The sequence below is a fragment of the Pinus tabuliformis genome, chromosome 3_2, assembly GCF_031772625.1.
Source record: "Pinus tabuliformis cultivar Carrire ecotype Pingquan chromosome 3_2, CPIR1, whole genome shotgun sequence".
Classification (NCBI taxonomy): domain Eukaryota; kingdom Viridiplantae; phylum Streptophyta; class Pinopsida; order Pinales; family Pinaceae; genus Pinus; species Pinus tabuliformis.
The window spans coordinates 1,077,528,376-1,077,600,464 of record NC_142302.1 but is presented as its reverse complement, the minus strand read 5'-3'; the positions used below and the strand labels follow the sequence as shown (position 1 = coordinate 1,077,600,464).

At 40.0% G+C, this 72,089-nt stretch overlaps 1 protein-coding gene across 1 annotated transcript; it reads right to left on the bottom strand.

The window, feature by feature from the left end:
- Positions 1-28,594: 28,594 nt before the first annotated feature.
- On the bottom strand, positions 28,595-65,387 carry LOC149184414 (uncharacterized). The gene is made up of 3 exons (XM_089417471.1): positions 64,472-65,387; positions 29,654-33,462; positions 28,595-29,553 (listed from the first exon to the last, which is right to left on the bottom strand). Exons 1-3 carry the CDS (start codon positions 65,042-65,044, stop codon positions 28,794-28,796), a joined length of 5,142 nt encoding a protein of 1,713 aa, XP_089273597.1. The 5' UTR covers positions 65,045-65,387; the 3' UTR covers positions 28,595-28,793.
- Between the last annotated feature and the right edge of the window lie 6,702 nt (positions 65,388-72,089).

Below are 72,089 nucleotides of genomic sequence, written 5' to 3'. Positions count from 1 at the left end.
CCGGGCTAATAAGAGGAGGCGAAGGTTTCCTTGGTTTATGGATGGTTAAGGGTTCCAGGTCAAGTGATTTCTTGCTTAGGAGATAGTCTAAGTCGCTGTCGTACAAATTTGTTGGAGATGAGGCTGGGGAGTTTAGAGGGGTGGCTGAAACCATTGGATCTTTACCTTTCGCAGATGGAATAACTCTCTTTTTGGGCGAGGGCGAAGATGATGAGACAAAGATGGTTTGGGAACCCACCATAAAGTCCTTGAAAGGCTAGATGATCGGTGGAGGAGGAGGCACTTCTTTTTCATCATTCGGTTCTGGGGGAGGCGGACAAAGGATAGCTTGGGCAATCCTTGTCGAGCTTTTAGGCATGGTGTCATGACTCTGAGAAAAATCCTGAGAGAGATACTAAGGAGATTGGCTGATTTTGTTTTCCAAATTTTTAAATTCATGCACAGCATCATGTTCCGACGGAGACAAACTGACTGTAGGAGATAGCTTCTCCTTATCATAAAACTGGGGAGAGGTTGCCCAGAATTTTTCATGAGGCAATCTGCTTTTTAGAGCCCGGCGTCGAGGGCAATTTTTAATTAGGTGTCCTGTCCTATGACATGCTGAGCATCTGAAGGGGATTCCCCAAAAATCCAGTCTTTGTTTTATTTTTAAGTCTCTCTAGGCAATCTCTATGTGGTCAGGAAACCCTCCCCTGTAGGCCTTTTCTATAAGAATCCATGTTGTTCGCTTTTCTTTTTCCCCAAGACATCTTGGGTCAACGTAGACAAATCTTCCTATGGTGTTTCCTATCTCAGTTAGAGTTTCCTTAGACCACAACTCCAGGGGAAGGCCAGGGAGTTTGACCCAAATCAAGTTATTTGAAGGGGTGTTCTTCAGTGGGTTATACCTAATGTACCATCTGTAAAGAGCAAGGAAGCTCCTTCTATGAACCCAAGGGTGTTTCTGAATGGTATCTAGATCACTGGCACTCAAAAAATGAAAGCAGTACCACTCTTTCATAAGATTAGAAATAATGGGAATGTATCCAATCAGTGGCTTCCACTGAACCTCGAGCCATTTTCTCATCCTGGCATCATCCATCTCTGGAAAGTGCCATCTGCCCACCAAAGCAAGTTCCTGTAGGCTTTCTATACGCTCGGTCAAGTGGATGCTATCCAATTTTATTGCAGCAAGCAGGGAGGTGGTTTTTACAGGATTTTGATTCTTGTTGTAGCAGTTTGCGTGTTCACGCATCACCTTTTCCTTTTGTTGAAAATCACTTTTCTTATTTACCTCCCATACAGATTTCTCTCTTTGTAGCCCTTCCCTATTCCTGTCCACCTCCAGGATTGTTGGTTGGACAACCACGTCATCCAGAGTAGATTGCCATCCTCCTGATAACGTGGCGCCCTCCCATCCCTCTTCGGCCTGTATTGCGGCCCGTATCATGGCCTCCGTGGCCGATGCATCTGACCCACACTCCATGCGATGCCAAAATCCTCCCCCTAGCTTAACTTGAGTACCTTTGTGTCCTGACAAGATTTCCCGGATCGGGACTTTACTCCAATAATAAATAGAAAACTGACCGTTCTTTGAACATATCACCCGGATGAGATAAGGCCAAAAGGGGGGATTTAAGATATTCTGACATGGGATCTGGCATAAGGAAGACTCAAGAAGGAGGATCTCACTTTTCGAGGGAGGCGCGGAAACAGATATAGCCAGCTGTCCTGAGATAATAACTTTGGATGACGACACCTATTAAGGCGAATGACAGATGAAGGACTGGCCTAAATTCTTTATTCCCACAAGTACAGGACACATCACCTATGGTACTGTCATCCCAAAAACCTATGAGATTTGGATCAAAAAGCACTGCAATCTTTCAGACGCTGGCTTTGGAGATTTAAGTTTCCCGTCCCGTGAAATGGATTTCTGGCCCAGAAAAACCAGGGATTCTGTTTTGGAGGGAAAAAACCTACAAACTACGGTCCATGGGAGTCCCGACTCCTTCAGAGTGTGAGAGTGTCAGCAGCAGAAGTAGGCTAGTGAATTAGGAAAAGACAGTCCCTATCAAGTAATCTTCCTAGGCTTACTGAGAAAAATCAGCTCCCTGCATATTGTTAACTAGATGATGACTCCTGGCAAGCTATGCAACAACAATATATTTCGAAAATACACCACTAGGCTCCTATTTTAAATCGAAAGTCTGAGCAAGGTTTATAAATCACTACATATTTCTTCAATTTATGAATGATTACCCAAAACATACTGAAGAACATATACCCTGACATAAGAGCTTAAATAGAACTTCAGCCCAAGAATGGCCGGTTCATAGCTCAAACTCTCTTCCCGTTTTTTTTTTAAAGCATCAGTACAAAACTATTCCAGACAATAAAACTCACTGTAACTGATAAAATATATAATTCAGAAATACATACTGCAACCCATAAACTAAAAGGAATAGTTACAAACTGTAAAATAGTAAGCCTGACCTTTTACCGGGAGCATGCTGAGGGAAGAGCGCCTTTAATCCTCCATCAAACCGAAACCAGAATAATTTTGAGCCAGAGCATAAAACACAGATAATGAATGCGACTGTAGGTAGTGTTAGCCTCCTATTGCAATAGGTTTCATATTTCATGATTGACTATTTTACAGGCCAAATATGTCATCTTGTCATCCTGCAAGGTTCCATATTTCCATGAAGTTCCATTTTGAAGAATCATACCATTTTTGAAGAGTTCTACAGTTAAGGGAAAGCCTAACAACTTAATCTTGGTTTCCCTAGGTTTAAATTGCTTGTTTTAGAAGATAGAGAATGAATATCTGTCCAAACAGCTTAAGTTTGGCAGATCTGTAGCTAGGTAGAGAAATGAAGGAGCCCAACTGCTTAATCTGGGCCCTTGGAAGAGATAAGGGTTGATTTTAGATAGGAGGGCAGTTAAAAGAAAAGAAGACAATCAGGGTCTGCAAGTCTAAGTGCACCCATGAAAATAGAAGAAAAAAATGCTAGGTAAGTAGGCTGGGTAAGTAGTTTTTTGGTTGCAGAATCAAGCTATGTGATCCATTTCATGTTTTCAAGTGTTATATCTATTCAGATCACAGTTATGAGGCAGTTTTTCATTTGGAGGAGCTCAATTGAGGCATGTCTAACTCCCCCTTCTTCTTATTTCCCAAATCACTCACTAACATCCCCTTGAGGACCTTGGGATCTGCCCAACCAGTCCTGTTATCACTTCATTTTTGTAAAATACTAAGTCAAGCTTTGACTTTCTTCACTGAAAAGAAGCCACATTTCTTGTGTAAAAATCATTTCTCCGCAGTCCATTCACTTCCTATGTCTAAGTTTCAATGCACAAACTTAGCCTCTCCCCTACACTTCACCTCACAAATTCATATTAACTCCTGACTCTATTATATAGCTCCCTAGATCATTTCCTTATCCCCTATTATACAAAAAACTATATAAAATTCCAAAAATAATACATATCCCACCTTATAGCATTATAGCTATGTATATATGGTTTTGGGAAATGATAGTCCACCTGGGGCTACTATTGACCCATCCGCATCCTAACCCTGGGATTAACTTAACATTTGGTTAAGTTAATAACCTCTTTCCTCACCCCTTTACCCATAACATTTCATCATTTTTACCTCCGGCGCACAAACTATGTAAAACCCACATTACCCACAAACCCAAAGTTCGAAAGCCCCGTCGCGCAATATTAATTTAATATTCGGGCGGGCCCCCGCACATAAACCCGCCGCCAGCTCCGCGCTCCGTCAGCCCTCCGATCCGCCCTCCCAGATCCGACAGCTCTCGGCGATTTCGGAGCCGCCCCGTCACTCGACAGTTAGCGTCCGATGGCACGGCGGTTTTGCCGTCGTACAGAAGGACGCGTGTCCGCCTTTTATTGTATCGGAGCCCCTCTGACACATACCACCCTCGTACAGAAGGCGGTCCGATGAAACCATAAACCGCCTTCTGTCTCTTTGTCCCTGACATCAGCACCGCGTCAACCTGCCACCGCATCTGTCAGCGTCCCTACCCCGCCACTGTGCCCTATGCCACGTCGTCACCATGTCGTACTGCCACGTCACCCTACCGTACTGGGACCCACCGCTGATGTCATGTTGATGTCATCACCGAAAAAGGGCGCGAAGCGCGAAAATTGTAGCAAAGGATGCCTAGAATGAAAAACTGAGGCAGTTTTCGATGTTGCTAAGAAAAATTAGTCAAAATGGAGGGCTTCTCATGGCTCAGCTACCTGCAAACCCAAAAATTGGCGAGATGCAACAGGATTTCTTCATGTAGGTTTAGAAAGAGGGTGATTTGACAGTTTCAAGCATATCAAGGGAGAGAAAGTGGCCCGATTCAACTGTGAAAGAGTATCAGAGGAAAGATAAAGCCCAGATTAAATCAAAGAGTATCAGTGAAGCGGCAAAGAGTATCAGATCGGCAATACCAAAGCAAGTGAACATTAAAGGCCCCCAAGCAAAGTCAAAGAAAGCGGTGAAGCCATTTAAGGCTCTCAGATCGGGATTAGTGCACATTAAAGCCACCTAAAAGCAGCATAACCGCCTTAGAAGTGCAGATAAAAGACAAGACGCAGTTATTGCAGAAACACTGCACCGAGCCACCAAGGACACCATATTAACTCATTTTGATACAGCTTCCTCCAGGACAGCAAAAATAAATATCTTCTTGCATTAACTTCAGGACAAGATTAGGTTAAAGAACTCGTTTCCCTCAGAGCTATTTAGGGTCTGCTGTAATAGATATTTTTGGATATTTTTCTCTATATAAACCACCCTGATTCATTGTTTAAGGGCTGGTTGGTTGATAATCCTCATTCGAGACTTGCGCTATATTTTTTGAGAGCTCTGTAATCAAAGACTGTTGGAATGCTTTGGATAAAGAACTGTCTGTTGTGTTATTAAATGGCCAAAGAGTGACTGTAGAATTCCCGTGCTGCTACATGGCTCAATAAGTGTTTTCCTAACTCTGTTTACGGTTTACATATGTTTATGCACCATTGTGTTACCATCTAAATAGCAAGAAAGAAGAATAGCTTAGGTTTTGCTTGACTGCACCCTATGCTCAGTTCTTGTTTTTTCTATATGTTTTCTTCAAAAACGGTTATGAATATGCATACTTAAATTATCATGTTTACCCTGTTTCTTTCACATATGACTGTTATTTAGGAATTCTTGACTGCTCCTAGACAAACTTTCATTCACCTTCCCTCGTTGTTAGCTAATGAAAGATTCTTAGTTGTCTTTCATCTCTGACCTTCATTCCATCTTTATTCCAGCCTGATATTGTTCTATGTGTAGCTATCCTGCTCCGTATTCCTCTTGTGACCAAGAAAACGCAACAGCAAGCCCTAATCCATGACTTCATGCCCAATGGTTTGAACTTCTCATTCTATGCATCCCAACTCTGCTTGAAAACATCATCCTTCCCACCAAAATCAAAACAAAACCTATGTACACCATAACTAGCCTAAAATCAACCCAAAACAAAGTTAAATCATAAAGAGAGAGCCCTCTCTGACTGCAGGTAGGCTAGGACCTGCAGCCCAAAGATTGGTTTGTGATTACCTCAGTCGTATCCCTTAAGGAGCCAAGGGGCAACCTGAGTGATAACAGGTAGCTGAGAAACTGCTAGTTTGTGAGTGTAAATCAGCCCTGCGCCTGAGCGCGCAGGGTAGAGAGGGGGGTGAGCCAAACCTTTTCCCCCCCTGCCAAAGACTGGTTTTATAATAGCTTCAAAAATGAAAATCCAACGAGATGAGGAATGAGCGTGTCAACATATGGTTTTGCATGAATGGCTATAGGCTCGGCTGTCGGCAAGTGGCATGGGGAGGAAGCACGTCGAGTAGTCGGACATGCAGGACTGTTCAGACAATAAGACACAACGTTCTACCTGGGTGGACGTGGCGATAAACAAAGCGAGCGAGGCATAGCACTCACCTGTTTAGCAGTCATAGGTTGAGTATCGGCATGACGCAGGCATGTAGCGACCTAGTTGGTTGCTTTCGGCTCGCTCCTCCTCTCGACAGCTCCTCCTGCTTCAAACCAATTTACTTAAAAATATAAATATAGAGTATTATATTTTAGGTGTAATATATTAACTAAATAGTATATTGTTAGTTAAAGAATTTAGATGGCATGTACAGTATAAGTAATTTTGATAAATATATGCTATTTAAAAAAAAAATTGAAATTGAATATAATTGTGAGAAAATAGGGTATAATAAAATATTTTCATATTTTAGTGTAGCTGATAAAGTATCAATATTTTCATTCTTGTTTACTAATTAGAGATAGAGACAATTATCTTTTCTAGGTGAATTTCAATGTTTATATATTTTAGTTCAATGGGTTGACACGAGTATTGAACACATTAAATCACAAGCAAGAGGTTGTCAAGACTATAATGGGTGAGTTTATTGTAGAACCATCCTTAAATGAGGGAAAGTACATGAACCATCCCAGCACGGCGCGCCTGCTACGATGTGCTTGCTCATCTGTCGCATTTAATCGACCACTACACCCATGCGCGCCTTTAACCGACGGTGGGGTCACATATAACCGAACATTCACCTCCAAGTCGCCTTTAACCGAACATGGATGCCAGTCACACGTCTTGGGTGTGCTTGCACTCCTTTAACTGAGGTTGTCAATTTTTCGACTCTCTTGGGCGCTTGCCAACTCGAGGCCCTGACATCCTCCTCCACTCTAAAAATTTTGTCGCCCTCGACAACACCATCTCAGCGACCTCCATTGCTCAGACAAATATCTCCATATATCAGAACCTAGATAGCTCTGCCCATGACCTGCTTCATGCCCAAATCCTGTCATAACTATGTAAGAACATCATGTGTTGGATCCCCCAGTGATGGTGATTAGTTGGGTAGCTAATCCCACTGTAGCATCTCCTCCACAAGAACACATGCATCTCATATCGTCATGACTATCATCGCATCCTGTTGTCAATTGCATCTATCTTGCCCCATGTGTATGCCCATTATGTCAAAGAGGACTCACTGCGATGAGAAGAAGACAATGAGCCTCATCCCCATGCTAGTCTAGAAAGAGGGAGGAGATGGGAAGGCTGAAGGCCCTCCATCCTCTTTATCCAACATCTCAATCCATCTATCATGATCCTCCTCTTCCAATCTTTGCATGTATGCTTCTCGACATTCCTCCTGATGAGTCTCCAACTTCACATCTCCATTATCCTCCACTACATCTAGTATGCCTGTCAAGTCAAAAACACTATTAGACAATGCTTTCATAATCTCTACCTGATCTATGATTTTTGCCTCCGCACGATTCAACCTCCCATAGACCTCTCCATCTCGCTTGATGTCCTCTACATTCATTATTTTTAATTTACACCCATCTGTCATATCTGCCATAGTAGGTACGCCCAATGGTTCATCCTCCCGTCCATCATAAATATACATCTTCTTCATATGTGGCACCGCGCGGTTCAACCTCCCATAGACCTCTTCATCTCGCTTGATGTCCTCTACATTCATTATTTTTAATTTACACCCATCTGTCATATCTGCCACAGTAGGTACCCCCAATGGTTCATCCTCCCGTCCATCATAAATATACATCTTCTTCATATGTGGCACCATCATAGCTTCATACTGCTTCGTGAATTCTATTCCCAGAACTGCCTCATAGTCATCCATCCGTACCACTATGAAGTCAATGTTTCCTAGATCACTCACCAATGCATACCTCCACATTCTCTGCAATGCCAATAACTTTGTCTGGTGGAAAGTTTGTTGGGTTGTGTTATATTCTTTCCACATAGTTAACAGGGGGTTTGAAGGGCACCCATAACCCCACTTTATGGGGTCTGGGGTAGCGCCCCGGAAAATTTTGGTTTTGGACCCTATGTTAGGTTGGGCGGACCCACCTATGGTTTTGTGCATGATTTTCGCACATGTTTTTTTTGGACGTGATGGTTTTCGGTCCATGGTATTGGATGCTTCGGCATGTATAAATATGTATTATAACATTTAAAGGAACATAATGAGAAATCAAGCTGGTAGTCTCGGTTTTGGGATCCAGGGGAAAATATCTATGTATATGTGTTTTATGTGTTATGATCTCGCATTGTTTATTTTCTGTGTTTTAGAATTCGTATGTAGGTAATTTCTATACGGGGTTAAAATCTATAGAGTTCACTGCCTTAAGACAAGCTTGGGTTGGCACAAATTTCAACCCAACTTTCCTTGCAGCCTCCACTTTAATGAAGTTATGGGTTGCACCGCTATCCACCATAGTGAGAAATGTGCCCTGCCCAAACTTCATGTCCACATACTCCAACTTGTTCCACTCAGGACCGAGCCTTGGGATAGCCTCCATTGTTGTTGCAGCACCCAATATCTGCATCATCCAAACCATTGGTTCTTCCTTTTTCTTTCCATCAGATTGTGCCAAAGTTGTCATTATCGGTCTTGAAGGACAATTCTTCATCTTATGCTCTTCTCTACACAACCAACACTTCAGAGGTTTTTTTTCCTTCGGTTCGCCCCCTACTCTCGCATGGTCCTCCTTTGTAGTCTTCTCTTTTGGTTTTTGAGACTTTTTATTCTTCTCTTCAATCCATTCATCGTAATGGTCCAACAACCTATCAAGTGCAACAAATGCCTCCTCAAGTGTTTTGATCTTTTGCCTCTTCACCTCATTGTGTGCCCAAAGTTTCAATTCAATAATTAAGTTGAACACCTTTTCTTTCTTTGCCATATCAGGTACTTCCAAGACCACACTCGCAAATTCTCGTTGATATTCTTACAAACTCCCTGTTTGCTTAATGTACTTGATCTTTGTCCTTGCATCCCAAGTCTCATCTTGTGGGCTAAAGTGAGTTTGCAACGCTTCCTTCATTTCTTCCCAAGTAGAGATGTCCTCGGCATCACCATGAGAAATTTGGTATTCTTTCCTTCTCCACCACATCTTCGCATTCTTCGTAAGGAATTGAGAAACTACCTTCACCTTGGCCTCTTCATTATAAAGGCCCAATTGTTCCAAGTATTGCTCCATATCCCATAGAAAGTTTCCAAGTGTCTTCGCGATCCTCGCCCCCTCATAACAATCGGGTTCCTTAATTTTGATGTGGACATCTCCTCTAACTGGTCCCTCCCCAACTGCCTTCTTCAAGATAGAAATCTCATTCAGAGCCTCATCAAGACTCTTCTACAACTTCTTGATCTCCTCTACTCCTTGATCCTTCGCATCTTCAAAGTCTTTGACCTCATTCACAGTTTTCCCATACTGCCACTCAAGATACTCATATCGTTCCTTTAGGTTCTCATGGTCCTTTGTCTACTTCGTGAACTTATCTCTAAATTCAACATTCTCGACTTCCAATGCACTCATTTTTGAAGTTATCTCATCCATATGATCCAACATCTTGTTCATGAAAATTGTCTCGGGACTCATACTAGATTGAACTGTTACCTGTGGTTCCTCCATATTGTCTACCATCAACTTTTCTCTTGAACGTGTCACGACCATACACTTCCCTGTTCAGCTCGGCCCTAACCTGTTGTCTTGCCCTTGCCAAATTCCCTAATTTTGCACTGTGACCAACTACACAATGCTTCAACTTCAATACCAACTGCAACCATTGTATGTCGTATTCCTTCTTTTTGTCAAAACCCCTTTCTGCAAGAGGTGCTCTGATACCAACTGTCACACCCCCTACACTAGTGGTATCTTCCAACCAACACATAAGTTGGTGTGGCACTGCAGAACTTATTCGTTTCACCACTACTTGAGTTCATGGGCTACACCTACTCAACACTTAACCAATTGTTCACTAAGTGTTGTCATGCAACAGAAATCATTTCATTTATCTTTATCAGTTAATATTTCATATGCAGCGGAAATAAATATAACTCAACGGTGTACACACATATCATAAATGGGAGGGGAAACTCCTAAAATAGTCTTCCCACTCAATTTATTCAGCGATGTACAAATATTACAAAACTTTACAAATATGTCCAATTCGTGCAACCATTAAACGACTTGCACACTTGTTGTTCAAAACCGTGCACCAGTTGTGCACCCAACCACATCACCGTGCAACCCTGCATGTTCTACCCATTCACCGTCGTCAACGTGTAGTTCTTGCACGCCCTGCCCGAACGCTACCACCGTCATGTAGCTCTCGGCCCGCACTACCATGCCACCCCATCGTGCCGCAAACCAAACTTCGTTTAACCTGCCGATAATCCGCCCACTCAGTTCTTGGCCCATCGTGCTTCTCTACACAACCGCATCCCATCGTAACATAACTATACCCGAACACTTGTGCCGTGGGCCTATATTGTGCCCCACCCGCACTGCTACTGCACAATCATGTGTCGAGTCTGTCATCGGTTACTACACTGCCCTGCGGCTCGTTCACCTCAACGTGCAATGTCCCACCCGACCTACGGAAGCCCCAAAGTCACCCGTCGGCAATACACAGTCTTGTAGTTGTGCCACACCTTTCCTCGTATACCTCAGCCTCCTTCGCTCTTCGTTCAAGCTCTGAAATTCTGTTCTGATGGTTTGATGATTTGATGCCTAAGTGGTTCATCCTCATCGCATATTTATATGTTGTCCATACGCCACCATTCTCCAAGGATCACATCCTTTGGATTTTCATATGGGTTGGCCCGCCCATATTAATTATGCAGCCGACCTGTCCACCTATGGAATGTGCCCGACAAGTGTTATGTCATTTGGGTTGGTCGTGGGTCGGCTCGCCCATGTTACCGGCCAACTCGCCCACGACTCATTCACCCCACCATGACTCGCCCATCGCTCGATCGTTCACCACTACATGTTTTTCCCAACTCGTCGCTCCGCTTGCTGGGGCGCTCGCCCGACTCGTGTCGCCCGTGTTGCCGCTATACTTGGTCGCTTCTCACAATGGGCATGCGCCCACCCAATGTGGCACGCCCGCCACAACACACTCGCCCATATGTCGCATTTAATCAACCTCTACACCCATGCATGCCTTTAACCGACGATGGGGTCATACATAATTGAACGTCCACCTCCAAGTCGCCTTTAACTAGATGCCTCCACCTTAGTCACCTTTAACCGAACACGGGCACCCGTAACACATCTTGGGCACACCCGCATGCCTTTAACCGAGGTCGTTGGTTTTTCAACTCTCTTGGGCGCTCGCCAACTTGAAGCCCTGACAATATTACTTTATGCAATTTACCATTGTTCTCCCTTGTTCCATGTTACATAATGTCTTGTTCCATGAGGTCGTAATAGTTTATGCAATTTACCAATGTTCTCTCTTATTCCATGTTACAAAATGTCTACAAATAGGTTGTGTACTCGTTATCAAATGCATTTATTCTTGGTATTTATTTTTGGAGTTTTTGGGTGGAATTTGGTCAATAATTTGATTGTCCAAATCTCAATTTTTTTTTGTTTGAAATGGGTTTTTGACTAAATATATGGATTCAACACCCTGAAAAATTTGTGGAGAGTTTACAACTCAAACTTGTGATTCCAAGAAATCTATGTCAGATTCTATACAAGTTAAACCAGAAAGACTACATCATTATTCTTACTTAAAAGTCTTGTAACTCATTTAACATAGGCAACAAATCCTCAATTAACTTTACAACAATTTTTACAAATTAAATTTTAAATTTTATGTTGTTTTTGGCAACAAAACTTTAACTAATAATAATGATTTGGGTTTTTTTACAAAATGATTGCTTACTTATTAACAATGCATTCTTCTTATTTAAAATAAAGTCTTGTAAGACATTTGACATCCACAACAAAACCTTGATTAATATTATAACAAATTTAATACATTAATTTTTAAAATTTAATATTGTATTTGTCAACAAAACTTTAACTAATATTTTGTATACAAGAAGCCTAGGCTAGATTTGTGTTGAGGATAAACATACGGTTTACCCCATCTTCTTGTATGGATAGTGACTGTAATATTCCTTTCCTTGATAAGAAATCGTGTGTGCCACTGCAAGGGCTTGAAATTTATTGTATGGGCGTGTACTATTTATTCAGTGATTAATATAAATAAAGGTTGCATTTTCATATATGTTTTATGTTTGGTATGTTTACCTTAATCATTTTTAGAACATCTAGAGTGTACTAGATCTGTTTAAAAATTTTGATGTTTGGAATTTTACAGTGGTACTAGAGTTGTACATCCTGCGAACCTAACAGATTTTTGTTTGCAGGATTGTCGTAACTTCGGTGGGATTTCTTCTCACCCTAGCCGACACTTTCCATCTTCAGTGATATTTGGTATTACACTAGTTGGTCTCCTGCTTTTCAATTAATTAATTTTGAAATTTCCTACTGCCAGTTCCAGAATTGAATCTAGATCTACATTGGAGCAGAAATTTTCACTTAAAACAAATAATAATAATAATAATAATTATCATTTTTTTGGGTTTAGTGCTCTGGGTGTCCGGGCACTAGATCTCGGTTTTTCAACGAGATTCATTTGGCCTGATCGGGGCTGCATTACGAGTCATTGCAAAAGGGGATACGAGCATTACTATTATGTTGGGTGACCATGAGCAACAACCTCATTACAGGCTAGGACTAAGCACTGTTGTTTCCTGAAGCCGACCGTTGTAGAAGATTGGTGGATGGTCTTAATTGATTGAGGTGGGTCTTTATTTAAATCATAGAGGCTGCTACCTGCATATGTCGATTAGCGGAGGACCAGGAATGTGAAGCCATTTGATTCACACTATTTACCTTCATCGAGCCGCCAAGTCTATGTAGACAGGTTGAATATGACTCAATAAGGTTGACCATCATCTGGTTGGTTTAATGAGTATTGGATAAAGGGATATTACAGTGGGATTTATGAATTAAAACTCCATAACTATTACAAACCCTTCCTCATTTAATGCTTCTTGCTCAACATAGGAGGCAAGTACTATGAGGAGGTAAACGATGACATAGTTGCATTCATTGAAGAACAGGTTGGATCCATCATCGTAGGAAGGACAGTTGTGTCAAGAGACCAATCACAAGGCCGAATGAGACCATCAATGTCATCATTTTACTTTGGGAACACCTCAAGAATCGACCCAGTAATACATCAGCGGGTCCTTTGGGCTACAATACTTCTGCGGAGAAACAGCAACAACTCATAGATCATAAGCAAGAGCAAAACAACAAGTCTTTCTCTCGAAAGGTCCATGTGATCCTTCAGCAGTCAAAAGATATCTGCAAGGAAGATGTAAAAAGTATGTATCTCTTCACACTTGGATCTGAATTACAACGAACAAAGTCATACATAGAACTTCATAAGTTGGAGGAATCAGGTACATGTTTGTCCAGGGTGGGGCAGCCAAATTGGAAGCAACTCAGTTGGGCTCTCAAGCCATCCGTGCTTGCATTGATACAACCCAAATTTTGGGAACATATTTATGAAGAGGTCAGGCTCACAGTTGCTTCTTGTCTCAGTAGGGTCATAGCTCTAACACCGCCACTATTGCCCTACAATAACGATCTCATGAGAGATATACTACGACTAATAGTAGAAGCCCTTCAGGGATTGAATAACATCATGCTTCCTACCTTTCATATGCGGTGTAGAATTTTAAAACTCATGGCAGAATTCAGCTTTGGCACATTCATGCTGAATCTGGAATGTGATGAATTGATCTTTAAGTTGTTCCAAAACTTTTATACCAATATTACATCAACGCATTCAGACTATGTCAAAAAAAGCATGCAAAAGATTGTGTCTCTATTCTTAGAAGGTGATGATCACATCTGCAAGATACTAAGATCCAAATTGTTGACCATTTGGAGGAAGGAACCACAGGGATCCTATGATCTAGTCGAGAAGTTGGTCAAGAAAAACATAAAATTGCTCAAAAGGGTGTTGACTAAGAAGGAGTTGAGAAGGATTGATGGAAGAAGCAAGAACAAAATCTGCAGCAAGAATGAACTCAGGAGGAGAGGACTATGCTTTATCTACAAGGGACCTTGGCCCCTTAACCATTCATGTCCAGGTGATAAGGAGGCAACAAGGGTAGATCACGGGGATTCATCCATAGTTGGGTTCATCAGTTTTCAGAAGAGAAACTATGAAGGATCCAAGCAGTGAAATACAAATGGTGAGAAACAACACCATGTTTTCCATAGAAACTTGCAAGACAAACCGATGATAATCAGTCATTTTGACAGAGTACATGGGGAAAGGAAGGAGGGAATTCCTCTTGATGACGAGGTAGTTGAATCTATAAAAATCCAGGAGAACATTCATAAAGAGTATAGGAAATCAGGTATAGATAACAGTGCACCAATACATCCATGTTTGACAATCAAAGAGGGTGGACAACTTATCCCCACATGTGGAGAAGGCCAAGAAGAAGACATTCAAGGAGAATCAAATGAGGAGCCAATAATAATAAACCGACATGATGAGCATTATCATGCAGGGCAACAAGAAAAATATAGTATGCAGGATGAGCCATTTCTGGAAGGTCAGTCAAAGGTTCAAGTTGAAGTTGTAGTCATGGGTCATCTAGTGCAAACAGATACATAGACATTAAATAGGGCATGAAATTTTCCAATAGAGGACTTTTGGGAAAGGATCATGCATTTCAAGACACATCTTATGATGTTGAAGCAAAAAGTTTGAGACATTATCTTACAGGAGAATAGAAAAAATGAGGAGCTCATAGGGGTATGTGGCGAATCAACGACCCAGCTATCTAATGTTGAGGAACGACTCAAGTCCCTCACAAGGCTGCAAGAGGAGTACAAAGAGGAGTTTCAGAGCAGTGCTCTTTAGGAGTACATAGATAAGGCTTGCAACGCTACCAAACCACCTTTCTGTATTGGGGAGAGCAGGGCAAAATTCTCCAAATGGATCATGTTGGATGACCGTGTCGAGCAGCATGAGTTGAGCATCAGGCAACATCAACATGGTAGACTTATTCCATGTGCAGGAATTCATGCATTATATCCTCCCCAAAATATGGATTGGCGAGAGATTATGAGTTGAAACTCTATTGATGGGATACTCTTAGCCAATAGCATATTATAGCTTGGGTCCTATGGCACAGGCAATGATGGAGGGCTAAGATGGTACCATAACCCACAGGGCTCAGGACTTAGGTGGCATTATGATCCAAGAGAATCCATTGAGGGAAGGATTGGTCGAAGGATTGTTTGGGATCCAAGTATCGAAGGATCCATTTAGGATCATCTAACATGGAGGTATGGAATAACACACTAGGTTGTATGGGATCATGGTATCAATGCTTATGTTGTGGATAATAGTGAATTGCTTGAGGACAAGCAATCTTTGGGTAGGAGGATTTGTAATATTCCCTTTCTTGATCTGGTCAAAATGGACGGAATCGGTCCATGGTATTTACCCATGGTATGTTGAAAATAGCAACAAGAAATGCTAAAAATAGCACTGCTATAAATAGCATTTCGGGATACCTTCCTATTTTAATTAGTCCCTAAACTAAAATAGAGAAGTAAAATTCAAATTTGATCTTAGCAGCTGTTTGTAAAATAATTAATTAATTCATCTTGAGTTAATTAGTTGTAGGAAATCAAACATGAAGTCTATGTGAAGACATGCAACAGTTTCTCCATTGATTGAGGAAGTTATCCCTTGATTAAAGGAGATCATAATGAGTTGTACCTTGAGTTGTAATAAGTTAACTCAGTGATCTGAGTTATGTCTAGCTAGATTAGTTCAAATAGTTTGTTGAACTAATTGTGAGTTCAGTTAGTTAATGCATGCATGCATGTCACTGTTGCACTTCAAATAACTGAATATTCTCTCATAAATAACTCATGCATGCCAGTTCATTCAGATACCTAGTTGAGATCAGGTGATGGGACAGTGTACTATCAGTTGCAGGAATACTCCTTGGAGGATATCTCTTGCATGTAGAAGGAATTCATTCCTTGGAGATTGCGTAGTTACTATTGAGGTTGATGGTTGTGTGATGAGGCCAATTCACACAGGTGGCAGCGTTGGACCCCAAGAGAAACTGCGCAAGGAAATAGGAGGCTTGAAGGGCTGAAGGAAGACATATGTTGTGTCTATTCAGTCTGTGAGTTGTATTGTTCGATTGTGCTGAGAGCTGGATGGCTTGTGCGCTGATGCTTTGTGTAATCTGAACATTTTTCCACTTGTATGATATTACAGAGATCGGGATTTTAGGCTGAGGCTTTCCCCAGAGTATTCTTCTGTGTTCATGTGTGATTGTTTTCTCATTCTCAGTTATATGTGTTCTATTTGATCTTGCTCATATTCAATTAAGCTTCCGCAAAGTTTGTTGTAGAAGTAGATCTTGTATTTTGTTTTAGTATATTGCATAATCTATTGATCTACAATGAGAATTTCTACATGGTATCAGAGCAAAGGTGATCAAAGGAGAGAATTGTATACAAGAAGGGAGAAGTTCGAAGTTTGAGGTTCCTGAATATAGAAATCGAGTTCTTATCACATCTCAATTTCACCAATGGCGTTCAACGGTTTAAGACTCGATTATGCCCTTGATGGCAGCTCGAATTATATAGCCTGGAAGGATCGCATAGAAGCAGTATTAGAAAATAACGGTCTAAAGGACTTCATTGATCAAGAAGTCCCCAAGCCCACAGTGGCTAATGCTACAAAATTGGCGGAATGGAAGAAATGTGTGGCTAGAGCAAGGAGAATCCTTATGGAGGGAGTTCGAGACCACAGTGTCGAGTCTCCATGGGAAGGAGACACTATTTTCGATGTGGAAAACATTGAAAGATCTATACCAAAATAGTAGCGATCAAAGGAAGCTGGCGCTGAAAGACAAGCTTCAGAAAATCAAGTGTGAAAAGTGCAACACGATCTCTACGTATCTAAACAAGCTCACCACCTGTAGGGATGAGCTTGGAAGTGTAGGGATCACGATAGTCGATGATGACATGGTGAGTCTTGCGCTCCGCAGTCTTCCTAAGACCTGGCATAGCTACCAAGACTCGGTAAATGGAAGAGAAAAACTGTCAGATTGGAAACGACTTTGGTCGGATCTGATGCAGGAAGAGATAAGAAGAAGCACCAAAGATGGATCCTCATCAAAGAAAGATGATGAGGAAAATCTAGCCTTAGCGAGTAAGGCGAGGAAAGGGAAAGGGAAGGCATCCCAATCCAAATCAAGTTTTACAAATCGAAAGTGCAATGCTTTCATTGTCATGAAGTGGGCCATTATGCTACAAATCGTCCACAGAAGAAATCCAAGAAGGGATCCTTGAAGGGATCTGATGGTGAGGCACTGACCTCACAGTTTGAGTTGGATTTCTCTCTTATCGCATGCATGGTTTCATCCATGGTGGGATGTGTTTGGTACCTGGACAGTGGAGCTTCATTCCACGTCCGATGACAAGAATCTCTTCAGTACCTTGGAGGAGAAGGATCTCCAAATGCGGATCGAGATGGGTGATGATGGAAAGTACCGTGTTTCAGGTGAAGGTATGGTTGTGTTTCATAAGGAGCATGGAGCTCCCCTCACCCTGACTGATGTAAAGTATGTACCAAGTCTGAAGAATAATCTTGTGTCCATTGCTATGATGTAGTCTTTAGTAAAGGAAGGTATTCCTGAAGCATATCGGCACTGGAAAGACTAAGAGGATAGGGATTCAAGTTAAGAATCTCTACAAGCTAGAGGTAGACCACTATGCTGCATTGAGTTCCAAAGCTGAGATGGTGTAGAGCCAAGATGTTGGCGAGCTATGGCATAAAAGATTGGGCCACTTGCACCATGGAGCCCTGAAGATCATGCAGTAGATTTCTACATAACTTCCCAAGGGAAAAATGGAGCAGACGAATACATGCAAAGGTTGTACCTTGGGTAAGTATGCGAAATCTTCCTTTTCGGATCGAGGCAGTAGAGCTGGAGCAATCCTGGAGCGATTTTACTCAGATGTTTGTGGACCATTCTCTACAGCCTCCACCGCTAAACAAAGGTACTATGTTATTTTTATTGATGATTTTTCTCGTAGATGTTGGATCTACTTTATGCAAAAGAAGGATCAGACCTTCTTGAGGTTTTGTGAGTTTAAAGCCTTGGCAGAGAAAGAATCTAGAAAGAAAATAAAAGCCTTGCGTAGCGACAATGGTGGAGAGTATGTCTCCAAGCAGTTTAAGGATTTCTGCGCTGCAGAAGGAATTAAATGAGAGTTGACGACACCCCATAACCCACAGCAAAATGGGGTGGCCGAAAGGAAGAACAGATCGATTGTGGGAGTAGCTCGAGCAATGTTGCATGACCAAAGCCTACCACTTCATTTGTGAGCCGAAGCATGCAATACAGTGGTATACTTGCAGAACAGAAGCGCGCACCGTATACTAGTAATGAAGACACCTATGGAGGCCTTTTCTGGGAAGCGACTAGATGTGAGTCACTTCTGAATCTTTGGATCATCGGTTTACTGCCATGTGACCAAAGATGCCCGGAAGAAGCTAGATCCAATAGCTGAGTTGGGAATACTTGTGGGGTACACGGATACACCCCACAACTATCGGGTGTTCCTACCTACCAATCAGAGGACTGTGGTACGTAGAGATCTGAAGTTCGACGAGCAGAAAGCCATGCGAGTATCACTTGAGAGAGAGCTCAAGTTGCATCCAGATGAGGAACTTTCAGTTCCCAAGGAGGAGGAGTCTCAGATTGATGCGGAGCAGCCACATGTAGAGGATCCAGGAGTGGAGACATCCACTCATGCTGAGTCTTCAAGAGATGGGCGGAAATGCTCAAGGGAAGCTGACAGGTTGATGTTGGATGCGCGAGAGAATGTGGGACAGCCATCTTCTCAGCGCAGACAGAGGAGGTCGCCCAAGCGGTACATTGGTTACATGGCCCTGGTTGGGGAGTGTGTAGAGTCTGAGCCTTCTTCATTCGAGGAGGCAATGCAGCGATCAATGTGGGTTGATGCAATGGTGGAGGAGTACGACTCCATTGTGCGGAACTGTGTTTGGGATGTTGTCCCAAGACCTTAGGACAAGTCAGTGGTGAGTTACAAATGGCTTTACAAAGTAAAGCAGGCAGCTAATGGCAGTGTTGAGAAACATAAGGCAAAGTTTGTTTCCCATGGTTTCTCACAGGTCGAGGGGATCGACTACGATGAGACCTTTGCTCCTGTAACAAGGTACTCATCTATCATATCGATGTTGGCACTATCAGCTCAGATGGGTTGGAAGATCCATCAAATGGATGTGAAGATAGCATTCCTCAATGGGAAGATTGAGGAGGAGGTGTACATTGAGCAGCCAGAAGGTTTCGAGACCTTCGGTCGTGAGTCGCATGTGTGCCAACTCAAGAGGGATTTGTATGGGCTGAAGCAAACACCCCATGCTTGGTACAGCAGAATCGACAGCGATTTCACCAGGTTGGGCTTCACCAATAGTGAAGCAAATGCGAACCTTTACCACATCATGGTAGAAGGTAAGCCATTGATCATTGTTCTTTATGTCGATGATCTGATTTTGACAAGTGATGATCCGCTAATCCAGTCTTGCAAAGAGGACCTTGAAAGAGAGTTTGAAATGAAATACATGGGTCTTATGCACTACTTTCTAGGCATGGAAGTGTGGCAGAGAGATGGAGAAGTTTTTGTGTCTCAAGGCAAGTATGCCAATGAGATCCTCAGGCAGTTCCATATGGAGAAGTGCAAACCCATGTACTCCTCTAGCTGGGAACTAGAGGAAGGAGAATGCTACTTTAGGTGAGGTAGTAGCTGCTATTGTTTATCGGCAGCTGGTGGGTTCACTTATGTATCTGGTGAACACACGACCCAACTTATACTTTGCGGTGAACCAACTGAGTCAAGCTATGGTTTAGCCTACCACGCTGTTTTGGAAGGCAACGAAGCATGTGCTGCAATACCTCAGAGGCACATCTTAGTTTGGATTGTGGTACAGACGGACAGAGGGAGTGAAGCTTCAGGGCTTCATATATGCGGATTGGGTAGGGAGTCCATCAAACTGGAAGAGCACTTCTAAAGGAATCTTCAACCTTGGTTCAGCTACAGTTTCCTGGTACAACAGGAAATAGAGATTAGTTGCACTTAGCTCAGCAGACGCTGAATACATGGCTGCTAGTCAGGCTGCATGTGAGGCCATTTGGATGCGGAAGATTCTAGTGGGATTGTTTGGTCAGAGGATGGATCCTACAGCGATCTACTGCGACAATCAGAGTTGTATCAAACTTTCTGAGAATCCAGTTTTTCATGACAGTTCCAAGCACATTGATATCTGGTATCACCATCTTTGAGACTGTGTGGTCAAGAGGATCATGTTTTTGTATGTTTCGACCGAGGAACAGGATGCAGATATTTTGATGAAGGCATTGTCAAAATGCAAGTTCGAGTTCCACAGAGACAGGATTGGGGTTACTGATAATCCCTTTCTTGTTGAGAGGGAGTGTTGAAAATAGCAACAAGAAATGATAAAAATAGCACTGCTATAAATAGCATTTTGGGATACCTTCCTATTTAGTTAGTCCCTAAACTAAAATAAGAAGTAAAATTCGAATTTGATCTTAGCAGCTGTTTGTAAAATAATTAATTAATTCATCTTGAGTTAATTAGGTGTAGAAAATCAAACACGAAGTCTATGTGAAGACATGTAACAGTTTCTCCATTGATTAAGGAAGTTATCCCTTGGTTAAAGGAGATCAGGATGAGTTGCACCTTGAGTTGTAATTAGTTAGCTCAGTTATCTGAATTAAGTCCAGTTAGATTAATTCAAATAGTTTGTTGAATTAATTGTGAGTTCAGTTAGTTAATGCATATATGCATGTAACTGTTGCACTTCAGATAACTGAATATTCTTTCATAAATAACTCATGCATGTTAGTTCAGTCAGAGACCCAATTGAGATCAGGTGATGGAACAATGTACTATCAGTTGCAGGATTATTCCTTGGAGGATATCTCTTACATGCAGAAGGAATTCATTCCCTGGAGATTGCACAGTTACTATTGAGGTTGATGGTTGTGTGATGAAGCCAATTCACACAGGTGGCAGCATTGGACCCCAAGAGAAACTGCACAAGGAAATAGGAGGCTTGGAGGGCTGGAGGAAGACATATGTTGTGTCTATTCAGTCTGTGAGTTGTATTATTTGATTGCGCTGAGAGTTGGATGGCTTGTGAACTGAAGCTTTGTGTAATCTGAACATATTTCGACCTGTATGATATTACAGAGATCGGGGTTTTAGGCTAAGGCTTTCCCCAGAGTATTATTTTGTGTTCATGTGTGATTGCTTTCTCATTCTCAGTTATATGTGTTCTATTTGATCTTGCTCATATTCGATTAAGCTTCCGCAAAGTTTGTTGTAGAAGTAGATCTTGTATTTTGCTTTAGTATATTGCATAATCTGTTGATATACAGTGATAATTTCTACATGGTATCAACCTATGGTATATGCCTTCAGTGTTCAAAGGGAAATAATAAAATATGGCCTCTAGAAAGGCCATCAAGCCTAGAAAAAGGGATAGAAGTTAAGCATTGGGATCATTCAGGTTTATCTATCTTGTTATGTTTTTTATACAACTTGGCGTGGCCAGTTCCAGTTTGATCCCAAGGACTCCCATGGGTGTTATTTTGTCTAGTGGATCCATCCAGGGTCCACGATTGTGCTTAAGTGCATTTGTATTCTCTTTGATAAGCAGTCGTGCGTGCCATTGCAAGGGCTTGAAATTTATTGTATGGGCATGTACTATTTCTTCAGTTATTAATATAAATAAAGGCTACATTTTCATATCTGTTTTGTTTTCGGTATTTTCATTGCAAGAATTTTTAGAAAATCTAGAGTGTACCAGATCTATTAGAAATTTTGATGTTTGGAATTTTACAGTGACACATAGCATTCTATTTTGTTTCGTTACATCCACTAGCTAAAGAAATAATTATATGTATAGAAGCCCACAAGGGATGCATTTCCTCAGGATATGGAGTTGAGGTTTTTCAACGCATTGAAGAATGCCTTTGCACCTATGCCATTTTATGTCATTGGTGCACATGTATATTTTCTCTTTTAACACATATGTACTCTCTCTCTCTATATATATATATATGTGTGTGTGTGTGTGTGTGTGTGTGTGTGTGTGTGTGTTGTGTGCATGTGTGTGTGTTTTTTGTGCAGAAAATTGTTAACATAATTTTCCATTCTCCATATAATTCTACATAGATATTTGAATAAAAATATGATAGAAGAGCCTCCATCTATGGTAGATGTAAAAACATTCGACTTTGAAGGGCCTTCCGCTGAGGCTGAATCTCTAGGGTATGTCAAGATCAATTTTCTAAAACTTACTTCATAGGAACTAACTGATTTGTTATAATTTACTTCATGTGAACTTATTGGTAAGGAGAGATAATCGATACTGACATGAGTCTTAAAGGGGATAAGAGCACATGCAATTCTCAGTGATTTTGGTGTAACAAAAGCTTCTCGTACCAAGCACACCTAATCTTAAGGCATTCCATTGTTTGCAACACAGATCTTGCAGAAGGTTTTTGAAAACTCTAACCTTCATTGTGAAGAAGTTTAAAATGGGAAGATAATAGTGAATTTCTTCAAGCACCAAAAAACTTATGATCTTATGTTAATGGACAAAGGAAGCTGAAAATAGAAAGTGAATTTCTTCAATACTTTCTTAGAAAAAGCATTATTAGCATGATCATAATACAATCTAAATTAGAGAAAGCATTGTTGTTGGCATTATGATACAGGTATGATATAGGCATTTTCCTTGATGGCAACTCACTCAGATGACAGAACATAGTGCAGTAGGTCAATAGCAAAGAATTAATGATCAGAGAGAGGTATCTGCAGGTTCACCGTGAAAAAGTAGTGTATACACGTGGGTTAGCAGACCAAAAGGAGCGTATAACGTACACACGCACTTTCACAGAAGGAAAGGCGCATACATGTTGGAAAACTAAGTTTTTCTCCGTGGTATTTGGTCCATGATATTTTGATCCATGGTATTGGTCTGTGGTATTTGGTCTGAGGTATTGACCCCAGGTATTGGGTCCAAGGTATTGGTCCTACGTGGTTTTGGACCATGGTATTGAGAGAGGCCTAAACCTATATAAGGAGGAGAAGATCATTAGGCCAAGGTGGGCAAGTGGTGCAAGTATTGAATATCTGATGAAGTGTGAGATCCAGTATGTTGGTTATGGGTTTGTGATGCTTTGCTTGATCTAAACCAAGGATGCACCTATGTGGATAATGATGAATGATGGATCGAGATCATAAGGCTTGGAATGTATTATCGTTATGTGGTTTGATCATGAATAGACTAGATCTGAATTATTGACGAATGTTTTATTATATCAATGTTATGATATGGGTATGACTGATGTCTGGAATAGTTGCAAAGTTATGAATAGATATTTGCAGATCTGTACGCGGGTTCACTTTGGAAAAAGCGCATATACACGCTAGTTCAGCTCATCAGAGTAGCGTACATAGTATGAAGTATGATGTTTGAAGTTGCAATTGGATCTGGTTGTTTTTGCAGAGTTCTGTGTTCTGGTGACTGTGTTTTGTTGACAAGGTTTCAGTAATTCAGTGTTCGGTGATTCAGAGATTGATGATGCAGGGGGTGATTGATTTTGTGCTTCAATGTTGTTGATGGGTCTAGTATGAAAAGTGGATGAAACGTGGCCTTCAGATTATGATGTTGTGCTTCAAGAGTATCCAATATGAAAATTTATGAAACGTGGTCCCTGGAGGAAGAGAGAAGGCCATAGCCTTCTGTAAGTCGGTGCCTACGTACTGGTAAACATGTCGGCCAATACAAGAGCCAGGGGGTTGGAGCTCCCTTCCAATAGCAGCTGGAAAACGAGTGAAGGTTGGAGCCTTTAGTACGTCGGCGCCTATGTACTAGTAAACATATCAATTAGTACAAGAGCCAAGGGGTTGTAGCTCCCTTCCAGTGGTAGCTGGAGAACAAGAGAAGGTTGTAGCCTTATGCAAGTGGGTGCCCGCGTACTAGTATGAGTCTGCGCCAGTACAAGATTGTAAACAGGTTTATCTTATATTAAAGGAAGACGGCAGCGGGTGGTTTTTGTCCCGCATTGGGTTTCCACCTTATATCATGGTGTTCATGTGTGTTTCTTATGTGTGATGATCTGTTCTGTTTTTACTGCACCTGGTTACTGTTTATATGATTAATGAAGTTCTGATGCACTAATTAAATATCAACATATGATGAATTAATTGAATCATAAGTTTACTGAATATACGCTAGTTGCATTAAACACAGTTGCGTGTACATGCGAGTTCCCTTAACTGAAGTAGCGTATATGAATCTGATTATGGAAATGAAAAATTTATTGATTTGCTAATACTGATTCACCCTCCCTTCTCAGTATTATTTCCAACAATTGGTATCAAAACAAATCCTATGGAAGAAGCTTGATCGCTTGAAGGAGATCCGTAGAACAATGGGAAAGAAAGAGCATCAGAAGAAGAAGACATCTTAAAGGAACAATGACAGCGTGTCGTTAGGTGGAAGCAAGTATTTAGATTCTAAATCCCCTCAGATTGAAGATGAACAAGCAAATGAAGCATCAGATAAAATCATAGATCAACAAGATCTATTTAACAAAAGGGAGAGTGCCCTCAAAGAAGAAGTTATCAACGTAAAAGCTCAGCGGGAGTGTGCTTTCATAGTATGTCAAATGCTGCAGTAGCGGAATGAAAAACAATAAAATGAGATTCTCAAACTAAGGCAACAAGTGGAAGAAGGAAGAAAGTCTGAAGAAATCTTGAAGAAGCAATATCTGGAAAAGGAAGAACAACATCAGGTTGAGGTAAATATCTTGAAAGGTAAATTAGAAGAAAAAGATAAACTATTACGATTTCAAGATAGTACTAAGATTTTGGATGATATTCTTAGTAGTCAAAAGTCGCCTGCTATCAAAACTGGTCTTGGTTTTTGTGAATCTGTTGAAGGTGAATCTAACTCACAAAGTGAGGCAAGGAACTCTAATGCAAAATCTGAAATGATCAACAAAAAGATGAGAGGTCAACCTCATCAACAACCAAGGAAAGAAATCCTTCAAAGAAAATCCTTTACTCCTAACTGTGGAAGTGATAGACGGTTATTTCCTCCGATGAATAATATTGAATGTTTCATATGTCATAATTTTGGACATGTTGCAACCAGATGCAGAAGTAGAATGGTTCAAGACCGTCACATAGAAAGATCATCACATTTCAGGTACTTTAAAAGATATTGTTTTGCTTGCAATATGTTTGGTCACAAAGCCATTGACTGCTATAGAAGGAATATGAAACATGTAAGATGTTATGCATGTAACAAGCTTGGACATATAGCAAAGGAATGCTGGAGAAGATTTTGGGAACCATACCAAAAGGAGAAAACATCATCACAGTCGAAGATATGGAAGAAAAAGGAAGTATAGTCAGAAAGATGTGGCATAACAGAGTATACAGACATAACAGACTCAGAGGGAGCTGAAAGTGTGAAACTTCAGTGTTCTAAATTTCATACGCAAGTTTCATGAAGACAAGTCGCGTATATATGCGAGTTCAAAGCTACATAGTCACGTATATGTTGGTTTGAGGAAAAGCAGTGGGACAGACTCAGGAAAAAGGGTCTTATATGGTTTAGTCAATTATTTGTTATGTTTGATGATTGTTACAATCTGTTGATGATGTGTGGAAATGTGTTAGTACTCATAAGATGTTATTGATCCTCACAAGTTAACTTTATGTATATCTCATTGATGATGATGCCTTGATACTTCTTGCTGATATATGCATGATCAGATCTGACAGTGAACAGATGGAACAGGTTCAGGGGGAGCATATACTTCGAATAATGCATTGTTGGCATTTTGGTTAAAAGTCTTTGGTGATGATGCGTATATGGCTAAATGACACATCTTGCTATGACACTTGGGGTCGCACTGTTGGTATTCAGATCAGATTCGTGGATGATTACTTAAGTGGCATATTATTGTTGGTTGGCCAAGAAAATGGTATCGCAGGTTACAAGTCTAGATGCTTATGGTGCAAATCATATATGGTGTATGATAGTTGCTAATGACCATCATGGTCTTGTTTAGATTGCTAGTCTTTGTTATAAAAGTCATGTATATCATTTGATGTAAAGGTCATGAAAAGACCTAAGTTGTAACCCCACTAGGCATGGGAAAGATGATGTAATGATTTCTATTTTCAGTCATGTATAAACATTTGGTATATCCCCACTTGGTTGGGTGGATGAATCAAAATTGGTGTATCCCTACTTGGTTGGGAGATTAATGAATCATTGGTGATAGGAAGGTCATACTCACTTAATTGAGTTGTAGAGTCATGTTATTCTTTTGAATATATTTTTGCAGACTCTACATGTGCTCAAGGGGAGCATGGACGGTTTAGTGCATCTCAGCAGGGGGAGCTCAATCAGAGATTTCAGCATGTACTCAGGGGGAGTATGGACAGTATAATGTATATCTAGGGAGAGAATATCTTGGTCTGCCCTTTGCCCTTGATGTCAAAGGGGGAGAGTGACTTGGTGTCCAAAAGGGGAGATTGTTGGCATTATGATACAGGTATGATATAGGTGTTGTCCTTGATGGAAACTCACTCAGATGACAGATCATAGTGCAACAGGTCAATAGCAAAGAATTAATGATCAGATAGAGGTATACGCAGGTTCACCGTGACAAAGTAGCGTATACACGCGGGTTAGTAGACCAAAAGGAGCATATAACATACACACGCACTTTCACAGAAGGAAAGGCACGTACATGTTGGAAAACTAAGTTTTGGTCTGTGGTATTTGGTCCATGGTATTTTGATCCATGATATTTGGTCCGAGGTATTGACCCCAGGTATTGGGTCCAAGGTATTGGTCCTACGTGGTTTTGGACCATGGTATTGAGAGAAGCCTAAACCTATATAAAGAGGAGAAGATCATTAGGCCAAGGTGGACAAGTGGTGCAAGTATTGAATATCTGATGAAGTGTGAGATCCAGTACATTGGTTATGGGTTTGTGATGCTTTGCTTGATCTGAACCAAGGATGCACCTATGTGGATGATGATGAATGATGGATCGAGATCATAAGGCTTGGAATGTATTATCATTATGCGGTTTGATCATGGATAGACTAGATTTAAATTATTGACGCGTGTTTTATTATATAAATGTTATGATCTGGGTATGACTGATGTCGGGAATAGCTGCAAAGTTATGAGTAAATATTTGCAGATCTGTACGTGGGTTCGCTTTAGTAAAAGCACCTATACATGCTAATTCGGCTCATCAGAGTAGCGTACACATTATGAAGTATGATGTTTGAAGTTGCAGCTGGATCTGGTTGTTGTTGCAGAGTTCTGTGTTCTGCTCTGTGTTATGGTGAGTGTGTTTTGTTGACAGGGTTTCAGTGATTCAGTGTTGGGTGATTCAGAGATTGATGATGCAGATGGTGATTGATTTTGTGCTTCAATGTTGTTGATGGGTCCAGTATGAAAATTGGATGAAACATGGCCTTCAGATTATGGTGTTGTGCTTCAGGAGTATCCAATATGAAAGTTTATGAAACGTGGTCCCTGGAGGAAGAGAGAAGGTCGTAGCCTTCTGTAAGTCGGCACCTACGTACTGGTAAACGTATCGACCAGTACAAGAGCCAGGGGGTTGGAGCTCCCTTCCAGTAGCAACTAGAAAACGAGTGAAGGTTGGAGCCTTCAATAGGCCGGCGCCTACGTACTAGTAAACATATCGACTAGTACAAGAGCCAGGGGATTGTAGCTCCCTTCCAGTGGTAGTTGGAAAACGAAAGAAGGTTGTAGCTTTCTACAGGTGGGTCTCTGCATACTGACATGAGTGCGCTAGTACAAGATTGTAAACAAGTTTTTCTTATATTAAAGGAAGACGGCAGCAGACGGTTTTTGTCCCGCATTGGGTTTCCACCTTATATCATGGTGTTCATGTGTGTTTCTTATGTGTGATGATTTGTTATGTTTTTACTGCACCTGGTTACTATTTATATGGTTAATGAAGTTCTGATGCACTGATTAAATATCAACATATGATGAATTAACTGAATCATAAGTTTACTGGATATACGCTAGTTGCATTAAACACAGTTGCGTGTACACGCGGGTTCCCTTAACTAAAATAGCGTATATGAATCTGATTATAGAAATGAAAAAATTATTAATTTGCTAATACTGATTCACCCCCTCTCAATATTATTTCCAACAATTGTTAACCTGATCATAATACAATCCAAACTAGGAAAGTCTAACTATTGCACATAATACCTACATGATTTTATATTTTCCACCAAAATATGTCATGTATGGTTTTTACTATCGAGACCGCATATTCTTTTCCCTCTATTTCAAATATTATTATATATATTCAAAAGGTCAAAAAAACCATACTGCTATCCGCGTGTTATTTGCACCTTCTCGTGGAAACGTATTTGTTGGAATTAAAACCAAGGTCACTCACCAAAAAGATAGCAATACAACAACCAAACTCACTGCCCAAAAATAGCAAAACCAAAACCAAAACCCTGCAAATGAGAAGTTGAAGATCACCGTGGTTTTTGTACATCTGCACCTGGGTTTGTACGAAAAATATATGCACTTCAACCAAAATACCGAATCACAACGACTGCAGGACACTTAAGGAGTACAGTACATCAGACCACCACCGTCTTAGCAGAATAGTAAAACTGCTGGGAATTAAATAGTAACAGTTTACATTACAGAGCACCACCGATTGCCTGTAGCATCTGCATCACTGTTTTCCGAACTGTGAGACATTCTTTCCAGTATGGCCTTGCAATCTGGGCATTCAGATGTTTGCATTGCTCCTCGACATTCACCCACCACGTAAAAATGGTCATTCTGGCATTTATACCAGTGCCCTCTTTCTCCCATCTCCTTACCCTTAACATCAATTACATGTCGTTTAGCATGATACACGAATATCAGATCCCCTTTGATTTCCGCAGTCTTTTCATGACCAGGGTTTCTCCGCAGAATAAGGTCGCAAATCGCCAACCCAGTAGCCAGGTCATTCTGAACAGAACAGACCAATACCCATTGGAGAAGTGCGTCAATGGCTAACTCATTATCTGCTATTTTAGAATCAAGGTTTTTGTTGTTTGAATCAGATTTCAGACCAAGTTTTGGAAGCTTTGCCATCATGATTTTCTTATAGGTGCTCTGCTCTATGATAAATCTGAGATGTGGTATTGCTTCCGTATCGGCACGCAACCCACAGAGAGCACACGCCTGTCCAAGATGAGCTTCAAGAAGCCCTGGATTGCTGCTCAGACCTTCCATGAACTCTTGTCTCGCTGCCAAATATTTTTTCACCTTTAGCATATCGTTCCCTCGCTTCACTTTTTGGAATCCAATAACTCGCTTCTTCACTTCTTCAATCTGTTGCAACTTTGTCTTCACAATGTTTGAATATCGCAGCGTTCTTCTGATAGGCGAACTACATTCAGGACTGCGTAGCAAAGAAATTCAGAAGGTTCATATATTAATTAGAATAGATAGCCATTGCACAAAAGAAATATTTTATTTATATTACAAATAGCAGAACTTACCACTGCTTTAGCTTCACTGCAGTAGCACCTGCATTGTCCATGTCCATATGAGTATCGAGCACACCAACTTCAAATATATGTCCACATTCTACGAGCTCCACAAACCTGGCAGATGGATCACACTTGTCTAGAGCCACCAGCGTACTGTGATGTGAACTCTTGTGAGCGCAAACCCTGCAAAACCTGGGGCAGGGCTCCCCGCATAGACCTAGGCAAGGATGCCCACACTTTAGAGTTTTTGGGCAGGGTTGGTTGCAACGAGGCCTGGTGCATGTTTCATGGCAGGGGAGATCACAAGTATGATGCTCGCACTGCCATTCGCATTTTGCCATGCAAGGCGTGCATAAGCTTCCGCATATAAGACCACAGTTACTATGAAGGCAACTTTTTTGGCAAATATTTTTGCAGGGAGGACAGATCTCAGAGCAATCGGCCATGCATCTGTGGCCACATGGAAGAGACCTGAAGCACCGTTCCATGCAGGGAATGTGTGAAGTACCTTGCTTGCATGACTTGCATGTTCCTCTGCAAATATGTTCACATCCTGGCCTCAGGACCTTACCACAGGGCTGGTCACAAATGAATTTACAGGGGTCTTCATAGCATAGCAACTCTGCCTGATGTCCACATGGCAAGGCTTTGATGACATTTACTTTACAGGGTCCGCAAGGTCTTCCACACTTTTGATTACATGGATGACCGCAATGAAGTCGAATTGAACATAATTCGTTGCAGATGATTCCCTTGAGAGGAGTGGAGCAAGGAAGAGTTATGCGATTGCGGTGGCCACATGGAAGAGATCTGAAGCACCGTTCCATGCAGGGAATGTGTGAAGTACCTTTCTTGCATGACTTGCATGTTCCTCTGCAAATATGTTCACATCCTGGTCTCAGGACCTTACCACAGGGCTGGTCACAAATGAATTTACAGGGGTCTTCATAGCATAGCAACTCTGCCCGATGTCCACATGGCAAGGCTTTGATGACATTTACTTTACAGGGTCCGCAAGGTCTTCCACACTTTTGTTTACATGGATGACCGCAATGAAGTCGAATTGAACATAATTCGTTGCAGATGATTCCCCTAAGAGGAGTGGAGCAAGGAAGAGTTATGCGGTGGCAACATCTAGGTTGAAGACTCTTCGAGACAGGGATCTGGCAAGGAGGGCAATATGTGGGGAAATGGCATATCTTCGGGCACTGATGACCACATGTCTCGAATTTCTTCGGACAAGGCTTGGGGCATACGATTGAGTCATGGTCAGATGGATGACATTGCCTAGAGCAAGCATGGCCGCATTTTAACTGATATTCACATGGTCTTCTGCAACCTCCGTCCTCCATTTGTCTGAAATCTTCGGCTACAGAGACTTTTATTTCTGTTTGCGGATGCCTTTGGCAAGTCAGTGTTAATGCCGGTCCAATGGAATTGGAATTCTCTAATTTCTGAATTATTGACTCCCACAGAGTACTTTTAGATGCCAGAAGCTCTGCATTGCCAAAGATGTAAAGCCCACTCTTGGCTCTCGACAGTGCCACGCAGACCCTGTTCACTACCTTGAGAAATCCAATATTTCCTCTTGACCCTCCAATTCCCGGTATTTTATTGCTCCTCACCAGAGACAATATGATAATATTTGCTTCTTCTCCCTGATAATTATCCACAGAACAAACTCGAGGGGTAGGTGAAGTGACATCATCTATCTCCTCGTTTTGGCTATTCCTGGGGCAAAGACGGTCATTTAGATCTCTTTGAATTTCACTCACCTGGCCTTTATACATTGTCAGAACTGTAATGTCGCTGTTCTTATATCCTTGTCTGAGAAGATAAACACAAAGTTCCACTGCAAGCCGGGCTTCGCTTATGTTAATCTTACCATTGGTATTCGAGATCTCGGATTCCATGGCCTGATGATCTAAGAAAAACACATCATTTCTAATTCCTTTGATGCTTTCATAATTGATTACGCTAGAGTGGTCGCGCAATGTGGGATAGATATCTGTTATTAATCTTGAAATTGCGGGCTTCATTCTTCTTTGGCATCTTAGGGTCACATGCTCGATCCCGCCGCTTATCAATCTCTCAAAGAGGGAGACATCCAATTTGTATTTGGTGGCTAATTCATACTCTGCAACAGAAGGACGCAACTGCAAGTGATCGCCAAGGAGAATGAGATGTTGGGTGGAGGAGCTAATGCAGGGCAGAACATGGGCTTCCAAAACCTCGGCAGCCTCTTCTATCACCACTATTTCTGCTCGTAATGCCTGGAGAATGTCATAATTTTTAGCAGCCCCAGTGGTTGTCATTCCTACAACCTTTGCTTCTCTTAAAATTTTGAGGCTGGTCTTATGATCATGTTCAAGTAACCCACCACATACTTCTCTGTATCTCTCAGATAGACGATGCAGTTCCTCCTCAGCCTTTTCTTTGGCTTTCTGTAACCAATGATTATGCAGCTTGATCCTTGATTTTTGGGGCAACAACCATAAATCCTGGGAACTAAGTATGTAGTCCAGAGGTGTATCTGCTGAAGAATATTCATTCCACACTCTCTCCTTCAACCATAAATCTTCTATGGTCTGACCATTAGCTGAATCCTTGCTATAAAGAGATTCAATATGCTGTTCTGAAGCTATGCCCGATAGCATCCCTCTGGAGATTTGTGTTGCTCTCACACACGCTGTGCACCTTCTGATCTGCTCTTCCACATTTCTTTTAGCACGCATTAGTTCTCCGTGTCTAACACGAAGTTCACCAAAAGTACTTGGACCACGTTTGAGGACATTCAAGCTTCGCTTCAGCATAATTTCATTCTTTGATCCACCACCGATTCGAACAATATTATTTTCTACGGAATAAATGGATTCCAGGAATTGATCCAGTGCATGGTTGGTATAACAGATTACCAAAATAGGACCACATTGGACATTAGAAAGGAGAATCCTCGCAATGGTTAAGCCGACATAGGTTTTCCCAGTTCCAGGAGGGCCCTGAATAATAGCCAGCCTCTTTGTCAGGCACAGCTTCACGGCTTCCATCTGGCTTTCATCTAAGGTGGAATTCCACTGTGGCCAATTCTGCAAGATGTGGATTGCGCTTCTGCCCAAATAATTTCGGATCCTTGGAAACGCACATTCTAAGTTATATAAATCCTTGAACTGCCTTTTCTTCAGATAATCTGGCTCTGTAGGTTGGGCTTCTAATGATAGAAAGTGCTCCCAGAAAGGAAGCTCTTTCATTTCTGGCCGTTGAAGACATTCCAAAACATGGACATAGGCTTCATAGTATGCAGTTGACTGGATCATTTCATAGGTTCTGTTCTTTACTAAACTCGCTAACTTACCTTCATTGCTGGGAATCAGCTTCAAAGCAATGCTTCCCTTCTGAAAGCTAGTGCTGTCTGCGTCCTTGACAATTCCCCATACATAGTTCCGAAATCCATCGCAGGAAATGCACAGCAGTGAGCCAGACATCATTTGTTTCGATGAGCTTGAATTTGCTGCCTCCTCCTTTGTTGTTTTCAAAAGGATGCAGTGCTCCAGCCCTCGATCCCCACATTGGATTCCAATAAACTTTACATTCTTGTATCTAGGGATATTATCTGGAACAATGTTCTTGCGGAAACCTTGAATTGCACCTCTGAGTGAGGCAAAGCAGTCCTCGCGGACCAAACGAAAGTGCGTGGATAAGTATTCATCAACACTGTTATAAGTCTGGCATACTTTGTTGATAGGCAATGGTTCCGGACTCTGAGAAGATATTTCATCTTCAGTTGGTAGAATTGGCAAACTCCCCACATCTGTAGATCCCTGTGCAATCAGCGATGAAAATTTAATTCGTAACTATCTTCTACAATCTAAAACAAAATTTTAATTCGTAACTATCTTCTACAATCTAAAACAAAATTTTCTTTTAAGTACAACTCAAAAAATTATCCCATCACATAAAACAAAATTTTCCTCAAGTAAAACTCAAAAAAATTATCCCATCACATAATATATATAAGAGAGAAATATGAGGGCAATGTGTATCCATTTTTATATGAAACCTGCCGATGAACCACGACCTCACCAAATCCAAAGACCAGAAGAGTCCAGTAATACAGGTTGATCCAGAGCTGCAGGGCATTAATAACTGTGTACATATATCAAATGGCTTATAAAATTATGCAGTTTAGTTTTAGGTAGGAAATTTATTATGGAATGACGGTATTAATTTTGTTGGACTAATTCTTATTTGTGATTTGAAAATTTTAATTAAGAATGAATTATAGGGATGTAAGATTATGTGGTTGGTTAAAATGGAATAGCTGAATTTAAATGAACTTTTATGACTTATAATTTTATAAGAAGTGAGATGTACATTACATTTAGTACATACAAATTAAAGGTGGATCTTGATATCATTATAACATAAATTGACTTAACTTGATTTAGTCAAGTTACTAGCGGTTTTTAGTAGTTATCAAAGGATAGATTTCGCTCGTCATTCAAATTTTAAAATATTTTCAAAAATTTACAATTGAGTTAACTTCAACATTAATAATATTGGTTGATGTGAAATTTAGAAATATTTCCAAAATTTACAATCAAATTAAATTTATAATTATATTTATACTTATTATTTGCTTAAATTAATTTGTTTACTCTTATAAGAAAATAGATCAATTAGTCGAGGCCTGTTCCCCGCACAGCTGCCGACGCGGAAGCTTCCCCCTCAGCTTCTTGCAACTGGCAGATGGAGGTTAAACCGCGTTTTGGCTTTTCCTTTGGTCGGTAAAGGTAAATTTTATTACTGTCAACTGTCTGCTGTTTGCAGTTTCCGTTTTCCTGGTCTGTCGGTGGTTTCTCTCCCTTGGAAATTTCAACCATGGTTAAGCCCTCCGAGTTTTTAGCACTGGACCCAGATGTTGAGGATATACTTTCCATGTGGGGCAAGGAAATCAATTCTCAGAATGTGGACTACTATTTTGGGACTGTCGATATCCCTAGTCTGGCGTCTGCATCTCAGTCGGAGATCCCTCAGGTTTTAATCCAAGACAAGGAGCCGGACAGAGAGATCCCGCATGAAGGTTTTGAGGCCAGCCCTATTCAACAAGTGAAAGAGACAGATTTGAGAGGGGTGCTCGCGGCTACTCAGCCCTCGGAGCCTAAGGGTCTTCCTCCGAAATCACGGTTTCCAAACCCTAAGGGGCTCGAAGAAATATCCCAGCTAGGGTTTCCAGCGGGTATTGAGCATTCTAGATTTCCAGGTGCTCCAGTCTCGATTACGAGGGTTTCCCTCTCTCGAGATTCCCAAGGCCAACCTGAGATTCAACCAAGCGACCACGGCACTTCCTTAGCAGGTGGGCCGGAAGAAAATGAAGGTTTGGGGGCAGATACTTTGTTCTCTGGGAATGTCGACTTGGGTCTTTCAGGACAGATCCCGTCCCTGTGGGAACCAGATACCCTTTTGGGCTCAGCACAGATAACATCAGACATTATCGAGGATTGTGAAGGAAGAAGACCGGTGGTGGAAAGCTCAAGGCCAAGAGGAGCGACAAGGAAACAGAAAAGACCCATTGGAACACAGGTAATAACGGAGAATCTGGTTCTTGGGATGGAGGTATCGATGATAGAAGCTCTAGCGGTGGCAGATTGCACTTTGGTAGGCAGAGTCAGAGGTAAGCCATATTCATCTGCTTTTCTTCAAGAATGGGGCGAAAGAAGTTTCACTCCAGAGAGATCTGTAAATTTCGAAGCAAAGGTATTAGCAAAAGGATGGTTCAAGTTCAAATTTGATGACAGAGAAATGGTGGATTGGGTTCTGCAGCGTATATGGCATATTGATAACATCCCCGTTCTATTTAAAAAATGGTCTCCTTTGTTTGATGCCATTAAGGAGCGCACAGATACATTTCCTGTCTGGGTGCGTGCTCCGGGTTTACCCTCTCTTCTATGGACTGAGGAAGTATTCAGAACAATCGGTAACCGGCTGGGGGAATACATGACAGCGGACATGTCATTCTTAACAACAAACAATTTGGCAACTGCGCGCATTCTTGTAATGCTCAAACCAAGCGGGGGTTTGGCACAAAAGGTTAACCTACAATTTGATGAATATGTCTATGAACAGATTTTAGACTATGAATTCCTGCCTTTTAGATGCCATTGGTGCCATGAGCACGGACATTTAGCAAAAGATTGTCCCCATAAGAGAAGAAGGAGACATTTTCGTAGGACACCTGCTCACAGAGCAAATGCTCAATTCGATGCACAGACAAGGACGGAGCAGGACATGCCGGAGCCACAAGAACAAACGAATATGGAGGCAGAGGAGATTGAGAAAGGACCATCGGATGCAAGCGCACAGCCTATAGATTTGGAAGCAGAAATTGGCATAGATCAGGAAGCTGTGGAAGGGGCCGTCGAGGTAATAGCTAAAGAACCGGAAGCTGTGAAAGGATCTGTCGAGGAAACACTTCTAATACAATCCGACGATCCGGAGAAGGGTAAGTGCTCAGGGACTCCCTCCTCCTTTATTTCTCCTGAGCCTTCAAATGTAAATTATAATATTGCTTCTTCGTCTTATCATGAGCAAGAAAAAAATATTGTTGAAAATATGGGCGACACTATATCAGAGCCGAATGTGGAAACTTTAACTGAAACATTACCTCTCCTGGATATAAACTGTGAAGACAATTGGCCTCCTCTCCCTCTCCCTGTGACCCGGACCCCTTGTCCATACAATCTGAGATCTTTGGGTGGGAATCAAACGATTCAGGGGTCTTTAGGTGGGCTGGGCTTGATTCCTACACAGATTAAATCCAAAAACAAACGAGGCCGGAAATCTGATCTGTTCAAGGCAAAACTTAAAGCAAAGATGGATGTTGCAGATGGCAAACAATATTCCATCCAGGGGGTTCTTAGAGCAGCACATCCCCCTGAGGGAGTTATCAAATGATCCTAACATCCTGGAATTGCAGAGGTTTGGCCAGCAAACCCAAAAAACTGGCCCTGAAAGAATGGATTTTCAACTCAAAAGCAGATGTAATCCTTCTGCAAGAAACCCTGGGGAAGGCTAATGAGATTGAACCTATGCTTAATGCTCTTCTTCCAGGGTGGACTTTCAGTGCTACTGATGCCTTTGGACATTCGGGGGGATCAGCAATTGGGTACAAAGATGGGAGAGTTAAAGTTCTCAGCAATTGGGGGATGAAGAATGTAATGGGAATGGAGATATTATCCCCTGATTTCCATTTCCCCATCACCATAATCAACATCTATGGGCCTTGTCAAGGCAGGGAATTTTTTTGGGATGACTTGATGACAAAATCGGTTTTGAAAGCTCCGGTGATGATTTTGGGTGGTGATTTAAATTTCTCTTTAGGTCGTGCTGAAGCTTGGGGACCTTCGGCGAGAGAAGATCCTCTTACAGATTTTTTCCATAATCTCATCTCAGAGAATAACTTTGTTGATCCTCTCCCGATTAAGCTAAAGCCTACTTGGCGGAATCGAAGAGTTGGTGCAGACAGGATTGCCAAAAGACTAGATCGCTTCTTGCTATCTGATTCGCTATCCGCCAAAGTTCCCCTAATCAGACAGTGGGTTGAGGAAATCGGGAATTCGGACCACTTCCCAATCTTTCTAGATCTATCTACTCCTCCACACAAGCCCCCCGCCCCTTATAAATTTAATCCAGCTTGGCTTCAAGATCCTTCTTTCAGTGAATTGTTTAAAAAAACTTGGATCCACCCAGATCACAATGCAGGAGAGGAGAAAAGTTTTTTGTTCATGGAAAATTTAAAAAGATTGAAATCAGCCACAATCTCTTGGGCAAGGGAAAGGAAATTGAAACAAAATGAGGAGCTAAACTGTATAAGGGAAGACCTGAAGAAATTGGAGAGTTTGGATTCAGATGGCTACTCATCTCAAGAATCCAAGGATAGAATTCTTCTTTTGGAGAAGCAGCAAACCAGAATCCTTCTGGAAAGGGAAGAAGAATGGAGAATAAAGAGTAGGGCAGTTTGGCTAAAGTCTGGGGATGAAAACACCAAATTCTTTCATAATTTTGCAAAAGGAAGAAAATCAATAAACACAATATGGAGCCTTAAAAATGAAGAAGGGAGAGATGTCAGATCTTTTTCTGATCTTTCTGGACTTGGGAAAAGACATTTTCATAATTTATATTCTGAACAGAGAGAGGCCACTATTGCAGAAGTCTTCAAAACCGTGCAATGTTTCCCCAGATTCATTGAGGAAGAAGAATCTGAAGATCTTTCAACCTCGGTCACTAAAGCGGAGACTGAAGCAGCCATGAAGCTTTTAGGCAAAGACAAAAGTCCAGGTCCTGATGGCTGGACTATTGAATTGTTTCTCCATTTCTTTGACCTAATTGGAGACGAGATAACTGAAGTTGTAGAGGAGTCAAGATTGAAAGGAGATATTTATAGACCATTTAATTCAACATTTATTGCTCTCATTCCTAAGAAGAATGAGCCAGAAAGCTTTGAAGATTTCAGACCAATTTCTTTGTGCAACTGTATTTATAAGATTATTTCAAAGGTTATCGCCCTCAGATTAGCTCCAATCTTGTCAAGGAACATATCTATGGAACAATTTGGGTTCCTGGATGGCAGACAAATCCATGAAGCTATTGGGGTTGCTCAGGAGGCAATTCATAGTGTCAAATTAAAGAAAAAGAAAGGAGCTGTTCTCAAAATTGACCTCTCCAAAGCATTTGATAGGACAAGCTGGCTCTATCTACGAATGCTTCTTACTCATGTGGGATTCAACTACCCATTTGTCAGTTGGATCATGGGATGCATAACAAATGTCAGCTTTGCAGTTTTGGTCAACGGAGCTGCCTCCTCCTTTTTCTCTAGCCAGAGAGGCCTCAGACAAGGGTGTCCATTATCACCACTTTTGTTTCTCCTTGTGGCCGAAGGACTTAGCAGGCTGATTCATAAAGCCAGAAGTGAGGACAAGGTAAAAGGTATAGAGGTAGCTATAAATCTCTTCATCACTCATCTTCTTTTCGTTGATGATATATTGATCTTTACAAATGGAAATTACAGCGAATTAAAGGAGATAAAATGCATCTTTGATCTTTTTCTAAAAGCTACTGGTATGCAGATAAATTCTGTGAAATCACAAGTTTGTTTGGCAGATGTGGACAGAAGGGAAAGGAGTCTTCTAGCTGATCTTTTTCCTTATCCTAGCCAATCTTTGGATGTTCCTTTCAAATATTTGGGGTTTTGGCTAAAACCTGCTGCTTACAGAAAAGCAGATTGGAACTGGATTATAGCAAAAATTGAAGCTAGAATCTCACACTGGAGCTATAGATGGCTATCCAGGGCTGGTAGGCTAACTCTCATCAAATCGGTCTTGCTTGCCATCCCGGTTTACTGGGCTGCTCTAACTTGGATTCCTAAAGGTGTAATGGAGAAAATTAGAAGAATTTGTTGCAGATTTCTTTGGGCAGGTTCCAAGGATTTCTCAGGTTTACCGTGGGTGGCATGGGACAAAGTGGCCAGATCAAAAGAGTGGGGAGGTTGGGGGATCAAAAGACTTCCTGAGTTCAGCACTTCGTTAGCAGCAAAGTCTGGTTGGAGGCTAATAACCATAGAAAATCTATGGACAAGGGTGATTAAAAGGAAGTATATCGATCCAACGCCCTTGGAAGATTGGATTCGGAGTCAGAACAAGAAGGCAAAAAACTCTTCTGTAATTTGGAAGGCCACGGTGGATGCCTTCTCAGTGATTGAGCAAGGTTTAGCTTGGAAAGTGGGAGATGGCAGACAAATCAGGATCGGCAGGGACCCTTGGATCGGGTGCAATGAAGCTTACGCCTTATCGCCAGGGCTCCTTCGACATCTTGAGTCCAAAGATATCACCTCATTAAATCAGGTGGCTAGAGTTGGGCAGCACTCCATTTGGGGCCAGGTTTGGAAGGATGATGAAGAGTTAGGGCTAAATATCAGATGGAAGATTGAATGGACAGGTTTCATCAAAGAACTAAAACGATCCAATGTTAGGATAAGGGAGGAACCTGATAGGTTAATGTGGGCTCACAGCAAATCGGGGGGATATACACCAAAGGAGGGATACTCTTATCTTTTGGGAAAGATAGGATGGGGTGCTCCGGATTGGTGGTCCAAAGCATTATGGAAACTCAAAAGCCCAGCAAAATCTAAGCTCTTCCTTTGGTGTATTCTAAAAAAGAAGGCTCCAACATGGGAAATCCTTCAATCTAGGTTTTTAGTTGGCCCAGGGCGTTGCCCTCTGTGCAAGTCTGATGAGGAAACTTTAAATCATCTTTTCACCACCTGTCCTTTCTCGAGGAAGATTTGGGAGGAGGTCATTGGGTTTCTCAAGGTAATTGCACAATGGGGAAATGAGCCGCTGGACGAAACCTGGAGGAAGTGGTGGCATACTTACTCGGAAGGGAATATGAGGAACCTGCCTATTATCTTCTGCTGGGGTGTGTGGCTCGCGAGAAATAAGAGTCTGTTCCAAGATCAAATTACACCGCCCTCTGTCATTGCCTCTAATATCGCAGCCATCTATTATGCTCTGCCTCCCCCTGAAGAAAAAAAAACCAGAACAAAACAAAACAATTTCATAATTCAGGAGGATATCCCATGTGGCTTCTTTGACGGAGCCTCTCAAAATAATCGGGCCGGCGCAGGCATGAGCATGCACATCAATTCAGATCACATTATAAAAGCCTCAGTTGGGCTGGGTCCAGGAACAAACAATTTTGCAGAACTCTCTTCTTTGCGTCTCTTACTTTGCTGGCTTCAACACAAAAACATCAACTCAATCCAGTTATTTGGGGACTCTCTTAATGTTATAAATTGGATCAATGGTTTAGCTGCTTGCCAAAATCAAATTTTAATGACAATTGTTGAAGAGATTTTATATCTGAAGACTCTCTTTAACAGGTTTTCATTATGTCATATCTACAGGGAAAGGAACGAAGAAGCCGATCAGTTATCTAAGGCAGGTTTACAACAGGATCCGGACAGCTGGGCGATAGAAGAGATATACCAAGGGCAGTCTTTCCGATCAGACCAGCCTCCTTATGATCAGTAGCATTAACAACAAATTTTATGATCCGCCCCTTTTTTGTTGGCTCTTTATCAGCTTTCTCTTTATATGCTGTTTTTATATTTTGTATATATTTCTCCTTAGCTGTTCTCTTCTTCTCGGCTGTTCGATCACGGCCTTCAGACTTCTCAAATTTTTTGATCATACACAGTGCAGGTGGACACTATTTTTTTTGTCTGTTATGGAGTTGTTTTCCATTAAGGAGACTCCAGATAACTTTAGTTCTATCGTTTATAATGGTTTTTCATCCTCCTCTTGGGAGGAAGACTCTCTCAGGCTACAAACAGCAAAAAAGCTCCCTGCGGGTTGAGCTGTGAATGCTTCATTAAGCCCTGCATGGCTTAAGAACAACTGGATCCAAACTTTTATTCTACTAATAAAAAGTTGCTTTTTTCCCCGGAAAAAAAAAAAAAAGAAAATAGATCAATTTCCACAAACTTATAAGATTTTAGTTATGATGAATTCAAAATTAACATAATTTTTTTAATATTTAAATTAATTCAAAATAGAAGACAATTTCCAAATTTGAATCATAATAAAATTGGGACTTGTCTAAGTAGGTGACGATTGGGAAGGGTGCCACATTCCTCCTGCTAGATTTGTTGATGGGTGGTGATGCTTTTTAGATCACGATCATTATTTCATTTTCTAGCTGTTATGAGGTTGCGTAAGGGTCTAAATTCTTGATGCTCTGAGAGTCTGATTGTCTGATAAACCTGGGAATTCAACGTTGGATGAAGGAATGTTGTTTACGTGGCCCTGACTTCATATTATAAAGAAAGGATATTTTATGGTGGGGAGGTGTTGATCCCAGGGTGGTGGGGTCCCTACTTTTCACTCCTGGTTGTAGGTTGGGTGACCGCCTGGCACGTCTTTTCTGTGCACTTGGCACATACTTCTAAATGCCTCAGATTAAATAACATGAAAAACATTGATGGTCGTATTGAGATTTTAAATGTTAATGTGTTTGCCAATGAGGCCTTCATTCATGTCACTTTGGAGGTTGAATTGAAATACCTTAATAAACGATCCCGTGTGACGGATCTTGGCCCCTCGGATCGTCTATCCCTTCTCCCTGCTTCAAATTTTCCCGCAGGTGGACTTCATGCGAGGCGTCGGGAAAAGGTTTATTCTCAGCAGGACAATAGATTTCGATCAAGGAATAAGGATCGAGGAAAAATTATCTCTCCATCCTCTAAGACGAAACTACCAGGTTTTGGTTATAATGTATTATGGGATAGAGTTATTAGTTTACAGAAACGTGCACTTATCGGGCGTTGGGCATGTGCGAAACCTCCTCTTTAAAACATGCAGGACTGGATTAGGACACATGGAGCTCCCAATTTAGGATATTCTCCTAAAGCTAGTTGACTAATGAACTCTTGGTATAGCTTCCACTCCCTGCATCAGGAGTCAGGACGACCTGGAACGCATCATGGGGCAACCATGGGTTCGTGGGATAAGTTTTTTTACACCTCCATCGATGGTATGTTGGTTTTAATCCCTTTCATGTTACTCCCAAGAATAATTTTGTCTAGGTAAAATTGTCGGGTTTACCATTAGAATTCTGGACCAGACATGTCCTGAAGGAGATTGGAGATGCAAGTGGAAGGTTTATATATATTGACCCAGGCTCTTTGGGTGCTCGGGATAAGCGGGTGGCGTGGATATTGGTTGAACTTGGTTTCTCTAGTGGGTTCCCGGAACATATTGACTTGGAATGGGGCAACTTCTTCACAGACAATACTTAGACTACTAGGACATTCCTTTTAGATGTTTTTTGTTCCATTATACTGGTCACCTTTTGGATTGATGCCCTAGACAACATATGCAAAGGGGTGTTGGTCGGCATCGCCGTGGAGAAGTGGTTCAGATTCTGATTTCAGGAACTGATGTTTCTACTAAGAAATCTCTGTTCAATTATGAATTTTCGTCTCTATCACTCTCTAGTTCTACTTCTCCTTGCCCTTCCCCCGCCCCTGTGTCAACCCCCAAAAAGAGTCAGGGTCTCTCATTTTCTCATGGGATACCCATCTTCCACTTGCCTCGGCCCCCCGCCCACTGTCTTCGCCCCCTCTACCTTCTGGGCCACCTCAAACTTGCCCTTCCATTCCCCATACTAATAACCCCTCTATACCTTTTTTTCCCCCTGCATCCTCACCACATATCGATCCTCCCCTAGCAGATACTAGTCTTACTCGGAATTCGGTTTCCTCCCCCCATTCCTGTGCCATCCCGGGACATGACAACTCCCGTCACAACTTGGTTGAGAGCGATATTCAGTTCTTGATGGTCAACCCTGCAATGGATCTTGATGCTCTTTCCATCCACAAAGGACCATCTCACAAATCCCCTCCATCAATCAACCTTACTTCAACCTACAATATCATTGTTAGAAGACGTGGGGGTAAGGGGTCCTGGCCTACAAGAAAGGTTCAACGATTCCTACACTTTCTGGATACTTCTGATTGAGAGATATTCCCATCATCTCTTCATATAACTCTCAGGTCCTTGGAGCAGTTGCGCCCGCCTCTAGGACCTCCTAATGAATTGTCTGTCTCTGAATTTGAGAGGTTTGGGAGATCTATCTAAACAACTGGCCCTCAAACACCTTTTTGGATCGATTCGACCTTTCATCATAATGCTACAGGAAACTATGACTATGTCTGCAAAAGTCATTTCATATTTCAATTCTTTTCTTCCAGATTGGTATATGGTTGTTGTGGATTCTTGTGGCTTATCTGGGGGTTTTATTTTTTTTTGGTATTCTATTGACAAAACATATTCATGGAGTAGCTGATATAATTCATTTCCTAAATCTGTATGCACCATATAAAGATCGCATTTCCTTTTGGGATCGCATGGAGACATGCGATATTCTCAAAAATGTATCACTCATTTTGGCTGGAGATTTTAATGCCACTATATACAGGGAGGAATGTTGGGGGTCTCGATGCAAAAGGGCTCTGACTGTTGACCATTTATATCACATATTTGATTCTAATCACTTGGTGGACGTTTGACCCAACCCTCTCTCTCTTACTTGGCATAATGGAAGATCATATAGGGAAGCGACTGGACTGCTTCTTAGTTCATGAGAATCTGGTTGGAACACTGGGAAATTGGAGATCCTGGGTTGATTGCACTTTTATATCAGACCACCTTCCCATAGTTCTACAGTGGCGGTTGAAACAAATTCAGTTGGGGATTCCCTTTAAATTCAACAAAATCTGGTTAGAGGATGAAAAATTCAATGAATTGATAAAAACTACTTGGCTCTCAGTGACGAGGGAAGCGAATATTTCTCCAATGGCATTCATCTCTGAGAAACTATAAATTCTTAAAAGTCGGGGCAGAATTTGGTAGAGACTTGAGAAGAAATCACTCTCTCAAGAACTGAAGGATATTATGGAAGAAATGGTCTATCTTAGGAGGGACATGGAGCAAGGCGACCCTTCTATATCTATGTGGGATACACTGAAATATTTGGAACACAGAAGGAGGCACATTCTCCAGATACAAGAAGTTACTTGGAGACTGAAAAGCAAAGCATTGTGGCTCAAGGGGGGGATAAAAACACTCATTTCTTTCATAAATATGCAAATCAACGGAAAAATATAAATTCCATTTGGCATATACTTGGAAGGAATGGAGAGAAGGTGTATACGACTGGGGAGATACAAAGAGAAGTTGTACACTTTTTAATACCAGGCTCAATTGGGCATGGACATTGAAGATCATATTTGGGCTATACGATGGAATACCCCCAGATGTTTAATGAGGAACAAAATGAAGTCTTATATAGCTCGATTTCCAAAGATGAAATTCTTCAGGTACTGAAATCCTTTTCTAAAGATAAATGCCCAGGCCCAGACAATTGGACAATGGATATTTTTTTGCGCTTCTTTGATTTAATGGGAAAGGAACCTCTGGAAATGGTGGAAGAAGCGAGGATATCCGATAAGGTATTTGAATCCATTAATTCTACATTTATTGCACTGATCCTGAAAGTGACTGAAATTTCTACCTTCTCAAACTTTAGACCTATTTCACTCTGTAATACTTGCTACAAACTTATATCAAAGATCATTGTGGAGCAGATTAAGAATACTCTCTCTGTCCATATCTCTCGGGAACAATTTGGCTTGCTCCATAACAAGTTGATTCACTCCATAACAAGTTGATTCACGATGCAGTGGCTACTACACAGGGAGCTATGCATTCCATACATACAAAGAAATTGGAGGCATTGATCATGGAGGTTGACTTAAAGAAGGCATATGACTGTGTCGCTTGGTCACTCCTGCATCTCATTCTGACTAAGATTGGTTTATCGATCCATATGGTTGAGTGGATCATGGCTTGTGTCACATATGTTCAATATGAAGTCATTGTAAATGGATATCCATCTAGATTTTTCAAAGCAAGGAGGGGACTATAGCAAGGATGTTCACTCTCACCATTACTCTTTATCCTGGTGATTGATGGAATCAATCTTAAAATAAACGTTGCACGATCCTCGGGCCTGTTCTGTGGTATCCGCCTGGGGTCCCGTACTGATATTACACACAAGTTTTTCTTGGCCAACATCCTCACCTTTGGAATGGTTTCCAAACAAAAATGGTTGACATTACACTATATTACCCATAGATTTGGTGCTGCTACGGGGATGATGGTTAACGAAGATAAATCTTTAATCATATACTCTTATGGTGATCAGGAGGAGATAAAAAGAATTACATAACTCTTTAATTTTCGTTCACAACCCTTAGTGGATGGACTTACTGTTGTAGCAGCTGCAACACCCTCCAAAATTTTGGCTTGTACTCAAATTTTAGAGCTTACTGTGGATCCTATGATCATTCATTCCTTAGTCACTTATTTGGTACGCTGATGATCTCAAGCTTCCCTCTTCGATCTTAAGAGTCGTTCACGCTTTTATCTTTATATCGTATGTATCATCTTTGGGCATGGGGATTATCACTTGTCATGCAAAGGGAAGATTTTTTTGCTTTAAGGGGACATTTTTGTGAGAATGGGTTGTCCTCACCACATAGAAATGTTTCACACTCATTTCACGCACTCTTGCACAAGTTTCGCCTTTATCCTCTCAAAGTATCTCATCGGAGCCGCACTTGTCATAAGCACCGCAAAGGTTGTTGCATTAAGCGTAGTATGCTTTTATATGTTTTGGATGGTCTATCTTGTATCAGTAATTGTTCAAGTGTGTGATCATAGTCAAGTTCTATCACTGTTCACACCAATTCCATTGATCCCACACTTAGCCAAATTCTGGAGTTTCCCTAGCAACCTAGCCTCATCCAACTTTCCTGAACTGCACACTTCGCATCTGCAGCCCTCAAGCTTTTCCCTTGCCTTATGGAACTGCGCAATGCGTAGAAAACCCAGCCTCCCTTGGCATCCAAAACTGCGTAGTGGCTTCCTCCAATGTCCTTCCCTCGGCTGGAACCCACTGTCTCCAGAAATTGCGCAGTTTTGTCCCTTAGGCATCTCAGCTGCCCAGACCTCATTTCATCCTGAAACTGCACAGATATGTCCTCCCAGGGCCTCATCCCACAGCAGTCACTGCCCACTGAAACTGCGTAGATGTGTCCTCCCAGGTCCTCACCCCCCAGCAGTCACTGCCCGCTTACACTGCACAATTGTGTCTCTCAGTGGCCATGAAGAATGATGACATGCTAGATGACTCTCAAAGAGATGAGGAGAAAGATAAGGAGACCAAGAAACCCAGGGTACGATAGAAGATCGAGACCACATGAAGACTCCATTTGATGCATAACCCTTTGGAGGGTAGGTATGGAAAACAAAGCACATCTTTTTGAAATACACCTCTTAGTGTAGCATGAAGGACCGCTTATCATTTTAATATCATTACGTCTTCAATGACATGCATGGTTGCAAGCACTGCCAGTGATTCCATTTGTTTCCTCTAAGTGTCTTGCTCCCTTTCGCTTGTTGGATCAACTGTCGTCTTTTGGCATGTTTGGTTGTGATGTCATCTAACATTTCTGGTGACCTTGAAGGTTGGTATTTGTATATATAAGTTGTCCTAGCCATGTAAACACCTATCACACTCATACACAAAGTTCTAAGCATTGTCGCACAAGTGTCATCACGGTCGTCCTAAAGTCTATCTCAAGTGTCGCACTTGTTGCCTTTTGTTCTAGACAGTCTCACGAAGAGTAATGCTTTGTTTTGTTGTTCCAATGGTCTATGTTGTTGTGTTGTCGAAGTATGCTAACTATGTGATCACAATGTCAAGTTCCTCACACGTTCACTTGCCTCCCATACTTAGCCATTTTCTTGAAAATCCTTTCGACCAAACAACTCTTTTTCACCGGACCCTGAATGAGCTACACACTGCGCAGTCTCATCCCTCAGTGATGTTTCTCTGCTACCTGGAACTGTGTAGTGTGCAAAGATTATCCCCTAGGATAGTTGCACTGCGCAATCCCAGAGTTGAGCAGCCTGCCTTCCTTCCTAGAATTGTGCAGAAGTTGCCTCAAGCTCAACCTGAACTGCGCACTTCGCAAAATCAGTCATCAAGCCTCCTCCCTGTCTGCTGGAACCCCACAATGCGCAGAGACCTAAGCCTATTTTTCCTCCTAGAACTGCACAGAGGTGTCCCCATAGTGTCCTCCCTTAGTTGTGACTCACTCATCCCAAAAACTACGTAGATCTATCCTCTATGGTTCCTCTGCTGCCTAGTCCTGCCTCCCCTCAGAAAACTGCACAGACCTACCTTCTAGGATCTCACCTTGTAGCTTCCACTGATGATCTCAACTGCGCAATCATGCCTCTCAGTGGCGTCTGCGCAGTTTTTCCAGGAAATGAAGATTGTGCGCAGGAGTTCCTCAGCCAAGCCTAAGTTGCGCTCTGCACAGTCTCAGTGACCAGTCTCCCTCCCTGTTACCTGGAACTACGTAATGTGAAATTACTAGGCCCTCTTTCCCAAGCTCAGTCCATGGATAACAGCGCATCATCTTAGACTTGGAAGTTTTTGGATTTGATGTCGTCCGGTCATGACTGAATTGTAAGAACAGGTACACTGTTAAATCACGGGGAGATGATGAAGAAGAAGAAGAAGGATCAGACATGCTAGAAGACTAACTTACAGCTGGACAGACAAAGAAGCTTATCAAGTACAAGCAAAGGGAACACATGCATGCAATCACCTCCCAAGACCAAAGATCATTGAAGACCCCACATCATCAAGCTATGTGGAGGAGAAGAGAAAGCACATCCAAAAACACATCCATCACTCGGCAGCAACAACGCTTTGACATTGTCACCTCAGCAACCTAGTCCATGTCAGTAGTGTCATGTTAAGTCATGTCATGAGTTGTCAAAGGCCACATCACTATTGTGAGCCATGTCTATTGTAAATCAAATGTAATGTAAAGTGGAAATCCAATGGACACACACAAATATGAAGAGTCATGTCAGTTGAAAATTCATAGGAATTTGAACAGTCATGGGGGTATTCGAAAAGTCACAAGGGTCAGGCATTACCCTTGGTTATATATACCCCCTCATTTAATGAGCAAAGGACTATTCACCTTGGTTCCTTCCACGAAGCATAGAGAGTTTTCAGTTAGTTCTTTTGGAACTTTTGCTTAATACAGAAGTTTGTTCAGGCCAACACGTTTTCACGCATGTCTTGTGGATGTTTGTAAGACTATTCTTTCGACATTTGTAATTCATATTTGTTTCACATGTACTAAGATAATTGAACTATTTCGGTTGTTTTAGTACTTACCTTGTTGGGAATGTCTTGTATTGGTTATCACTGATGTCTCATCCTTGTGGACTACACTGCAGGATACTAGACAAACCTTCCTTGCTCACTGGTTATAACGACTGTCACATCTGTTGTGGACTACTCCGCTCGATGGTGGACAGATCTTCCCTTGTACTTTGGTTTTAACAACTGCCACATCTGTTGTGGACTATTCCACTGAATACTAGACAGACCTTCCTGGTTTGAGTGCGTCTCTTCTTGGGTGGTACTATTACCTCTCACTTAGAGGCTCACTTTTCTCCCCCCTTTTGCAGTAAGAGAACCTTGACACAATTACTTTACACACTCACCAGACACACTTACCTTGTTGTTTGAAGATACCGGCGTAACACTCTCATGTGCTAATAGCTAGAGCCAAGGCAGATCTCTAAGTATATGGCAAACGGGCCTTTATACCGAATGGATCTCCTATACCGAATAGTGTGAGGTTTAGTTGGGACTTCATATCGGGGAGATCCCTTTGGTTGACGGATTTCCAGCACCGTCAACAAAATGGTGTTAGAAGGAGGTTCATATGACAAGATGAGCCCGTTGCATCTGGCTTGAATCTCTTATCTAAAATGGCTCATACACAAATCGTACTCCCGAGGTGTTTCTCCAATTTTTCCCTTGATCGAATTTCACCCCCCAATGAGCTTCTCGATCACTTGTCCTAGTTAAAAATTTGATTGTGAGGACAAAACATCTGTAACCAAGCACATTTATGATTTTCTTAAATTTTGTGAACCTTATGAAATCAATAATGAAGATCAAGCCTTCGATAAGTATAACTACTGAGATGTTTGTGGAAGGATCAATCTCTTAAGAATGGAGCCTAACAAATCAGTTGAGAAGTTATCTGACTGATTCCTTCACCTTTTCTGTGAAATTCTGGAAGAAGATTTGAACTAGGATTTCTTGAAACAAGAGTTTGAGCACTTGGTCCTTCTCTCTTCCTACGGTGAACCTGAAGCTCCTGATTTTTCTACTTCCCAAACTCTTGGGAATCATGAGGCACCTCAAATCGCAGAGGAGAAGCCTACTACTCCTTTATTCCTTGTCCTCCTCCTTTTTTCAGTCCCAATGTGGATGCCTCTTTGCGGTGATCATGAAACTGGGAAATCTGCGAATCAAATCTCCAGTCCATTTTCTCATTCGTCTCCCGCTTCAATGGATGAAATTCCAAAAATGGGTCACGATGCCTATGATGAGGACTCACTCCTCCATTCCGCAAGAGGATGTCACCATTCACAACTCTAATCTCGAGACTGATCCAGATTTTTGTTATCCTCTACCTTCTTCACATCATGACTCCTTGTACCATGACTCGCTTGATCAATCTGCTTCACCAACTAGTTTTTCGCATTCTCTTGATTCTCAAGTTGTTGGCTCAAATTGCAATTAGGTGCAAGGCAGTCAAATTACGTAGGTAGAGGAGCATAAAGGTGAGGACACTATCAACTTTTCCTCTCTGTTTCAAAATTTTCCGCATCAAAACAACAAGTTTCCATTCTTGAATGATTCTCAATGTTCTAATCTTAGTGGAAAATCCAGTACAATCAATTCTTTTAATCAACTCCCAGCCTTGGGCGGTAGTCATCCCAATGATGATCACTCTATTTTCGTATGTCGTGACAAACACCCAAGCACATCATGTGATCTTCCAGTTTCTCATGAAGATTCTAATTTAGATGTAGAATTTGCTTTGGTCAAAGAAGATGTTCATATCGAAACTTCCTCTTCACCTCACTTTCCCTTGTGTCTAGCCATTCGCAACGCATCTACATGCAGCGGTGATACTCCATGTTCTCTTGCTTCTTCATTCCATGAGATATCTCCTTGATTGACACAACGCAATGAGGTTGTCATGATGAAATTGAAAACAATCTAATAATAGAGTATCCTTCCCATTCCCCGTCATCTCTTCTTTTGCATGAAGACAACTCTTCAAGTCAACTTGCTCATGAGATATCACCAATGCATTTATCTTTGAATGTACTATCAGATGAGCCTCTTCAACTGAGTAGTCTGATTGTTGTTGAAGCTGAAAAATCTGGTGAAAACTGTGACAAAGATGGCTGCCATCTGAAGAACATTTTTGAAATTAGCAACAGCAGCCACCCTCAAACATTGGATGATCTGGTTCAAGCTTCAAAATGTGATTCTACAATTTTGGAAAGTTTCGGGACCTGCCAAGGAGTCGAGGCACATCAACTTCCATTGACAGTTATGTCAGAATCTCGCGACTCCAGTAAGCCCCCCAAACTAAATCAAATTTGGTTTCTCTCGCACAATCCATCTATTTGCATGGTTGCACTCGGTGTGAATTCTCGTATAAAAAATGTTAGGTATTTCAAGTGTGATCTCTCAAATTTTCAAAATTTCACTTATGACTGAATTCACGAATCTGTTGCAGTTCATTCGTCTTCATGCAAATCTCTCACATCAAACTCGTGTTGGGGATGTCCATCTCTCATGAAATCATGGAATTGTGAAGTTGATCATCTTAAGGACTATGTTTGCTCGCAAGAATCATACTTATCGAATTTCTCCCTTAATGGTCAGCTCCTTGGTCTTCTTGCGAATATTGTATTGCAAATTTATCCTCTCATCACACCAGAAATATTCGTGTGATAATGGACGCACAAGTTGTCACACGAATCAAGTTCTTCTCCCTTCACCATGCCTCAACTGGTTTCATGTCTTCACGGTGCTAGCATCCCGTTTAAACTCTTTTGATGACTACGATGCTTATACAATTGGTCACCAATTGCAAGAAGGTGGTCTATCATATCTGGCTCGCAAGGAACTTGGTTCAATTGTTTAGAGCATTCGCAAGATTGTTCAAATTGATTTTTCTACGTTTATTGCAAGCTGGGAATCTAATGCTTCAATTAGCTCATCTAATCGTCATTCAATTTATCATTTTCCCATCAACACATCCAATAACAGTTGTTTCTGTTAGGCCCCTATACTACTAGTGTAACCCCCTATTGTTGTTAGTATAACCCACTTATTATATTGATGTACCCATGTAGTGCCCATATTGTTACTATTGTGCCACATAGAAGCCCACTATTGTTATTATTGTGCCTTTACATTATTATTGTTATGTCGGCTCTGATTATGTTATAACCCCTTAGACTCCTATATATAGAAAGGAGGTCTTTTCATTTGTATCATCAAAGAATTGTTCATTTATGTGATGTAAAGGAGGTTGCCCCCTCGAAGAGGCTGAATTCTAAGGCGTTGATCTATCTTTTCTATCTTTTCTTGAGCTGGTTTCATAACATTTGGTATCAGAGCTTTGGATTCTAGGGTTTCGCTGCTCCAAACAGGTCATCGTGTAATTTTCGCTATAACTTTTTTCTGTGACGTTTCAGAATTCGCAAAAAAAACCCGGTGAGAAGAAATCGCTCTGAACCTTGGGTCCGAATTTCAGAGCTTTTCGCGCGATATTTTCGGATATATGATCTCAGGAAGTTGGTCTTTTTGCAGACTCCTGAATTACACTCAAAACAGGTGACCTTGGGAAAATAGTCATAACTTTCTCTCTGGGGATCGGATTGAAGTTTCGTAAGAAGGTACAGAAAGAGGACGGACTGTAGTTTCTTGTGGGTGTTTTTTAGATCCAAAGGTCGAAACAGTGACTCGTGGCACGTCGTACAAGTTCTCTCTACTGAACTAGTCTATAATCAAGTCACTGTGGGAGATTTCGCATAACTCTTCCTTGGAGAATCCAATTTGGGTCAGACTTGTGGCATTAGAAAGAGGACACAGAGGGATACTGCAGGTCACAAATTCAGAACTAGGTGATTGAAAAGTACAGAGTTACAGTCATTTCAAGGTCGAGCTCCTAAAATCAAGAAAAAGCAAGATGAGGAAGTTTGATGGCAAGGATCCGGTAAATTGGATACTTCAAATGGAGAAATATTTTGATCTACATGGTGTAAAACTGTTACAAAAGGTATGTATTGCATCTTCATATTTAGAACCAGATCAATTTTTATGGTATGAAGGGCTTTGTTCTCGTAAAAAACTTGTTACGTGGTCAATTTTCACGGAGGAAATGATAGCACATTATGAGGATACAAAGAGCAACACCTTCTTTAGAGCAACACCACAACAATTGGAAAGAGTAAAAGGGCTTTGTGACATAATGGAAAGAAAAATTATGGAAACTAGGAAGCATACCCCTCACAACTATAAAGATGGAAGTGTTGTTTCTCCCAGCCTTCCACAACCTACAAGGGTTACACCACAACAATTGGAAGAAAAAAGAGAAAAAGGGCTTTGTTACAATTGTGATAGCAAATGCACTAAAGGTCATAGGTGTGCTGAGAAGAAATTATTTTACATAGAATATGAAGAGGAGGAAGAAAAGGATCAAGAAACATCAAAAGAAGAGGATATACGCCAGGACACCACCCCAGAGAAAGAAGAAATGAATCCAACCATATCTTGTAATTTAATGGACGAAATTACCACTCCTCAAACTATCAAGATAGAAGGACACATCAAGAAGAAAAATGTTCAAGAAGTGAAAGATCACATTGAGCATCAAGAAATGAATCCGACCATATCTTGTAAAGGACGGGAAAAAATTACCACTCCTCAAAAGATAGAAGGACATATCAAGAAGAAAAAGGTTCAAGCAGAGAAAGATCACATCGAGCATCAACAGCAAGTTCTCCAACTTTTAAAGGATAACATCACTTCGGTGCAAAATCAAACGAAACAACAGGTAGATCAACATCGTAGTGAAAAATGTTTTGATGTAGGTGATTGGGTATTTTTACTGCTACATCTCAAGCAAGCTATTTATGAGAAAGAAATGTTGGCAATACTACATGCACTTAAAAAATGGCGACCTTACCGAATGAGAATACTCTTCAAGGATGAGGATGTGGAAGCATTGCTTTTTGCTATTTATATTATCCAACCAAATTGGATAAACGAAGCAAGGGATGAATGGAAGAAGGACGAAGAAGTATGGCCACTTATTCAAAAGTTGCAAAAGATCCCAATTCAAGCAATATTGTCAGAAATTGAAGAGGAAGGAAAAATCATATTGGAACCCGGAGCAGTCACAGAAACAAGAACCCAACAGCTACAAAATCGATCAATTTCAGAGTATTTCATCATGTGGAAGAACTTACACGCTGAATATTCCACATGGGAGGACAAGAATTTTATACAAAAGCATCAATAACTACTCAAGCGTTGAGGACAACACTTTTTGAAGGAGAGGGGCATGTTAGGCCCCTATACTACTAGTGTAACCCCCTATTGTTGTTAGTATAACCCACTTATTATATTGATGTACCCATGTAGTGCCCATATTGTTATTATTGTGCCACATAGAAGCCCACTATTGTTATTATTGTGCCCTTACATTATTATTGTTATGTCAGCTCTGATTATGTTATAACCCCTTAGACTCCTATATATAGAAAGGAGGTCTTTTCATTTGTATCATCAAAGAATTGTTCATTTATGTAATGTAAAGGAGGTTGCCCCCTCGAAGAGGCTGAATTCTAAGGCGTTGATCTATCTTTTCTATCTTTTCTTGAGCTGGTTTCATAACAGTTTCACACTCTTTGATCTTCATCACTCAACATCTCTCTATTTAGATTTTTGTCAAGCAGGTGAGGCACTTCAGCCTTCGCTGATGGTTATGGCAGGTCCTCATTGTCTTGGCATTACTGTCGAGGATGATCATATCTATTTTTTACAAGATTCCCATCGTGATCTCGCTTCTCAAATTGAAAATTCATCCTTTCAAAAATCATGAGGTTTTCAAGATGGCCATCATGAATTTTACGATCCAATAGTTGAATGGTTGGAACAATATTACTTGGCAAGCTCTATTGCAGGCAACAACTTTCAATCCTTTCTCGCACTTGCTAAGAAGCTCGGTGCGGATGAGGACACATCCACAAGAGGCTTTCGAGGTTTTTCGAAAAGGTAAGCACATGAATTGGGTGAAAGTAGTGGTTGTGACCCATCTTTCTGCCCACAGGCAAGACCTTCCTTTTCTTGTGCAAGTTTTTCAAATTTTTATTTCTTATGCTGCACATCACTTTTTATCTGTTTTAATATTTCATATCTTTGTGGATGCAGGTCAAGAACGACTATGGTGGCTTCACTAGAAATTTCATTACACATAACCCCGACTTTCTAGCTGTTAGGATAGGAGTAAGATTAGATGCATCTTAGTTTTCTTTCCTTGCACTCATTCCCTGTAGTTTGTCCTGGTTTTCTTATTTTGGATCTGCATCGTGTTTTCTTTAGTCATTTTGTTATCTTGTCTTGTTTCCTGGTTCTTGTCTTCTTTCTTTCTGCTTTGTTTCCTTCCTTGTTGAGTTTTCCTTTCATTTCCATTACGCGAATAAGTGTAGTACTTAGACCTGTTTGGCTTCCAAGTGTGTATGTGGTTGAAGTTCAAAGATTCTTACGACACTTCAACATTTGGCCAGTCCTGTGTCTAGCTTCCTTGTAATTGGTTGTATCTTTTGGCCGATGAAGTTCTGACGGAAAATACGATCCTTCCATAAGGAGAGTTTTGGTCAAACCATGAAACTGTGTCCAAGCTAGGAAACCTCTGCCTATACTGGTGTGTTCAAGCTTATCCAACTAGTAGAAATGGAGAAGGGGATAATCTAAACAAGCAAACCTGAATCAGAGGTCTTTACATGCTTCTCTGAAGGAACAACCTCTCCTACTCTCAATAAGACGGGATCCCTCTTTCACCCCAAAAATAAATAAGTGTCTATGCATAGTTCTCTTTAAAAAATAATAAAGGCGAAAGAAGAGAAAAGCTTCCTACACAGAGAGGTGAAGTAGGCAACTCCATTGGGGTACTGTCCAGGCTCATTGGCAGTGGAGCAATGCTTGTGTTTTGGGTGACTCCATCGGGGTACTGTCCAGGCCTACTAGCAGCGGAGCAACTCAAGAGATGAAAAACTATACTCTGAAAATCTTAAGCTCGCCAGCTAAACTACCCTTCCAATTCGAAACATGTAATCTGGCTGAAACTTATGTTGTGTTCAACTGAGAAGGTACAAGGCGAACCATGTCTGCCCATGGGGTAAGTGAGCAAGCTGAAGTAATCTATACGATGAATCAATTCTCCCCGAAGGACCAAGGCCCTGCACTAAAAATGAACAAAGACAAAGAAGTTGGTATTCAATCAGTGTGTCGCCAAGTGTTGTAGTGGTTACAACACCCTCCAAAATTTTGGCTTGTACCCAAATTTTGGAGCCTACTGTGGATCCTGTGATCATTCGTTCCTTAGTCACTTATTTAGTAAATTGATGATCTCAAGCTTCCCTCTTCGATCTTAAGAGTCATTCACACTTTTATCTTTATATAGTATGTGTCATCTTTGGGCATGGAGATTATCGATTGTCATGCAAAGAGAAATTTGTTTTGCTCCAAGGAGAAATCTTTGTGAGAATGGATTGTCCTCACCACATAGACATGTTTCACACTCATTTCACGCACTCTTGCACAAGTGTCGCCTTTATCCTCTAAAAGTCTCTCATCGGAGCTGCACTTGTCATAAGTTGTCGCAAAGGTTGTTGGATTAAGCGTAGTATGTTTTTATATGCTCTGGATGGTCTATGTTGTATCACTTATTGTTCAAGTGTGCGATCATAGTTAAGTTCTATCATTGTTCACATTAGTTCTGCTAGTCCCACACTTAGCCAAATTCCAAAGTTTCCCTAGCAACCCCTCATCCAACTTTCCTAAACTGCGCACTTCGCATCTGCAGCCCTCAAGATTTTCCCTTGCCTGCTGGAATTGCGCAAGCGCAGAAAGCCCAACTTCCCTTGGTATCAAAATCTACACAGTGGCTTCCTCCAGTGTCCTTCCCTTAGTCGGAAACCCACTGTCTCCAGAAATTGTGCAGTTTTGTCCCTCAGGCATCTCAGCTACCCAGTCCACCTTGCATTCTAAAACTGCGCAAATGTGTCCTCCCAGGGCCTCATCCCGCAGCAGTCACTGCCCACTGAAACTACGTAGATGTGTCCTCCCAGATCCTCATCCTGCAACAGTCACTACCTACTTAAACTTCGTAATTGTGTCTCTCCGTGGCCACGAAGAAGGTTGACATTCTAGATGACTCTTAAGGAGTTGAGGAGAAAATAAGGAGACTAAGGAACCTAGGGTATGATAGAAGATCAGGACCGCGTGAAGACTCCATCTAATGCATAACCCTTTGGAGGGTAGGTATGGAAAATAAAGCAAATCTTTTTGAAATACACCTCTTAGTGTAGCATGAAGTACTGCTTATCATTGCCATATCATTACCTCTGCAATGACATGCATGGTTGCATGAACTGATAGTCATTCCATGTTTTTCCTCTAAGTGTCTTACTCCCTTTCGCCTGTTGGATCAATTGTCGTCTTTTGCCATGTTTGGTTGTTATGTCATGTTTGCGAACCTTTCTGGTGACCTTGAAGGTTTGTCTTTTTGTATACAAGTTGTCCTAGCCATGTAAACACCTATCGCACTCATACACAAAGTTTTAAGCACTGTCGCACAAGTGTCATCCCGGTGGTCCTAAAGTCTATCTTAAGAGTCGCACTTGCCACCTTTTGTTCTAAACAATCTCACAGAGGGTAATGCTTTGTCTTGTTGTTCTAGTGGTCTATGTTGTTGTGTCGTCAAAGTATGCTAAGTGTGTGATCACAATGTCAAGTTCCTCACAAGTTCACTTGCCTCCCACACTTAGCCATTTTTTTGAAAATCCTTCTGACCGGATAACTCTCTTTCACCGGACCCCGACTGAGCTACACACTACACAGTCTCAACCCTCAGTGATGTTGCTCTGCTGCCTGGAACTGCGTAGTGCGCAGAGACTGTCCCCCAGGATAGTTGCATTGTGCAATCCCAGAGTTCAGCAGCCTGCCTTCCTTCCTAGAATTGCGCAGAAGTTGCCTCAAGCCCGACTTGAACTGTGCAATTCGCAAGATCAGTCATCAAGCCTCCTCCTTGCCTGTTGCAACCCCGCAATGCACAGAGACTTGAGCCTACTTTGCCTCCCAGAACTACACATAGGTGTCCCCGCAGTGCCCTCCCTCAGCTGGGACTCACTAATCCCAAAAACTACGTAGATCTGTCCTCTATGGTCCCTCTGTTGCCCAGTCCCACCTCCCCTCAGAAAACTGCACAGACCTTCCTCCCAAGGTATCACCTTGCAGTTGCCACTGATGATCTCAACTGTGCAATCCTACCTCCCAGTGGCCTCTATGCAGTTTTTCCCAGCAGTAAATATTATGCTCAGGAGTTCCTTAGCCAAACCTGAGTTGCGCTCTGCGCAATCTCAATGACCAGTCTCCCTCCCTATTACTTGAAACTGCGCAATGCGCATTTACTGGGCCCTCTTTCCCAACCTATCACTTGCCCCGGGCTCAATCCATGGATAACGTCGCATCATCTTAGACTAAGGAGTTTTTGGATTTGATGTCGTCCCATCATGAATGAATTGCAGGAACAGTTACACTGTTAGATCATGGCGAAATGATGAAGAAGAAGAAGAAGGAGCGAACATGCTAGAAGACTAACTTACAACTGGACAAGCAAAGAAGCTTATCGAGTACAAGCAAAGGGAACACATGCATGCAATCACCTCCAAAGACCAAAGATCATTGAAGACCCCACATCATCAAGCTATGCAAAGGAGAAGAGAAAGCACATCAAAGAACACATCCATCACTTAGCTGCAACAACAGCTTGAAATTGTCACCTCAGCAAGCTAGTCCATTTCAACAGTGTCATGTCAAGTGATGTCATGAGTTGTCAAAGGCCACATCACTACTATGAGCCATGTCTATTGTAAATCGAATTTAATGTAAAGTGGAAGTTCAATGGACACACATGAATATGAAGAGTCATGTCATTTGAAAAGTCATAGGAAGTTGAATAGTCATGAGGGTAGTCGAAGAGTCACAAGAGTCAAGCATCACCCTTGGTTATATATACCCCCTCATTGTATGAGCAAAGAATTTTTCACATTGGCTCCTCCCACGAAGCATAGAGAGATTTCAATAAGTTCTTTAAGGAGCGAGGAGTGGCTCCAATGTCCCACTACTGGGGGTAGTGATGTATGATGTACATATGTCTTGGAACTTTTGCTTAATACAGAAGCTTGTTTAGGCCAGCACGTTTTCATGCATGTCTTGTGGATGTTTGCAAGACTATTCTTTCGGCATTTTTAATTCATGTTTGTTTCACATGTACTAAGATAGTTGAACTATTTCGGTTGTTTTAGTACTTACCTTTTTGGGAATGTTTTGTATTGATTATAACTGTTGTCTCATCCTTGTGGACTACTCCATAAGATACTAAACAGACCTTCCTTGATGATTGGTTATAACAACCGTCACATCCGTTGTGGACTACTCTATTGGATGGTGGATGGATCTTCCCTTGTACTTTGGTTTTAATGAACACCGCATCCGTTGCAGATTATTCCACCAATGTTGGACAGGTCTTCCTGGTTCACATGTGTCTCTTCTTGGGTGGTACTATTACCTCTCACTTAAGACTCACTTTTCTTCCCCCTTTTGTAGTAAGAGAACCTTGACACAGTTATGTTACACACTCACCAGCCACACTTACCTTGTTATTTGAAGATACCATCTTAACACTCTCATGTGCTGACAGTTAGAGCCAAGGCAGATCTCTAAGTATATGGCAACCGGGCTTTATACCAGATGGGACTCCTACACCAAACAGTGTGAGGTCTAGTTGGGACTTCATATCTTGGATATCCCCTTGGTTGACAAATTTCCAGCACCATCAACACTTACATACTTGGGCTTCCGCCTTAAGCCAAATAATTACAGGATTACAGGTTGGCAGTGGCTGCTGGACAAAATTCAGAAAAAAGCTCTTCTGTTGGTCCCATCGTTGGCTGTCCCTTGGAGGCAGATATATTATGGCACAAGCAGTTCTCCAGCAGGTCATGGTGTATTGGGCACACCTATATATTCTGCCTACACTAGTCGTGAACAAAATCAAAAGTTACATGGCTCAATTCATATGGGTGGGTCTGGATTTGAGACATAAATACCACCTCATTAAGTGGGAGAAGATTATTGTCCCTAAAATGTTCAGAGGATAAGGATTACTAGACATTACGATTTTTGGATGGGCTCTCATTATCAAAACAATTTGGCGCGCAATTTTCTAGGAGGGCATCTAGCAAGACATAATTTAATCCAAATATCTACGAAACAGAGAAGTCGATGACTAGATTAGAGAAGGACTCATTGGAATCAAAGCTGGATCTTATATATGGACTAGTTTCTACAAGGTGAAAATTCGGTTCCTCGGACAAATTACATGGTCATTTGGTAAAGGGAACCACATAGTGAATTGATAATACACTGGGTGTTGAGGATGATAATCCTCTCTCTGAGGTTACATCGGTCAGATTACGCTCTAGAGGGTATTTCTTTCTGGAACAGGTAATCCTTGGATGACGTGGTAATTTTCCTATATGGAGAAAGGCTGATGACATGGGTATGGTCGGTCACTATGCAAAGGAATGGAACTCATTCATTCAGCAACTAAGTAGGGCGGGCCTTTGTAGGACAGAGGAGGGAGATCACATTACTTGGGCAGGGAAATTATGCAACAACTCAGTGGTAGTAGCGGATTCCTACAGGTACATTATGAACTTTCTTTTCTCTCTTACTTAGCCTGTCTGGTTCTATAAGATATGGAAACTAAATGTTCCAATCAAAGATCATTCTTTACATATGGTTGGTTTGGCACAACAAAACTCTGTCTTGGGAGAATCTGTGGAAAAGAGGTATACAAGGGCCAAGTAGATGCTCGCTTTGCAGGCCTTCGTTGCAGACAAATGCACATCTTTTTCTGGAATTTCCTATTGCATTATAGATCTAGAATTGTATACTACTCCAACACAACATACCTTTCAGATGCTTCCAATCCATTGATCAATGCCTTATTTGGTGGACTGAATGCGGGGGTAAACTCCAAGCCACTCCTCTTTTCATCTTCTGGGAAATTTGGCGGGCCAGAAATAGTTTTATATTTGAAAACCACATGATTGATGTTCACAGGATCATTTTCAATGTCGGAAAGTGTATGGACACCATGAAAATCAACACATAGAGGGATAAGGATCTATCGATCTGCCACATCCCACCTAACATTCTTTTTCTTGCAGGTTATTTTGATGGCACGACTCAAATAGGTGTTTGCGGTTGTGGTGTATGGCTCAAAATTGATCACAGGTCACACTATAAAATATCTTGGTATGCAGGTGCAGGTACAAAATGCAGGCAAAGATTCTGGCACTTTGGGGAGTGCTTTGGTTCTCCAAAAATGTAATGTCCCAAATGGAACAATTTGGGGTTTTCTTGAAATTCTAACACAACCCAATTTCGCCATAAAATTTTCATTCAATTTACAAAAGTTTGCCATGTAAAAATAAACAAATAGAGCACTGCAATCCAATAACACAATGAATAGGAAATCTCTCAACTTTTATTATAATATATAAACTAGGGATATATGCACATACAACTCAAAATAGTTGAGATGAAAGCTGGCCTCCAAGATAATCTGTTGCACTACTATGTTGGCCCTTTAAACTGATTTGAACTGCACTGCTAAGCTCTCCTGCAAATTCTGGATGAGTTCACCAAGGGAAGGTGGGTACTCGCCCAACCTCACTGAATCACCCGAAGGTTTCTGTCCTGGGGCTACTGCTGAAGTAGAGAACTGGGTTCTCAAACCTCTCCACAAGAAGAAAACACAAATCCAAGATGTCTCCAAATGACCTCCTCTTTATCTTTTATATATCGGATCGATAGATCTCCAAGCCTCTAGAAGCATATTATTTTATTATTATTCTAGAAGCTCCTCCATTAACATTATGTTAAGTGACCTTTTAATTTATTTTATTTCACTTAAGTCACTTTTGGCCCATTTCCTCCAATTAATTATTTTTCCTTAATTAAACAACTAATTAAAGTCATTTTTAATTAAGAAAATTAGTAAATTGTCCACCATACTCTCTTCGGCCACTAGAAGTCACTTCTCAGTGTCCCATCTTGTAGATCTTCTCGTTCCAGTTCCAACGAGCTATTGCACTAACATGTTCCATGAATTAATCTCCCTGGAATGCCACCTCGAGCATAATTAATTAAGTTAGGCTCCATAATAATGCTAATTAAAGTTGTCAGAATGCGGTGGAACGAAAGACAAATTGTGCGGATGATGAAATATACCAAAGGAATGCCATCAGATCCCTTAAAAACTCCTCAAAACTCAATTGAAACGCCTAATGACATAGACCTACTCCACTGACCTAACCATCCCCTGCCCTAGAAATCCACCTTGGTTGTACTATGTAGGAAAATAAAAATGGGGACATTACAAGAAATTTGTCCATTGACTTCATTCACATGTATGGAGACTCCAAGACACTCATTGATGGGATTACAACCAATGCAATATTCTCTCCTCCAAACCTATGTGGTTGGATTTCCCACATCAACTGCCTCAAATAGTCCTTTCAACACATCACTTTTTAACATATTTCCTTTGTCTAAAAAGGGCCTCACAGATGGTACTGGCTACAATTTCGTATATATGGAAGAAAATACCGTTAGAGACGAGGGCTCTATTCTACTCCCTTAACATTAACATTGGACTCTTAGTTATTTAGTCTTTTTTGTAGCCTTATAGTTGAACTTTACTTGTTGTTTTATGTTTAGATATAATCCTCGGAACACATCTGGAACAGTCATAGTTTATATATTTCTGTTTTTTACTTGGTATGATATGGGCATGCAATCATAGTTTATATATTTCTGTTTTTTACTTGGTATGATATGGGGATAATTGCACTATGTAAATTTTGAGATCAATACGGAAAATGCACTGGTACATTATATAAACCAATGTTTTTTCATCTAAAAAAAAGTGACAATTTCGCTAGGACTGTTATTTTATCATGGGAATCTAGAGATTTTTCAAAAAGTCTGACTGGCTGAATCATTTTTTAATGGTGGAAATGGATCCAACACCCTCAAGAACCGCCAAAACACCTAAAATTCTATAACTCTACAAATGAACCACCAGAGCATCTAAACTTCTATAACTCTACAAATGTACCCTGGATTTCCAAAAAATACAGTGAAATGTCAAAATCCTACAAAAAAAACTAATTTTTTTGGAGCAAAATAGTTACCTATTTAAATTATGTTATAAAATTCCTCACCTAAAAAAAACACTTTTAAATTCTAGTAATGTTAGATCTAAGACTTTTGTGATCCATAATTTAGAAAACAGTGTTCTTTACAATGTGATTAATCTGAAAAACTGTTTTCTAAATTCTAATAATATTTAAATTTTAAAATTATTAATTTAAAATATCATTTAATAATCGAAATTTTATTTATTATTAAATTATTTTACAAAAAATCAACCCAAATATATATTATATATAAATTAAATAATATTAATAATATAAATTAAATGGTTGATAACTATTCATCAAAGAATGGGACAGTACATGGTTTTGAATATTAAGATAATATATTTCTATTTTGAACTGTTGTACTTTTCTTGGATACTTTTCTCAGTCTTTGTTGGGCTATTACTTCCATGAGTGGATACAGGTATCTAGCTGTGATGCTTTTTCGGAAGATGATATTTATTAATAAAAATATGGGAATATGCATATGCATCTACAAAGTGTAATTTATTTCTGTTTCTTAATGAAATTACCAATTTTTCCTTAAAAAAAAACTATTAATCAAAACACTTCTAATTTATGATGTAAACGTTTCTCAATAATAAGAGCGCTTCAACCCCGATTTACACCAGCAGAACCCCACTCCTCCCTTCACCCTAGCGTCTATCAATGGAATTTAAAAAGGCTACAATTTTGTTTGGATAGTAATTTTTTTAATTTTAAAATATATTAATGTTATTGGTATGGAAAAAATGTTTTAATGATTCAGATATGAGGGATTTGTTGAATAAATTTAGAATTTGTAACAATATATATGAGTTTTGAAATAGATATGAGTTGAATAGCAAACACCCTGATAAGTTTTGTAAGGGAAAAATGAAGAAATTCTTATTTTACCTAACAACTCAATATATTTTCAAATTATTAAATTTAGATTATTTATATAATTTTTTAAATGAAGATTATCACAAATTTATTTTAAAATATATTAATGTTATTGAGATAAAAAAAATGTTTAAAAAGGCTACAATTTTGTTTGGATAGTAATTTTTTTAATCTGAATTAGATGTTTTCTATTTTGTAAAATTTTGATTTATACTTATTTTAAAATTAATTATGAAGATAGAAATAGATTCAACACCCTTAAACATTTTAACGTTTTAAGGCATTTAAAATTCTTTAACTTGATAACTACAACAGATTTCCATAAATTTAAATTTTTAAGACATCTAAATTCTATAACTTAACAGCTACAACCGATTTCCAAAAATTTCAACGAGATTTTCCAAAAACAGTGAGAAAATCTACATTTCCAGTGAGCAATTGTCACCTACTTAAACTACCCTACATAAAAATACCTCAACTAAATTAAATAAATGTTAATAAATAAATAAGAAGCATAAAACCTGTATTTTGAAATAGATTTATATAAATACTCAATATTAAGATGAGAAAAGACCAATCCAGGATTTTGATTTTAACTGTAAAACAAAAAATGTTAATAAATAAATAAGAAGCATAAAACCTGTATTTTGAAATAGATTTTTATATATAGATTTTTAACTGAAAAAATTGCGCTCAGAGCCTGTAAAAACCACATTTCTCTACCTAGCCACAGGACTAGTATTTTTGATATCATTTAGTGAACACAGTATTCATTGATGGCTAGAATAACCCTTACCTGGTATTGCTCTTCAGACTTTGAAAGTTGCTGAAGCCTTTTCATTTTATTTCGATATTCGATGAGCTTGCAAAATTGTTGATACACTTCAATCTTTTCAGCGCCCTCGGGAATCTCATCAATGGCTTCTCTAAAAGTCTCAGCTGGAAGGAACCTCCATCCATCCGCTGTTCGATTTTGCATCTCTTCCAAAAGATGAAGAAAGGGCCATAAATCCTTGGGCTTCGGCTCCATCATGGCTCCGACATGGGATTGAATCTGCGTGAGAAATGCCGACCCCAGAAATGCTCCGTATATTTTATTGGTTTCAAACCTTTCCACGCTACATCTTATGCCATCCTGGGTTACAAGTTTGGCCAATTTGATGACAATCTGAGACGACAGAGAACGGTTGTCTGCTATCTGTCTCAGTATATCAAGCCCCTCAGACGAACTGAGGAAAGAAATGAGATGGGTTGTAGAAATCGTTAGCTGATTGTCCAGCCATCTCTCGATTTCTGATAAAGATGATCGAATTCCAACCCTGGAGAAACGATGTTCATCTGAAGTTCCAGAATTGCTCCCGAATGACATTTCGCTCCCGGCAGTGCTGCTGCTGCTCTCTGATCGGGAATCGCAGAGGAATTCCCAATTGGAGAGATTGGGGGATTCCTGTTACTGTGGACTCTGTGCTGATGAGAAAATAAGTTTCCACTGGAATACACTTTCCATATTTTGACAGAGCAGAAACCTGGCGTCTGTCTGATCCCTCAAATCAATTGACAATGTGGAATAAGGTGATCACAAAGAGAAACATCGCGGTTCCTTCGATTCAATTGACAAAGTTGTAATAAAGGAAGTAACGAGTACAGTAAACAGTTCTAAGGGCAGCGTGCCCGTTTACAGCTGCAAGTGGGAAAGAACTCTGATCACTTCATGGCTCGGCGCGGAATTTCTACCCAACTATCAATAAAATAATAAATCAATATAATACTTTTTTTTCACTTTTTCTTTTTCCGTTATAGAGTTGTTTTCTAATTTTTCATGTTTTTTTCCTTTAATTCACGGAAATAATTTTTAAATTTTTAATTAGATTATGATTTTTGACGTTCAAAAAAGATTAGTAAAATATTCCAAATTATACAAAATCCACGGATAAAATATACACATTTTTACCCAATTTCAAATAAATTTAATTAAAAATTATTAAAAAATAAATTTACATTTTAATTATTTATTAAACCATCACCCCTCTCAACCTGCTTAAAAAACCAAATAAAAAATATTAAAATAAATAAATTTATATCTTAACCATTACCCCTTTCGACATGTCACAATAAGCCGTAGTAATAATAATAATAATAATACTTGATTAAATGTAACCCTGAACAACATAACAGAGACACCTCAACATATAGAAACAAGCGCTGCATGCAGTCGGTAGTCCCTGCCGGGGTCTGCCACAACAAGCCCGGGTCTGCTACAACAACAATACAAACGCTTTCTGCAACATGCCGAATTCAATGTGTAATTTGTTAAAAAATTCAGGGGTCTAACGATTAAAATTTAAATTAATTATTATAAATCCTAATACCAATTTCAAATTGATTGGGTTTTTTTCTATTTTAAATATAGATAGAGAAATTGCCTTCACCATTTTTAAATTCAATTATTTGCGTGCATATATTAAGAAAACAGATAAGATTTATCAATTATTTGCGTGCATATATTAAGCAAAGAGATAAGATAAAGAATATTGTGGAATCCCAATTTTATATATATCTTTAGTATATTCTCGACGATGGAAAAAAATATTTAAGAGAAATACTTGAAAGCTAAGTAATGTTCGAGGCAGCCTCATGTTTGAGGCGCCATGCTTTCCACCTTCAAAAATAACCATGCGAATAATCATGCGAGGCAGCCTCATGTTTCAAACTTTTCTTTAAATTTTACACTCTAAAAAAATTTGTATCTCAAATAATTTGATCCCTCTTAACACTTATAAATTCATAATTCAAATGAATCTATTTTAACATATATAAACCTCTAAATAAAATTAGCTTAATCCAATTAAATAATAAAATTTTAAAAACTAAAAATTATCCAAATATCAAAATAAAATTTAATAAGTACCAAGAACATAATTAAAAAAAAGTCACATAATAATAAATCAAAATGCAAATTTGAAAAACGAATGGGATTTTTTTTTGCAATCACAACCTTACAAACAATCGGCAACGAACCATAATTACACAATAAAATCCTCAAACAAGTGAACCAATAAAAAACTTTAAAAAATAAAAATAAAATAATAATAATTTTTTTTTGTCATAATATTATAATAATCATAACGTGGACAATTAAATTTTGGGTCAGCACTCACTAGTGTTTTTCCCGTCGCTTTGTAATGAAAACTAGAAATAAATTGTGCAATTTCATATAAAAATCATATTTCCATATTTAATAAATAAATAGAGGGCTTTCATGAAAGCGGGTTTTCATTTCAAATCGAATCCAGTGAAGTTTAACAAATATAATAAGAATTTCTATTATAAATTTGTATTTTTTTTTTATATACCCATTTTTAAAAATATTTTTATATTATTAAAATTTATTGTAAATATTGAGTTTATAGAAAAATGTAATTTCTATTTAAACGGAAAAACAAACTTACGGTACCATTTCTTTTAAGTATACTCAATATTTTTTTGGAGTTGGAAATTTAATCTCTCCAAAAATTAATGTGAATATTGAATAAAAATATTTCTCATTATATATAGTTTATCTTAAATTAGCATAGATCAATCTTAAATATGGATATAACATGAGTTGACATCTCTAATTTCTTGACTTACAAATTTTTTTACAATTAAATAATATTTAAATATTTTGTATAGTTATTTTATTTTTAGATTTTAAATTTTTTTTATTTTAATCTATATGAACAAAATTTCAATTTTGATAATAGATAACCAAAATTACATATCACCATCTCTAATCAATAATAATATTTTTCACTACATGTAACTTATGTTTTTTAATTCTGCAAGTATCCTTTTTCTGTTTTATATACCATGAGAGTTTTGAAAAGTGATTACTTTTTTGATGTTTTGGAAAGTGATTGTATTTTAAATTCTAAAATTTGAATATTTTATAAAAAAATTATAAATATTATTTTAATATGCCCTATTATAATATAATTGAGAAATTATATATATAAACTAAAACATCCTTTAAAGATTTTTGAAAGCATAAAATTTTAACTTCGTCCCCAACCATCTCATCTTTCAACGTGAGAAACTTAAAAAGAAAAATCTAATGTCACAGCATAAAGTCGTTTCAAGCCATATCCTACAGAAAACGCTAATATTCCATAAATCTCGCTTGCAGAACCATTACGGAATTACAGCAAGAATACTTAATCCCGTTTGAAGAACCATGATAGCATTACAACAATCATACTATTTTAAACAACTGAAACAAACAAAACACGCAATCTAATTGGAGGAAGCTCCTTCCTCACAGTTCCAGAGATTACTTCTTAAATATTTAAGCAGAAATTACATCTAAAAAACAAAGCAAGCAACCTAATTGGAAAAAGGTAACAGAGTTTTTATCCACAAATCCTGCAAATTCACCACTTTCCAACTTTCACTTTCCATCAAGGGGATGATCTCTTTTGTATTTTTCCCATTCCGCCGACCATGTCATGAATCTGCTTCCTTTGAAGAAAACATCTGCAGAAATTTTGAGAGCGTCCTTCATGGTTGTCACATACTTTTCAAACTCTTCAAGACTTTGTAGGCTTTGGTGTTGGCCTTGTTTCAGATTTTCCAGGTCTTTCCAAGCCTCTTCTACATATGCCCAAAAGCACGAGTCCTCAGTAAGGGACGCAGGCTTGCCGCGGCTTCTTTGACCTCTTGAACTGCGAGTTTTTTCTTTCGCTTCCATCCATTCCTGAAAAACTTTATGGCGTTTGGGTCTTCCATCTGAATCCGCAATTTTGGAAAAACGCATGACAAACTGCAATGGCAAGTTAGAAGTTAAAGCTATCTAAGATTCTTAAACAATATTAAACCAGAAGAAAAACCGAATGCTACAAGCCCCTTCTTACCTGTGAAGGAGCCGCACCGGACAAGTGAGAATCGAATACCTGGAAGAACCATGCAAAAGTTAGTGCCTGTGCATCTACTCAGGCTGGGAGAAACAGAGGAATACCCATTTAGAAACTCTGAAAAAACCCTTACCTCTGCGGGAGGGCCATCCTCTTATCGCTGTGACTCTGCTGGAGGAAACAAGGTAGTAGTTGGAGAACATGGCTGCAAACAAAGACAAATAGATTAGAGGTATTCGTTCAGGCGATGAATCAAACCCGAAGGTAGAGTGTTGACAGTGTATTCCCTTGACACCAATGGAACGTACTTCTATCTCTCATAGATTAGAGGTATTCGTTCAGGGGATGAATCAAGATTAGACGTATTCGTTCAGGCGATGAATCAAACCCGAAGGTAGAGTGTTGACAGTGTATTCCCTTGACACCAATGGAACGTACTTCTATCTCTCATCGGAATTGAACAGACTGGAGCTATAACTCATAGACATCCACTATTTATCTCATAGGGTTGGGTTAGTTTATGATATTATACACAATCCGCTGCAAGCCACAGTTGGACACCTTTATCAATGTGCCTACATGCAAAAACACACCTGGCCTCAAACCTGCATGCAGAAGCGCAGTTGTCCTCAAAATAAAACCTAGGATATGATCTTCAAAAAATTATATAACGAGTTTAAAGGTCGAACTTAGGTTAAAACGACAAAGTAAATGCATTGATCACTTAAATCTAAAACGAGGTTGCAAAATAAAACTTAGTATACGATCTTCAAAAATTTATATAACGAATTTAAAGCTCGAACTTAGGGTAAAATGGCAAAGTAAATACTCTAATCACTTCAATCTACATTGGGATAAGTGAGGCCTGCAATAAGAGGTCCTTTTTTGCCCAGCCAAAAACTTTGGTTAAAATTTTGATAGACGAAAATTGTCATTTTAAAACATTGGTTAAACCATGATAAAACCATGATAACGCAAAAAAAAAACATGGTCAACGAATAGATTAATGAGCGGTCAACGATCTATCGATCGCTATAGTCCAGGGAGGGACTAATAATGTAAAACCAAAACCATTACCCCTTTCAACATGTCATTGTCATAATAAGCCGTAGTAATAATTATAATAATACTTGATTAAATGTAACCCTGAACAACATAACAGAGACACCTCAACATATAGAAATAATGTAAAACCAAAACCACTCAAACCATCACAGAAATACAAACATATAGAAATAATGTAAAACCAAAACCACTCAAATCATCATAAAAATACCGTTTAACTTTACGGTAACACGAGGATTGCGGCTTTGTTGCATTTAAAAAATCATTGGCATGGTCTATGAAACATAATGCCATACAGTCGAGGACAATGATACCAATATATTCAAACAAAACTATATAATAGAATTCCAATATGATTTCATCTTTCATATTTATGCGCATGGGACGATGGAAATGTTAGTGAAATATGTGCAATATTCTATCTTTATGCATTGTTTATACGCACGGACATGGTACAACATTAATATTTGCAATATATACATGTGTATGGCAGATTATAATGTTTATTTTTATTATTTAGTAGTGTGGTAAGTAAATTAAATATCAAACCAGTTAAAGATGAAATGAAAAAATTGATAGAATTAGACCATGAGCGTAACAAAAAGGCCTTGAACTTTATAATCTTCAGTTTGGAAAAGGAAGTAGACGAGAATATTTTAGCCATAGCCCAAACAGAATTACATAATAGATTACAAATTGAAACGTGTCTTACAAAAGCAACAAGGTTGGGGAAATTAACTGAGAATAAAGAAGGTTGATCCGAATAAAGGTGAGCTCTACTGACCATAAGTATGACATACTTAGTAAAACCTCAACTCTAAAGGAATGAGAATATTTATAAATGAAGATCTCATTCCAAAAGATCAAACAGAATTAAGAAAGGAGGTTCAAAAGGTAAAAGAAGCTAGGAAGAAAGGAAAATGGGCAATAATCAGAAATAGAAAAGTCGTTATTCGAGATAGAAACCAAAAAGATGGTAATAAATAACAATTCAACATGCTCCAGATTCTTTCTTGGAACTGTTGGGGCTTTCCATGGAACAAAGGCCCCAAGCTAAGTTGGATCTCAAATGATGTTGATATTATTTTGCTTGTTGAAACTTGGGAGCACGAAGAATCTAAGGTCCCTAACATAAATGGCTTTGTACTATGGTCTACCTGGAACAAGTGATCCTCCCATAGAGGCATTGGGGGTATAGCTTGTTACATTAAGAAGAACATCTCCTCCAATGCTAGGATTTATAAAAACGACCCTTACAACCAATATAGTTGGATAAAGATCACTGACATTAATGATAAAAAGACCTACATAGCAATATGTTATTTTTCCCCCATTAATTCTAACTTTTATAAGAAAAAGAATCTAGATAAAAATAGTCCTTACAATGGTTTAGAGAATAATATTTATAGCCTAAGAAATGAAGGTAATATCCTTTTAATGGGTGACTTTGATGCTCAAACTTCAAGCAACCAAGCTATTCTTCTAAGAAATTATTCCAACCATAATCCTCTTTGGTTAGACGAGGACCTTACTCTAGCTAGCCGGTACAAAAGGAGCTCTGAAGACCTCAGGGAGAATTTGTTTGGGTTGTAACTAGTCAAGCTATGTAGTGCTCAAGATCTCATAATCTGCAACGGTCTAAAGAAGTGGCCCAATTCTAGCCAGATGACCTGCATCCATGGGCTTGGTAGCAACGTGGTAGACTATGTTATTTCCGATCTCCCTCTATACAATGAAATAAGAAATTTTGACATCTTAAACGACCACGAGCCTGACTCTGATCATAGGCCTTTACTTATAACTCTCAATTTTGTCATGCATAGAGATCCCATAGAAGATAATCCTTATAGTCAAAAGAACTTAATCTTTGATAGAAATAAAAATGATCTCTTTTTAAATGAATTAAAAACTAATTTGCTTCCTTTATCTAGTATAGGCAACATAGAAGACCTCTATCATAATTTTACTACAACCCTCTCATATTCTATTAACAAGTTCTCAATTAAAGTTTCAAGTAATAAAAGAAATAGCAAAACCAACCGATGGTATGATAAAGATTGTATAAAACCATACAAAGCCCTAACTAAAAGGAAAAAAAGGCAGTATATTCGTAAAAGACAAGAGAATCTCTTACACATCTCTAAGATAGCTCCTAAGAAATTCTGGAGGCAGATTCTAACTAGGAAAACTAAAGATAATAATAAAATTGCTTTACACAACTGGAATTCCCATTTTAAAAAGCTTTATGAATCTCCAAATGTCATGGATAAATTTGAAATCCTGCTCACAACAAAAGAAGTTTTCTCATTAGAAGACATTTATTTTGGGGTTAAACGCTTGGCAAATGGGAAAGCTAAGGACATTGAAGGTTACCAGGCGGAAATATTAAAAATTGGAGGTTTTGTCCTCATCCCCCACATCCAGAAGCTTTTCAATCAAGCGGTCAAGCAAGGCTTCCCT

Excerpts from the sequence above, each read along its gene's own strand:
- LOC149184414 (XM_089417471.1), bottom strand. The coding sequence starts at position 65,044 with ATGTCATTCGGGAGCAATTCTGGAACTTCAGATGAACATCGTTTCTCC. Across the intron at positions 33,463-64,471 it reads AGTCTGAAGAGCAATACCAG|GGATCTACAGATGTGGGGAG; the intron begins GTAAGGGTTATT and ends CTGATTGCACAG. Across the intron at positions 29,554-29,653 it reads GCAGTGAAGCTAAAGCAGTG|TCCTGAATGTAGTTCGCCTA; the intron begins GTAAGTTCTGCT and ends TTTGCTACGCAG.